Consider the following 69,527-nt stretch of genomic DNA (forward strand, 5'->3'; position numbering starts at 1 on the left):
CGGCCCATCCCGAAGTCTAAGTATTGTTTGTATAAACATTTATCGAGGGCCCCGCAATTTGTTTGTTTTGTTTAGCGAGGCTCATCTCGTTTTATTATTAAAAGGCAAACCTAAAGTAATCTACAATTTTCTATCATGTATTGTCTCTAAAAAACAAAGGAAAGGCCCTAATTAATTAGTATTATTAATGATCCATGACTAGATATTTGACTGGATTCAGTCCAACTTTACAATGCTAGCCCATCATGGGCCTTTGCTCAGGCCCAAACAGAATCAAGAGTCTAAATTGAGGCTTAATGGTCTCAGGGTGGGCTATCAATCCTGGGCTCATGAACAAGCCCAAACGAAATTATTGAAAGGGGTCATGCAACTGATCTCGTTAACTGAAATAACACACAAAAGAAAACTCCAACTTCAAATACAACTATCAATTTAATTTTAAACTCGTCACTTAGATCTAAACTGACGAGATTTACACACACCAGAGGATTTAACAACTGGATCAATGTGATCAAACTCAGTTATGACATAGAGAAGCTGTTTCGATTTCAAAAAACAAACTCCGGGTTCCTGTTTTTAACAGTCACATTAACTTGGCTAGATTCTCAATTAAAAGAGATGACTGGACTGAATTTAAGCACCTTACAGCTAGAAGTAGAATTATAAACTTGAAATGCAATTCCTATGAGTTAACAGTACTTTGATCCAAAATCGAACATCAACAGCCAAACTGACATTTACTAAACTATAATCTGTGGCACATTCAGAATAATCAGATGAATCTAAAATAGTTCGTACAGTCCAATACAAACAATTATGATATGCCAGCCAACTAACTTATAAATTGAATCTAGCTAAAAGGCAGTAACGAGTCCAGCCATGGAGAAACAAGTGAGCAATATTCCATTTCATTTCCAACACTCAAGAGCTACAGAAGTGTACCTGGAACCAAGGTAAAATAAGAGAAGAAGGTATAGTCAGCGACTTCAACAGCAGTTCAGTAGCAGGAATCAGCAGCTTGAGATTTCTTATAAATCCAAAAACAACATCAACAGCCCAGGACCAATTTCAAACAGCAAACCACCCACAAACAACTTGAATAAACCCAAACTAACTCAAAATTGACCCAGGAGGCTTCAGAAACTTCAGTAAACATATATTGAGCTAGAAGATGCAACTCAACAACTAAATCTCGAAATTAACCTATAAAATGCAATGTAACAGTATTTTTGATTTTTACTGCATTTCTGTTTCTTTTTTTTTTTGGATTTTTTTGAAGATTTGGAGTTTGGATTTCAAATTTCAGATCTGAAACTTGTGGACAATGAGAGGGAATTTTTAGAGGCTCCAAACTTGTTCTCTAAGGCAAAGAGGACTGCCTTTTATAGGCATAAGGGAGGGCAGCCCTCAATTTCTAGTTTTCTATCCTAGTCCCTCTTTATTTTCAGATCAGTCCTCTATTTTTTAACTTGTTACCCAAGCTACTATCCTAAATTTACTGAAATCTAACTTGAGCCCTATTCTAGAAGATTCTAAGGAATTCTATTCTAATCTACAGCATTCTATCCCATTATCAAATGCCCAAAATACCCCTGAATACCCTGAAATTACTAACATTATCTCAACTAAAAACCCCAGCCCCTTTCACCATACCTACATACTATCAGCTATAACCAATCACCTAAAATTGATCAAAATTAAACTGGAATAAAAGAATTACTAACACAGAATGATAAAGATCAAACAATTCTCAACAAGACTACTTAGAGTTCAATTAATCCTATAGGAGTAATACTGAAATGAAGGAAAACAATTTAAAAACTCTAAAAGAAAATCATAAGACCAACCAAAACTACCAGAATCAATATTAAGCTAAAAAGAAACAATTACTAAATCAATTAACATTTAAGACTAATAATCTAAATTTAAACTAAAACCTAGAACATGCTTAAAACTAATTTTAAAGGCCTTAGATCACAACTAAACGAACAAATTATATTTTCCCAAAGAGAAGCAGACACATCCTAATCGAATCAAAACAAACAAAGAATCCGACTAAACTAACAATTAATTGCCTGAACTAAATAAACTAACGTTTAAACTATCAAAACAAAATAACAATCAGACCAAAATTAAACTAAACTAAAAAAATCAAATCATCACTGAAATTAAACAGAAGCAAAATTTAAAACTAATCAGAAAATTAGGAGAGGCACTCATTGTCTTAATCAGAAGAAGAGAAAGGGACATAAAAAAGACGAAAAAGAGGACTCACGGCTTGACTCGAACATTCATACCGCCTCTTTGATTTAAAATTTGAGCGTCTTGGGCGTGACTTGAACATCAATGACGGTGAATTCTTCATGAGGGGAGTCCGAGGACCATGTGGTATCAATTTGAAGTGAGTTGGTACAACTAGGGTTTTGGTCGGAAAACTTCAAACTAATATTCGAGAAGTTCTGGCCATGTTCGAGGGATGGAACCCGGGGGGTCTGATAGAGGATGTCACGGCGGTTATACGGTGTTAATTTGGTGGTGATTGGGTTACCTTGGGTCATGGCCGAAAAAACTTCGATTCAAGAATCGAAGTGTTTGAGTAGGATTCGAGGGAAACTAGGGCTGGATATGGATAGAGGAAGGGGAGAGGAGCCTAGGGTGTTATTTTGGGGTCGTTTAGAGCCGGCGCCACCACCGGAGACGGTGAGGATTAGGTGGCGGCTGGCTAGGGCTTCGGGGTCGGTTTTAGAGAGATGAGATGAGGGAGACGATGAGGGGGGGTATGGGGTTAGTTAGGACAATTTTATTTAAGGGACTTGGGCTTCCCAGCCGTTAGATGAGGATAACCTCGACGGCTGGGATTAAAAATGGGAAACGACGTCGTTTTGGTGAGGGGGAGGGCCGGACCGGGTTAGGGACTGGATTGGGCCGGTTCTGGAGTGATTTTTGGGCTGGGTAATTCAATTAAATGGCCCAAATTTGGTTTATTATTAAGGCCACCTATTTTAATTGCTTTCTCCTTCTTTTTTATTTATTTTTGTTTTCATTTTGGTATTTTTTGATTTTTCTGATTTTATAAAAATGCAAAAAAAATTAAAGTAAAGACCTAATATATTTTCAAAGTTAAGCTAATTAATTCCTAAAATTGTTTAAAATCTATTTCGTGACAAATTCAACAATTAAAAATGCAAAAGTGGACTATTTTTGTTATTTTATTCATATTTTGTTCTAAAAACAACTTAACCACTAATTAATCCTAAAATATGAAATTAGATCCTAAATGCAAATGTCAAGCGTATTTTTTATATTTTTATATGAATTAAAATGCACAAATAAAATGCAAACAATTAATAGAAAATAACACAAAATTCACAACTTGTAAAATAATGAAAGAAAATCATTTCGTTTGAAGTTTTGGGAATAATTCACTTAGGGCAAAAATCACGTGCTCACACACGTGAGAATTGAATGCTTGATTGTCAGATGCTTAGAATGCTTGAATGAATTCTCAAGTATTCAAGTGATGTTTTGTTGTAATGTTTATTGCTAATACAAGTTGGACGACATCACTTGAATGATATAGTCACTTGGTTAGTACAAGGTCCTTCCCAATGAGAAGTGATTGTTGCACTGTGCTGCACATTTGCGTGTTCAGTGCAGGCAGTCACTTTCCAGCTGTAGAGAGTTAATTTTGTACTGCTGTCAGGAGAACCTAAGGGGATCAGGTCCCTGTGTTGATTCTTTATCTCCTGAAGTCATAGCATCTCACATAAGCTTGAATCTGTTGATTGAGTTGATAATTGCTCCCTCCAATATCAGGTTCCTTATCTGGTTCTTTGACAGTAAGTTTGTTAGATCATCACAACATAAAGATAAGGTACTATAAACCTATCATCCTTCGTTGTAGATTTTGTTGCATCCGTCTCTTCTGGAATCTAGAAATACCTCGGCACCTGATAATATTCCGACGTTTCTGCCCCCGGACTAACTTCTTCTAGTTCAGGAGCAGGTGTCGGTTCCTGTAGTTGCTATGCCGTGTGTCCCTTTTCTTTACTACTGGAGACCGAAATTGCATTCATCTCCCTTGCCGCCGATTGGTCACCCCTTATCTGTTTACCCCCCCCCCCCCGGGCATTGGAAACTTCAGCAATTGATGAAATGTTGATGGTACAGCTTTCATCTCGTGCAACCATGGTCTTCCCAGAATAATGTTATATCTCATATCACCGTCTACCACTTCGAAAAGATTTGTTTTCATTACCCCTTTGGTGTTTGTGGGAAGCAGAATCTCCCCTCGGGTTGTCAAGCTCGCGAGGTTGAATCCGGCGAGGAGTTTTGTGGCCAAAATAATGATTCCAGTGAGTTTAGCTTTCTCCAGCACTCTTAATTGTATGATGTTAGCCGAACTTCCTAGATCTACTAAAACACATTTAATTTTAAAGTCTAGCACATTTAAAGAAATTACTAGTGCATCGTTGTATAGTTGCAGCAATCCGTGTGGGTCCTCCTCCGTAAAAGTGGTATCATCTTCGGCGACTTCCCGGAGCCTCTTACTATAGGTTATTGAACTTTCATCTTTTTTTCCACCGAGAAGGTGACTCCATTGATTTTGTTCCTTCCGAAGATCATGTTGATCGCTTGGCGCGGGGTATCTTCTCCTGCTTTTGAGGGTTCCGCATTGTCCCGGTTACGACCATAATTATTCTTAGCTCGATCACTTAAGAATTCTCTGAGATGACCATTCTTTAACAGTGTTGCCACTATTCCCGGAGATGTCGGCAGTCCCCAATGTAGTGGCCACTCGTCCCGTGGTATCTGCACCACAAGTTAGGATCTCTCTGGCTGGGATCAGATCTCATTGGCTTCGGGAACCGTACTTCTTTAATGTTTCTCATATCTGACACCAGCTCTACTATGCTGACGTTGAAATTGTATTCTGATAGCTTGGGATAGGAAGGATCCCTCGACCCTGACGCTTCTTTATCCTGTAGTGATCTATTGTTCCGACTACGATCAGTCCTTCTGTCGATGGCAAACCTGTCCACTATCCGAAAGCCTCTGCCGTGGCCTTCGTTCCGTTCGTAGGGCAAACATCGGCCCCTCGAAGGTTGTTTGTCTGTGTCGAAATCGTCTTTGATTTTTCTCTGTTCTTCTCCCGTCCTTTGGTTGACGATGGAAAGCCAACCAGATCATCTTCGATCCTTATCTTTGATTCATACAGCTTGTGGACATCTGCCCAAGTCATTGCTTGAAACTCAAGCAGGTTTTCTTTTAGTTTTCGGGAAGCATCCAAACTTCTCGGATTCAGTCCCTTGGTGAATACTTTGGGTGCCCATTAATCCGGGACAGGCGGGAGCAACATCCTTTCCTTCTGGAATCGGGTAATGAACTCTCGTAGCAACTTGGATTCTCCTTGCACAATCTTGAAGATGTCGGCCTTTCGGGCTTGTACTTTTCTGGCCCCGACATGAGCCTTGATGAAAGAATCTGCGAGCATCTCAAAGAAGTCTACGGAATGCTTGGATAACAGTGAATACCACATCAAGGCTCCCCTCGTGAGAGTCTCTCTGAACTTCTTCAGTAAAACGGATTCAATTTTGTGAGGAGCTAAATCATTTTCCCTCACCGCCATTGTGTACGTGGTAATATGCTCTTGAGGGTCTGAAGTCCCATCATACTTTGGCACGTAGGGCATTTTAAATCGCTTTGGAATTAGTTCTGGTGCTGCACTTGGCTTGTATGGCAATTAAGTATACTTCTTTGAGTCCAGATCTTTCAGCACCAGTGGTGCGCCCGAGATTTGGTCCATGCGGGCGTTCACTTCCCTCATAAATCGTAAAATTTCATTTTTGAAGGGATCATTTTTGTTATTGGGACCGGATCTGCTCCCCCCAGCCCCATCGAGCCAACTTCGCCCCTCGGGGTGTTGTTGTCGACCCTCAACGTTGTTTGACCCACGGGAGCTTCGGGAGTAACCGTCTCTCATTTATTTGCATTATTTGAAGCCCCCAAAAGCGCTTGCTTCAACTCCGTCATAACTTTATCCTGTCGCATGAGGTGGTCTAGAATGATCGCTTGTTGCTATTGCAAGACCTTTACTACGTCAACGATGTGTTCCTCCTCAACGTCATCGGGAGTCGTCTCCTGAACATGTCGAGGATATTGCCTGTCATGCACCGGTGTGACACCGTCCCCTACATAGTGGGTGTCACTAATTGAGTCTTCGAAATGAGGCTGATCCCCTCGAATCTCGAGGTTGTGCGTGTGGTTAACACCTTTATCTGCCATTTCTTATGATTTTTTCAAGACAAAATAATCAAAATACGTTAGTAAAAAAGGCAAGTAACAATTAATTGCACGGCCGTCTAGGCCCCACGGTGAGCGCCAAACTGTTTACCCGTAAAATGATACTGTTGAATTTATACGTGGTTTCTAGACATGTGAATTAATTCGATCCTGAAATAGTAAGATAATTGAAGAAATATACAATACTTAGCCTTGAGATGGAGACGAAATAGCAGAAACAATATTTAGCCTTGAGATGGAGACGAAATAGCAGAAACACAATGGTCCCGGGCACAGAAATAATGAAATAGAAAGGCAAGAAGATCAAATTGTATTTAAACTTTGGATAGAGTGTAGTATAAGTTTACCAGAAAATTTTATATCCCTTACAATGATAGCTAAGCTTACTATTTATAATTACATCTAGGGAAGGAGGTCCTAGTATCGTGCCCCTCTTTAATGTCAATTATGAGGGTCATTTAAGATGTAATGGTGAGCATAAATGTTTTGTAACGGGCAATCGTATTTAATGCCATGGAATATTCCCTATTAAATGCTACCGGGCGAGGAATATTTATTACATCCTTATGAGTGTTATTCTCCCCGGTGACAGACGGAACAACTGCCTTCGATCTTGGACATTCCCTCTGTCTTAGGTTCCACGTGTCCCTTTGAGTCCGCATCTTTCAGCACCGGTGGTGCGCCCGGGATTTGGTCCATGCGGGCGTTCACTTCCCTCATAAATCTTAAGAGTTTTTGAAGGGATCGTTTTCGTTATTGGGACCGGATCTGCTCCAGCAGCCCCATCGGAGCCAACTTCGCCCCTCAGGGTGTTGTTGTTGACCCTCTGTGCTGTTTGACCTGCGGGAGCGTCGGGAGGAACCGACTATCGTCTATTCGCATTATTTGAAGCCCCCGACAGCGCTTGCTTCAACTCCGTCATAACTTTATCCTGTCGCGTGAGGTGGTCAAGAATGATCGCTTGTTGCTCTTGCAAGACCTTTACCGTGTCGACGACGTGTTCCTCCTCAACGTCATCGGGAGTTGTCTCCAGAACTTGTCGAGGATATTGCCTGTCATGCACCGAAGTGGCGTCGTCCCCCTCATAGTGGGTGTCACCGATTGAGTCTTCAAGATGAGGCTGATCCCCTCGAATCTCGGGGTTGTGCGTGTGGTTAACACCCTTATCTACCATTTCTTATGATTTTTTCTAAGACAAAATAATCAAAATGCGTTAGTAAAAAAGGCAAGGATCAATTTAATTGCACGACTGTCTAGGCCCCACCGTGGGTGCCAAACTGTTTACTCGTAAAATTGTACAGTTGAATTTCTATGTGGTTTCTAGACATGTGAATTAATTTGATCCTGAAATAGTAAGATAATTGAAGAAATATACAATACTTAGCCTTGATATGGAGACGAAATAGTCCCGGGCACAGAAATAATGAAATAGAAAGGCAAGAAGATAAAATTGTATTAAGCTTTGGATAAAGTAGTATAAGTTTGCCAGAAAATTTTATATCCCCTTACAATGATAGCTGAGCTTACTATTTATAGCTACGTCTAGGGAAGGAGGTCCTAGTATCGTGCCCCTCTTTAATGTCAATTATGAGGGCCATTGATGAAGATGTAACGGTGAGCATAAATGCCAAATTCTTTGTAACAGGCAATCGTATTTAATGCCATGGAATATTTCCTATTAAATGCTATCAAGCGAGGAATATTTATTACATCTTTATGAGTGTTATTCTCTCCGGTGACAGACGGAACAACTGCCTTTGATCTTGGATATTCCCTCCGTCTTAGGTTGACGTGTCCCTTTTTTGGACGGTCATGTGGCATAGCTGTAATTTACCTATACAAGGTGGCCTCCTATGGAAAAGAAATGAAGGATCTTTAGGCATATTGGGACGAGAAATTAGTGCCATGTTAAGACAGTAGAGTAAACTGAACTGGTGTTACTATTTTAGTTTGACCATCCTCTTTTTTCAAAAGCGTGAAACCAGGCAGTCACATTAATTCAATTCAACACATGATACTATCCGTCAACACATGTCACAAATGAGTTCCACTTTGTCTATACATAGCGAACCAGTTCCGTAACTTTAGATCACACCTCTCACTCAAAACCAAAAACAAAAAAAAGTTTCTTTTTTCCTCCTTCTTCGTCTGTATTTTTTGTTTTGTTTCATCTTCTTCGTCTGGATTCTGACATACCAAGATTCAGGTACTTTATGTTACACTTAGACTCACTTGTCCATTCTCAAATTTTAAAACTTCTTTTTTTTTTCTAGAAAAAAATGTCCAAACTTGATATTTCATTTTCTGCACATGACTTCCCTATGATTCTTTTGTTTTGTTTACCTATGTTTCTAAATCCATATAATAGGAAAAATAACAAAATAAGTATTCTTAACTCATATGAAGTTGCATCTGGGTTCTGTTAGAGCCATAGGAACGTGGCATTAAAAAGGATACTCCTTCATATATCTTGTGGGCCCCCACATATCTTTTTCTGTTTTTATGGGGTCATATGATCAGATACTGTGGGGCTTGTGATTTGTACAAAATCCATTATTTTCAAATTTTCATGTACAGGATCTTGATTTTGTAGTTTAACTTAAAAGGATGGCGACTCGTAATTTGGAGAAATTGGCATCAATAGATGCGCAGTTAAGGCTTTTAGTTCCTGCAAAGGTTTCTGAGGATGACAAGCTGGTTGAGTATGATGCTTTGCTTTTGGATCGGTTTCTTGATATTCTTCAGGATTTGCATGGCGAGGGTCTCAAAGAAACTGTATGCATTTTCCAAAATCATTCTTGTTTTCTCGTTATTTTTTTTTTTTTTTGTGATTTTCAGGTACTATGTTTAGCCTCAACTATTCATAATACTAGGTGTTTTGTTTTTATGCTGTGTAACCGGAGTTTATTATGCAGTAAAGCTTTGTGATTTTGCTTGGTTTTCGATCAACAAGTTCGTGTCTTTCTTCATTATTTTAATGTTGTTTCTTGTTTTTTGAACTAAAGTTTTGATTTTTATGTCTGTATAGACTTAGTTGAACATAAACATGAGTTTTAAACAAAGTAATCTTACAACTTTATTTAGATAGATAGAGTTACCTGCTAAGGTAGACTGAAATTAGTCGAGGTGTGCTCAAGCTGGGCTGGACACCACCGTTATCACAAAAGAAAGCTTTTCGATGAATCAAAAAGTGTGTTTGATTTTTGAGTAGTCTGACTATATTAGAGGTTCAGAAAAAGTCCACATTTGTGTAGTTATTGGGGATCCTAGAGTTATTTTTGAATAGTTGTTACTTCATCTACGTAAATTAATTGAGACGTAGTAGAAGAAAAAAGTGGTCAAGTTTTAAAGTTCATTTTTTGAATGTGATATTAGGTACAAGAGTGTTATGAGCTTTCTGCTGAGTATGAAAACAAGCGTGATAAGAAGAAGCTTGAGGAGCTCGGCAATGTGTTGACAAGTTTGGATCCAGGGGATTCAATTGTTGTTGCTAAATCTATATCTCACATGCTTAACTTGGCCAACTTGGCTGAGGAGGTTCAGATTGCCTACCGTCGGAGGCAAAAGCTGAAAAAGGGTGATTTTCTTGACGAGAACAATGCAATGACTGAATCAGACATTGAAGAAACTCTCAAGAGACTTGTGGTGGATTTGAAGAAGTCTCCTCAAGAAGTGTTTGATGCTCTCAAGAATCAGACTGTTGATTTGGTCTTTACTGCTCATCCTACTCAATCTATCCGGAGATCTTTACTTCAAAAGCACGCAAGGTCTGTTCTCTTGTTACTAATTCCGAATGACTCTTAGGATTTGTTACACTTTTTACGAGTTCGACTTTTGTTTGTTTATTCCTTTTATAGTATTAGTCATACTCCACGGGAATCTTTTTATTCCCTTTTTGTTCAGTTGTTTTACTTGTTTAGTGCTGACTTTTCTTCTGTTTAGGATCCGGAATTGCTTGGCTCAGTTGTATGCTAAAGACATTACACCTGATGATAAACAGGAGCTTGATGAAGCTTTACAGAGGGAGGTAAATATCAGTGTGCACTTACTGGCTGCCGCTGATATGCCTTGACTGAATTATATCATTTTGCTTCTTCAATTTTGTATGCTTTTCTGTGACTGTCCGGCTCTTATAGTAGATATATGGCTGCTAATGTCCTATCAAGTTGTATTCATCGTCGGGCTGTCGCTATCTATTTGTGCACTTTCAAAGTCCAGTACAGTTTAAGCTTTCTTAATGTGATGCACTAAACATATTGTTTGTTAGATGCTGATATGTGGAATTGGTGGAACCAAAGTCATCTCTCACCACTTATTTAACTTATTGCCAAATAGACAGAAGTCACTCGATTAATAAAATAGCAACCAAACTTTGGTTTTCAGTTATTAGGGTGTCAGATTTCTTTTCCAAATAAAAGAATTTTGTAAAACTTTAGTTTGAGAAGCGTATATGGCATTGTTTCTATTCAGTCGCATTCAATCACGATCAAGTTGCATTTTTTAAATCAGGTGTTCCTTTTATGAACACAAAGATTCCTGTCTTTGAGTAGAGAGTTCAAGTGGGTTTTAGAATTTAGGCCATTTCTGCCATTCTCCAGAATATGGATGCTAAGTATGTAGTTATACAGGTTCGTAACTGCTTCTCAGCCCCTCTCTCTCTCTCTCTCTCTCTCTCTCTCTCTCTCTCTCTCTCTCTCTCTCTCTCTGTGTGTGTGTGTGTGTGTGTGTGCGCGTAGGTATATATTCTAATATGATACTCAGATTCTACTCCAACAGTGCTACTATTATCTTTCACTTCTTTCATTTTTCATGATACTTTGTGGAATATGTGACGAATGACTGAATTTCACTCTGGAAATAGCGAATAATTCTGGGCAAGCTTTGTCGTACTACATGAATCCAATAAAGTTGGAATATTGAAGCAGCGCTGAAATCTTTTTGCTTGATACTTTACGAGTGACCAGAAAAAGAAAAGAACTCAAGCTTTGAACTTGAATATTTCTACAAGAATGATATGTTCGCTTTTCACAATGCATCCTGCTTACAACATGTGCAGATTCAAGCTGCTTTCCGCACTGATGAAATTCGGAGGACTCCTCCTACTCCACAAGATGAAATGAGAGCTGGAATGAGCTACTTCCATGAAACAATTTGGAAGGGTGTTCCAAAGTTTCTGCGCCGTGTAGATACAGCTCTTAAAAACATAGGGATTAATGAACGAGTTCCTTATAGTGCTCCTCTTATTCAGTTCTCATCTTGGATGGGTGGCGATCGTGACGGTACAATTCCTCTCCTTTTAATGGTGTTATTTTTTAAGTAGAGTAAACAAACCATTCAAAACCTGTGATATTGTCATGATACATTATTTGAAGGGCACCCGGAAGGATTTGCTACATAAATTTCTCTTTTGAAATGGAAGTTGGGTTTTAAGATTACTAGATATCTTTGGTAGAAGATCTCATAAATACTTTTTCCATCACTCGCAGCATGTGTTTTCTATTAAATGCAGGTAATCCAAGAGTAACTCCAGAGGTCACTAGGGATGTTTGCTTATTGGCCCGAATGATGGCAGCTAATTTATACTATTCTCAAATTGATGATCTAATGTTTGAGGTATTTAACTACTCATTTATCTTTCTGGCTTTCCTCTTGGTCTATTTTGAAAAACTTGCATCATTTCCAACATATGATTCGAACTAGCACATTGTTTCAGATGTCTATGTGGCGTTGCAATGATGAGCTTCGCGTTCGAGCAGATGAACTCCACAGTTCATCAAAGAGAGATGAAAAACACTACATTGGTAACTAACCTGAATACTTTTGAGGTTTTTATTTTAAACTTGAATCACATAAAGATAACCTGCTAGTTTCATATAAATTTGATAGCATTGCACGGAGTTCTGGCCTGAGGTAACCTTTTGCATGTTCTCCACTTCATGTGAACATAGGTAACTAAGCATGAAACCTCTTGAGGTTTTCCATGAATGCCAATATAAAGAAAAAGAGAACTTGGTACTTCCATATAAATTCAAATGGACTGCGTTGATGCTGTTTTTATGGATGCTCTCTATGTTCTCCATTTCAAGTGAGCAAAGGGTGTTGACGCATGATTTTAAAGAGAGAAAAAAGAAGTCATTTCATTGTCTTCTGCTCAGTCAGTCTTCAGAAGTTGCATGAAACTGTCTGTATACGTCTCTTTAGCAGAGCAATTGATAACTCCTGACCTGCAAACTTTCTTGATGTAGAGTTCTGGAAACAAATTCCACCAAGTGAACCATATCGTGTAATTCTCGGTGATGTGAGAGATAAGCTGTATCATACGCGTGAACGTACTCGCCAACTGTTATCCAATGGATTCTCTGATATTCCAGAGGAGGCAACATATACTAATATTGAGCAGGTGTGCAACACTTCAGTATTTTCTCATCTTTCTTACTTTTATACCTTATCCTGTGACCAACTTGTAGAACCCCGAATTAATCAACGTTGTTATTCTTTGTTGAACAACTTGACATGTTATTCCTGATCATAAGACTAGAGAGTACCACCAGAATTGTACTTATATCCAGTTTGTTGACTAGGCATTGACATGCTCTTTTGTATTTCAGAATTTGTACATACCTCCATTTTCTGCCACACAATGTTTTTTTTTTTGATTGTTAAAGGATTTTGTTAAGGAGCAGCAAAACGCTGCAGAGGAAACTGTCACACAATGATTCCTTTTGCATGAATAATAAGGTGCTAATATTTTTGCACATTTTGTGCAGTTCTTAGAGCCTCTTGAGCTCTGCTACAGATCTCTTTGTGCTTGTGGGGATAGACCCATTGCCGATGGAAGCCTTCTAGATTTTCTAAGACAAGTTTCCACCTTTGGACTCTCACTTGTGAGACTTGACATAAGACAAGAGTCGGATCGCCACACTGATGTCCTTGATGCCATTACCCAGCATTTGGAAATTGGTTCATATCGAGTGTGGTCTGAGGAACGTAGACAGGAGTGGCTTCTGTCTGAACTCAGCGGCAAGCGACCTCTATTTGGACCCGATCTTCCGAAAACCGAAGAAATTGCTGAGGTTTTGGATACATTCCATGTCATATCAGAACTTCCATCAGATTGCTTTGGGGCATACATCATCTCAATGGCCACTGCACCATCTGATGTGCTTGCAGTTGAGCTTCTACAGCGTGAATGCCATGTGAAGCGACCTTTACGGGTAGTTCCACTTTTTGAGAAGTTGGATGATCTGGAGGCTGCTCCTGTTGCTGTTGCACGTCTTTTTTCTATTGAATGGTACAAAAACCGTATTAATGGAAAGCAAGAGGTCATGATTGGCTACTCAGACTCTGGCAAGGATGCTGGTCGTATGTCGGCAGCATGGCAGCTATACAAGGCTCAAGAGGAGCTTATTAAAGTTGCCAAACAATACGGTGTGAAGCTAACTATGTTCCACGGTAGAGGTGGTACAGTTGGAAGAGGAGGTGGTCCCAGCCATCTTGCTATATTATCTCAGCCACCTGATACAATTCAGGGATCTCTCCGTGTAACAGTTCAAGGTGAGGTTATTGAGCAATCATTCGGGGAGGAACACTTGTGTTTTAGGACACTACAGCGTTTCACTTCTGCCACCCTAGAACATGGGATGAATCCACCTCTCTCTCCAAAACCAGAATGGCGTGCCCTTCTGGACGAAATTGCAGTCATTGCTACTGAGAAGTATAGGTCAATAGTATTCAAGGAACCCCGATTTGTCGAGTACTTCCGCCTGGTCAGTGTGCTAGGAAAATGCATTATATTCATTCTGAAACAGTAGGTGTTACCAAAGGGTAACAAATATTTCTTTTGACTTTAGTAAGTTAATTTTTAACATTTTTTCTTTTGGATCATAATTACAGGCAACACCTGAACTGGAGTATGGTCGAATGAACATTGGCAGCCGTCCATCAAAGCGTAAACCCAGTGGAGGCATAGAATCACTTAGAGCTATTCCGTGGATCTTTGCATGGACTCAGACTAGGTTTCATCTGCCAGTCTGGCTTGGCTTTGGGGCAGCATTTAAGTATGCACTTAACAAGGATGTCAAGAATCTCCATATACTGCAGGATATGTACAACAAATGGCCATTCTTTAGAGTTACTATTGATTTGGTTGAGATGGTGTTTGCAAAGGGAGACCCAGGCATTGCTGCTTTATACGACAAGCTTCTGGTTTCCGAAGATTTGTGGTCCTTCGGTGAGCTTTTGAGGGCCAATTACGAGGAGACAAAGAGCCTCCTGCTTCAGGTAAAATTGTATGACTAAGTTCTTGCATTTGGCATGCGTTGTTACTTATCATGTTTGATTTCATGATAACCATGTTCTCTTATATGTTGCTTTTGTATAGATTGCTGGACACAAGGATCTTCTGGAGGGAGACCCCTACTTAAAACAACGACTCAGGTTGCGTGATTCCTATATCACTACCTTAAATGTGTGCCAAGCTTACACACTAAAGCGAGTTCGTGATCCAAACTACCTTGTTACACTGCGGCCTCACATAACCAAGGAATACATGGAATCAAAGCCTGCTGCTGAACTAGTGAAACTGAACCCACGAAGTGATTACGCCCCTGGCTTGGAAGACACTCTCATCTTGACCATGAAGGGTATTGCTGCTGGAATGCAGAATACTGGTTAATGTCTATTCTGTTTTATGTTTTAGTGTTTGTACTTGAAAAGCACTGCTCCCTCTTGTGTTTTGTGGTGGTGAAGTACTTGCCCGCCCTATTACCGGAAAGTATACATTAAGAATCATGTATTCTCAAGTTCATTTTGTTTCCAACTTCTAGATTAGTAATACATCTAATGGCTGAATAATTATTGCCTCTTGTTTACTAGCTTCTTGAATACAAGTATGCTGCAACAAGTAGCTTTTCTCCTTTTGATTTTTATTCTTTATGCTTCAAAATTCAAGAATCTTTTCCAGTTGCCTTCTAGTTTTTAATTGGAGTAGTAAATGGTTTTGGGAGTCCTGAATTTTAGCGGTTAAAATAGCAGGGAGATTTACGCTACAAACTACTATAGTCAGACCTCTCTATAAGAGCATCCCTATATAACAACACTTCACTATAAAAGCCAAACTTTTCCGGAACCAATTTTCATATTATGTTATAGTATATGTTCTCTATAACAGCACTCCGTTATAACATTCAAAAATATTCGGAACAAACAACGCTGTTATAGAGAGGTTTGACTGTAATTGCTAAATGAAAGACGGCCTTGAGTTCAGCAGTGTTAGCTTATTTTCAAGTTTTTATCTTTATGGATAACCATTTCATTTTAAAATATAATTGGGAGATTTACCCAAGAAATGGATAAAAATCGAAAGATCGAAATGTGAGAATAGAACTGTCTTTTAATTGTTGTACTTTTGAATTGCATGCAGTATGTGTCCAAAGACTGATCAATTTGACCCAAAAGAATCTATGCTAACCATAATCAGAGCCATTAATTTAGTGAAATAATGCGCATTTTGGTATTTCTAAAACTAATACCTAAATTACCCAATATATGATAAATATGTACAATATGCTGAATAAGTTAACAAAACAAGAAGAAGATAATCTACTCGTATCGAACACCCCGAATGTTGTCCAGCCAAAGGCCCATTGGCCTAATCCTATTCTCTTTTGGTTTCCATTCCTATTCGGAATTGGATTCGGTGTTTATTCCTATTTTGAGTGGGTTTTGGCTTTAAGAGAAAGCACCACTCATGATCTATAAATAGGACAATCTTGGAGAATTATTCTATGCTCATTGATACAAGTCTTTGAAAGACTTAAGCACATAAGAGTGGTTTAGAGAGAGCTTTCATCAAGAGAGAAGAGAGAAGAAAAGTATTTGTTTTGCTGCAGATTTTTATTCCGACCAGCCAACTTCAAATCACGTTTTTCGATTCGTTAACCGTTGGATCGGGCTAAAATTTTGAGTGGATGTTCGTAAATCTTGGTCTTGAATTTGAATGGTGGAGATCGGATTTGGAGGCTCGTAGTATCTGATTTCGAGCCTCGAACAACATCTTCGTTTTTGTGGATTATACTCTTTCTTCAATTGATTAGTTGTTGCTCTTGTTGCTATTGTTGCTCCGTGTTTGGCCCTGTTGTGTAGCCAATTTGGAGAACTTTTGTAACCCTCTTATTGTTATAGTGGAGCTTTTTGGATCTTTGTGATCCCGTGGTTTTTACCTTCGATTTGAAGGGTTTTCCACGTTAAAATTTGGTGTTCTTTATTTTCGAGTTTGACTCTTCCTCAACATAACAGTGGTATCAGAGCTTTGGTTATTTATCCGGGTTGTTACGGAATGGAGGCGAATATGAGCAAGATGGTATATTTAAATGGGAGAAATTATAATGTTTGGAGAAGCAAGATGAAAGACGTGTTGTTCGTGAAGAAGATGCATCTACCCGTTTTTTCAGCTCATAAACCCGAGAGTATATCCGATGAAGATTGGGATTTCGAGCACCAACAAGTATGTGGATATATACGCCAATGGGTTGAAGATAATGTTCGCAACCATATTGTGAACGAGATACATGCGAGATCATTGTGGGAAAAGCTAGAGACTCTTTATGCTTCAAAAATCGGGAACAAGAAATTATTTCTGCTAAAGCAATTGATGACCTTTAAATACAAGGAAGGCAGCCCTATCCTTGATCACATAAATGATTTTCAGGGCGTCCTTGATCAGTTATCTGGAGTGGGAGTTAATTTTGATGATGAGATACAAGGACTTTGGCTTCTTAATACTCTGCCAGACTCTTGGGAAACTCTTCGTGTTTCTTTGACAAATTCAGCTCCTGGAGGTAAGGTGACCATGGAATATGCCAAGAGTGATGTGTTGAACGAGGAAGTAAGGAGAAAATCTCAGGGTTCGTCCTCACAAACAGATATCTTGGTTACAGAAGACCGGGGGAGAGATAGAACAAGAGGCTCAAGGAATAGAGGTAAAAGTAGAAGTAAGTCAAGGTCCAAATACTATAATATTGCATGCAACCACTGTGGCAAGAAAGGACACATCAAAAGGTTTTGCCGCAAGTTGAATCAAGACACTAGAGAAGGAAAGAAATTTGAAAATAACGAGAACAATGTTGCTGCTATTGTTCGAGATGACCTTCTTTTTGCTTATGATGAAAACGTCATCAATTTGGTATCCCATGAGACTAGCTGGATAGTAGATTCTGGAGCTACTTCACATGTCACATCAAGAAAAGATTTTTTCTCATCTTATACTGCTGTTGATTCTGGAATGTTAAAGATGGGCAATGCCAGTGAAGTTAAGGTGTTTGGTGTTGGCACAGTTTGTTTGAAAACTAATAATGGTTCAACGTTAGTTCTTCAAGATGTCAAGCATGCTCCAGACTTTCCTTTCAATTTGATCTCCGTTGGAAGATTAGACGATGAAGGTTACCATAATGCCCTCTTTAATGGCCAATGGAAGCTCACTATGGGCTCGTTAGTAGTGGCTCGCGGAGTCAAGTCTGGTTATTTATATGTGACATAGGGCTCTATTCTTAATGACTCAATAAATATGGTGGAAGGTGATACTTTATCAGAATTGTGGCACAGAAGATTGAGTCATATGAGCGATAGGGGGATTACGTGTTTGGCTAAGAAAAGTTTGCTTTCTGGATTGAAAAAAGCAAAGCTGAAAAGGTGTATCCATTGTTTAGCTGGCAAACAGAAAAGGGTTTCCTTTCATAGTCATCTTCCCTCAAGAAAGCCCGATTTATTGGAGCTAGTACACTCTGATTTGTGTGGTCCTTTTAAAGTAAAGTCAAAAGGTGGTGCACTTTACTTTGTGACCTTCATTGATGATCATTCTCGTAAGCTCTAGGTGTATCATTTGAAATCTAAAGATCAAGCACTTGGCGTGTTTAAGGAATTTCAGGCCTTAGCTGAGAGACAGACGGGGAAGATATTAAAATGTATTCGCACTGACAATGGTGGTGAATATTGTGGTCCCTTTGATAACTATTGCAAGGAACAAGGAATTCGTCATCAGAAAACTCCGCCCAAGACGCCTCAATTGAACGGTTTGGCAGAGAGGATGAATAGAACTCTAGTTGAGAGAGTTAGATGCTTACTTTCAGAGGCTAAACTTCCAAACACTGTTGCCTATGTTATCAATTTGTCTCCTGTTGTTGCTTTGGATGGTAATGTCCCAGACAGAGTTTGGTTTGCCAAAGATGTTTCTTATAATCACCTAAGATTTTTTGGGTGTAAAGCTTGTGTGCATATACCTAAAGATGAGAGATCGAAACTGGATGTCAAAACTAAGCAGTGCATCTTTATCGGTTATGGTCAAGATGAGTTTGGGTATCGTTTTTATGATCCAGTTGACAATAAACTTATTAGAAGTCGTGATGCAATATTCTTTGAAGACAAAACTATTGAAGATATTGACAAAGCTGAGAAGATAGATTCTCAGAGTAATGGGAGCTTAGTTGATATTAATCCAGTTTCAATTGCTAAGGCGCCTATTGCACGTGAAGGAACTCAAGACAATGATGGAGATAGTGATCAAGATCAAAATGATCATCATGGTATAGATGTTATGGATGCTCCAGCTGATGAAGTTGTGGTTGATCAGCAACCAATTCCTGCACAGGTAACTACTTCGAATGCTCCTGAAACCTCTCTTAGAAGATCTACAAGGGAGAAGCAAAAATCCATGTGCTATCCTCCTGATGAGTATGTACTTTTGACTGATATGGGAGAACCTGAGAATTATGATGAAGCCATGCAAGATAATCACAAAGATCATTGGATCGAAGCGATGGAAGATGAGATGAAGTCACTCCATGAGAATGGCACATATGAGTTAGTGAAATTGCCGAAAGGTAAGAGAGCTTTATCTAACAAATGAATATTCAGAATAAAGCAAGATAACCATACCTCTGCGCCTAGATACAAGGCGAGGTTAGTTGTTAAAGGTTTTGGCCAGAAGAAAGGAGTTGACTTTGATGAAATTTTCTCCCCTATTGTGAAGATGTCTTGTATTCGTGTGGTTCTAGGCTTAGCCGCAAGTCTAGATTTAGAGGTTGAGCAGATGGATGTCAAGACTACTTTTCTTCATGGTGATTTAGATGAGGAGATTTATATGGAGTAACCTGGGGGATTTGTAACTAAGGGAAAAGAAAATTATGTCTGCAAATTGAAAAAGAGCCTGGATGGATTGAAACAAACTCCAAGGCAATGGTATTTGAAGTTTGAATCTGTCATAGAAGAACAAGGGTACAAGAAAACTTCTTCAGACCACTGTGTATTCTTCCAGAAGTTCTCTGATGATGATTTTATTATTTTATTTATTTATGTGGATGACATGCTTATTGTTGGCAAGAATAAATCCAGAATCGCAGTCCTTAAGAAGCAGTTGAGCAAATCGTTTGCGATGAAGGACTTGGGGCCAGCAAAGAAAATCTTGGGCATTCAAATCTACCGACATAGAGACAGAAAGGAGTTATTTCTGTCCCAAAAGCAATACATTGAGAAGGTACTCAAGAGGTTCAATATGACATATGCAAAAGTGGTTAGTACACCTCTTGCTAAACACATCAAATTGAGCATTAGTCAGAGTCCATCTACTGATGAAGAGGAAAAGGAGATGTCTCGTATTCCTTACTCTTCTGCCGTTGGTAGCTTGATGTATGCTATGGTTTGCACTAGACCAGATATTGCACATGCCGTTGGTACTGTTAGTAGATTCCTTTCCAATCCTGGAAAAGAACATTGGGATGCAGTAAAATGGATATTAAGGTATTTGAAAGGTACTGCAGATTTGAAGTTGTGCTTTGGCAATGGCAAGCCTGAACTTGTTTGTTACACAGACTCTGATTAGGAGGCAATCTTGATAATTCAAGATCAACTTCCGGTTATTTGATCACTTTTGCAGGGGGAACTGTTTCTTGGCAATCTAGACTACAGAAGTGCATAGCTCTATCCACCAGAGAAGCCGAATATATTGCTGTCACAGAAGGTGCCAAAGAACTATTATGGATGAAGGAGTTTATTAATGATCTTGGCTTTGATCAGCCAAGGTACATCTTATTTTGTAATAATCAGAGTGTTATCTGTCTCACCAAGCACTCCACTTTTCATTCTAAGGCCAAACATATAAATAAAAAGTATCATTGGATAAGAATGGCCGTGGAAGAGAAATTATTTGAAGTTGAGAAGATACACACTCTGAAATCCTTCGGATATGCTGACAAAGGCGGTGGCTGCAGATAAACATGAATTTTGCAGAAAATTGGCAGGCATGAAGCCTGTCAATAGTTCCTCTACTTGAAGACACATTTGGCCCCTTGGCTGGAGGGGTAGTTTGTTGGGCTCATGCCCATGTTGTCCAGCCAAAGGCCCAATGACCTAATCCTATTCTCTTTTGGTTTCCATTCCTATTCGGAATTGGATTCGGTGTTTATTCCTATTTTGAGTGGGTTTTGGCTTTAAGAGAAAGCACTACTCATGATCTATAAATAGGACAACCTTGGAGAATTATTCTATGCTCATTGATACAAGTTTTTGAAAGACTTAAGCACATAAGAGTGGTTTAGAGAGAGCTTTCATCAAGAGAGAAGAGAGAAGAAAAGTATTTGTTTCACTGCAGATTTTTATTCCGACCAACCAACTTCAAATCACATTTCCGATTCGTTAACCGTTGGATCGGGCTGAAATTTTGACTGAGTGTTCGTAACATCTTGGTCTTGGATTTGAACGGTGGAGATCGCATTTGGAGGCCCGTAGCATCTGATTTCGAGCCTCGAACAGCAGCTTCGTTTTTTGTGAATTATACTCTTTCTTCAGTTGATTAGTTGTTGCTCTTGTTGCTATTGTTGCTCCGTGTTTGGCCCTTGTTGTGTAGCCAATTTGGAGAACTTTTGTAACCCTCTTATTGTTATAGTGGAGCTTTTTGGATCTTTGTGATCACGTGGTTTTTACCTTCGATTTGAAGGGTTTTCCACGTTAAGGGTTTTCCACGTTAAAATTTGATGTTCTTTATCTTCTTTATTTTCGGGTTTGCCTCTTCCTCAACATAACATTAATGCGTATTTTGGTATTTCTAAAACTAATACCTAAATTACCCAATATATGATAAATATGTACAATATGCTGAATAAGTTAACAAAACAAGAAGAAGATAAGCTACTCGTATCGAACACCCCGAATAAGTAAGGTATTCTTAATTTAGACGATGTCACATTTGAAATTTCGAACAAGTGATTTTGTGACAGAGTAGTAGGTTTTTGTTACTTTAATCCAATGAAAATTATTCCTTCAGTTTCAATCTATGTGATGTAACTTGATTCGTTACAAAATTTGACAAAAGAAAAATATTCAAAACTTGTGATTTTACACATGTCCTAATACCTTAAAACTTGTGGTATTAAATATGTCACAAACTTGTGATGTAAAATGAGACACATATATTTTGTGTGATTATAAATCATTGCATAAAAGAAAATTATTTCCAATTAAGAAAAGAAATTATTTTTTTGGTACGGACTAAAAGAAAAATAGGTTAACATAAATTAAAACAGAGGTAGTAATATTTATGGAAATTTTCAACCTATCATATGCAATTTAATAAAATAGGATATCACTTTTAGGCTTTGGCTCAAACATGAGTTTAACTTCAAGAAGAAGTAAAGGATCTCCTTGAACCGGACTCCCCAAACGGTTCAAAACAACCGGAAAGCCGCTTATTGAACCAGAAGGAGAAGAAAGCACAAATTTTCAGAAAAGAGAGAAGCTAAGCAGTGAAATGGCTCTAGAAACGAGGCAGAGACGACCATTACCGTCGGATCTTCCGGCGACGGCGTCATCGCCAACGACGTCGTATACAAAGATGGATAAGCCGAAGAGATCGGATGGTGAAAATGACGGCGTCGATAAAGGACTAGGTTGGCTTCTGCCGTTGATTTGCTTAGGGATGCTAAGGCACATGAGCGCTACGTCAAATATAATTCACGATTGTGATGAGGTGTTCAATTACTGGGAGCCTCTTCACTACTTGCTCTATAAGTCCGGTTTCCAAACTTGGGAGTACAGGTTCACCTTCTTCCATTACATAGTACTATACAGTTAATGCATAGTCAAATGTTGTCTTATTTTAGCTGATGCGTAGCATTTTTGTTCAATGTCTCTAACAGCTTGTTTGGATGGTTGTTTACCATTGTATCGTATTGTATTGTCATCCTAAAACAATGTTTGTTTTGGTTGTTTCATTAAAATTGGTTGTATTGTATTGTTAAATCCATTGTTCCGGAACAATGAAAAGTCCCCTTTTCTGAAACAAGCGATTTGGTGTGGTGGGATTGTTTCCTATTTTTCTTTCCAATTATATCCTAACTTATTACTCCACAATTCTATTTTATCCTTTAGCTTTGTTTGCTATTTTAACTCCAAATCTCCAACCTATAACCTGCTTTAGTTTTTTCCAGAACTTCTGCCGCCAACGTTAAAGGTGTTTTGCCGCCTTCTATTTTATTTTTTCTCCTAATTTGCTTTTAACTCAATTCTAATTAGGTATGCTCCTTTGTTTTGCCTTCTTCTGTCTCACTCCTTTGTTCTGCTTTCTTAAGGTGTTTTGCCTTCTTCTGTTTGTTTTTTAAAATTATTTTTATGCATATTTTTTTGATAAATTTAATATTTAAACAATTGAGGGTATTTTAGTAAATTTATCAGTTACAGTACAGTACGATACAGTCAAACCAAACAGCAAAATATTATTTAACAATAATAAACAATACAATCTCTCCAAACATTATATTCATAAAACGATACGATACACTACGATACAATACAATACAATACATTATAAAACGATGGGGAACAATGATCCAAACAGAGTGTAAAGTGATAATTTCTGGATCCATCAAACAAAGTTGATGTAGTATTAAGTGATATTCCTCTGTTCCATTTCATGTGGCACACTTTGTAAGAGTTTAATTATATTACCATCAATGTAAATATTTTCTTGCACTATAAGGTCATCCAAAGGATATCTACATGTAATCCTCCTTAAACTGTGAGAGTTGTAATCTTGAAAATAAGACAAATTACCTACTGCAATAAGTAAAGGTGACCAGATGGTGTAAAAATTTCACTCCAAGAAGAGTGACACCTTTTAATATTTAGAAACATTGAACTTTAACTTTTCATTTTACCCTTAAAAATAATGATTTATAACTATAAAAATGTTTATGGCTTGTTTTAGACCACAAATTTGAGAAGTCTTTCTTTCGTTCTTAAATTAATAGTGCCGCATAAATTGAGACGGAGGGAGTACTTATCTCTACTTCCTTGTGATATCTAAATATTCAAGTATGTACTTATAGTACCACATATTGTAGTTTAAATATTCATCCTTTGGTACATATGCCAAGACATATTTTAGGATTGGCAGCAAGTGATTCATATAGAGGATACAAACTAGTAGTTTCGATTAAGGTTTAGTCATTGTTGTTATACATACATTAGGTTAGTAGTTGACGAGAGTCCTCTAATTTGGTTCAAGACTTGTGTGCTAGTGTGGGGATAAGTGTGTGATCTAGAGAACCCATTATTTGCCTTATTAGATGATTATTTATAAGCAAATTGGTATTGAAATAACTTATGGCCAAATAGAGAGGAATGGTTACAAAGGAACCTTATAGCCGACCCCAACTTTGATTTGGATTGAAGCACAATTGATTGGTTGATGATATTAGTATGAACCCTTTTAGTAACTAGAGTTCACTTTGTTTTGATGGTACTTTTACAAAGTTGGGTAACATGTTATTTGCAGTTCGCAGTTTGCCTTGCGTTCATATCTTTATATCCTACTTCACAAACTGGTGGGTTGGCCTGCTTCATGGTGGTTTGGGGAGGAGAAGGTGAGATTGTTTTTGTTTCCAGAAATATTTCCCATTGTTAGTCATTTCATTTATTTGCTTCTCAAATTTCTCCATCTTTCAACATGTCAGGTGAGAGTATTTTATGCTGTGAGAATCTTTCTTGCAGTGCTCTCTGTGATCAGCGATGCTGCTCTAGTTGTAGCCCTTTCCCGGAAGTATGGAAAGCGTCTTGCATCATATACACTCGCAATGCTATGCTTAGCAAGTGGTTGTTTCTTTGCTAGCACGAGTATGTTCTCTCGCTAAACTATATTTTGAGGTTTCTCCTTTTTTGGTGGTAAACAATTAATGAAGCACAAGTATGTTCTTTCAGTGAACTATATTTGAGGTTTTCATTTTCTGGTGTTAAACAATTAATGATTTTTAAATTTTAGCTTTTTCTGTGTGCTTTCATACTATGTGTGATCTAGATATGCACTGGTGACTCCTTAATATTGGTTGCTAACACATCTGGGTTTGCTCACAACTTTCAACCACATGTCCATTGGGTCCGTTTTTCTCATAATACTAAGGCCTTTATGTGTCCTTTGCGCAGGTTTCCTGCCGAGTTCATTCTCAATGTATGCCATGTCTCTTTCTTCAGCACTATTCCTCTTTAATAAGCCTGCCATGGCACTTTCTGTTGCTGCGACTGGAGTGATTCTGGGCTGGCCGTTTTCGATCCTAGCTTTTCTTCCACTGACAATTTACTCACTGGTTAAGAGATTCAAATCTGTGTTTCTTACAGGTGTTTTCACTTCTGTCATCCTTATGGTAAGTTTTGATCATATTAAATCTCTTGTGATGTTGAGTTCTCGTGTTTCAAACTTAAAACTTGGGAAGTTTCCTTTAAAGGGAATCAAAATTATACATTTCCAACCTAAGTTGCTCGGACATGGGTGCGGGTGTCCAACTGGGTGTGCGGATCTAGAGGTCAGATCCTTCAAGCTATAAATTTTAAGATTCGGGGATACGGATCCTAGTACAGATACGGGTGCGGGGATCCAGCTAAAAATAATTCAAAAAAATATAAAAATAAAAAGAATATCTCTAAATTATGAGAAATTTTGTGGAATACTTACGTATAACTTGTAAAGTGTGAATTTATTTTTATTCTCAAGTTATAGATAAGTAAATGATTGATTTCATAGATAAGGTATGCTATTTTCTTCAAATTTACCCTAGTTTTGGTTCTGATTTCGTGAATCAAATTGTATCTCGTCTTGATATTTTCCGTCCATCATGGTCAAGGTACCCAAAATTGTTTGACCAGATCCGGTATGGATCCTATACTCACACCCACACTAGTGCCGTGTCAACACAGATGCGGCACCTAAACTGGCCTGTCAGAGCAACTTAGTTTTCAACATATGGAGTTATTCATGCTTACTGTGCAAGATGCAGGAAGATCACCAACCAAATGTTCATGTTGCTAAAATTCAATATGCAAGTCCATCTTCCTAAATTGAAATTTCAAAATTCCACTTAACCTATTAGTTTGCCCGTTTTAGTGCTGCTGTCATATTTTTTTCCCTCCCTGGAACACATACCTGTGCTGCCTGATAACCCGACTTGTTGTACAAATTGTTCTAGGTACTCTCACTTCTTGTTGACTACCGCTACTACAAGAGGTGGACATCCTCTGTTATCAACTTGCTGGTATACAATGTTTTAGGGGGTGGCGAAAGTCATCTCTACGGTACTGAAGGGCCATTGTTTTATTTGAGGAATGGCTTTAACAATTTCAACTTCTGTTTTGTGTTTGCTCTACTATTCTTAGCAATACTACCCATTGCTAAGAAGAAGTATGCTCCTGAGTTGTTGGTCGTTGTTTCACCTGTCTATCTCTGGATTGCCTTTATGTCCTTACAGCCGCACAAAGAAGAAAGGTTAGTCCTCTTCAATTATTCTTCTTGCCAGAGAGAGAGATCATATATTACATGTCTACTTGTAGAGCTTCATGTGCCGCTGAAGATATAACAGAGGAAATAAGTATGTTTTCTGAATATGGCAAGGTAACATAGCAAATAACTAAAAGTCAGACTGAAATTGTTATGCCAAAACTCCTGATTTTCTGAGCTCAACCCGGTAGGACCTTTATAGTGGTCGTCTATGACAAGTTGCTAGCTGAAAAGATATTTTTGGTCAACATGCTCTACCAAAATCCTTTTTTAGGAAAAGTGGAGCGTTTATAGTGGTCGTCTATGACAATTATCATTTCTTATTTGCAGTACTGTACTGAAATTTCATCCATCGGGGATTTGTATGTCTGTTCGGGTTGTATGGAATCCACATATTAGCGTTTAAATTTTGGCATTGTTCTTGATAGCTGATGCATTAGCTTTTTTCACACGAAATGATAATTGCCCGGAAGATGCTAGTGTCATTGCTCATGATAAGGCAATCATGTTTGTAGCCAAGAAAGGTGTATCTATCTTTAACTGCATCTGAGATTGAAAGATGTAACATGAGCTGCGAATTGGAATCTGATGTAGCAACTCATAGTTTACTGCCTGTGCAGATTTCTGTACCCAATATATCCACTTATCTGTGTTGCTGCTTCTGCTGTGATTGAGAGCTTTCCTGATCTGTTCAGGGATAAGTATAATCCCAACGATACATCCGTTCTAGTTATGGTAATTTCCTATGTCCGGAGAGAAATTGTCAAGCTTCTATTTTCAGTGCCTATAGTATTCACTTGCTTTGCTTATGCAGATAGCAAAATTTCTCCGACCTCTAGCTCTTGGTTTGATTCTTTGTTCCTCCCATGCTCGGACATTTTCCCTTATCAATGGTTATTCAGCTCCTATTGAGATTTACAAGCATTTAGACTACTATGATGACGCTGGAACAGGTGAGTATTAGCCTGTTCAATGAAGAGTTGAATATCTGTTTGTTAGATTTTCATTTTTAGAATGTTTAAGACTCTGATGAATGGTGTAAAAATCTTGATGCATGAGTTAACTTTTTCCTGAGGATAACATGTATTCTATGAGCCCGACATTAAGATCTTTATTTGTTGGATTAAAAAGACCTTATAATTGTTTCTTGAACTTATTTTTGCTATATAAAGTATTTTTATCCAGTAACATTAGCAAATACTGGATAAAAGAGCAGATGAAACGATTTCTCTTTTAAAATCTGATTTTTGGGAGCCAAAGGTGTCCTTTCTGGCATAGGGTTGAAATTGAATACCTGTTTTAATGATTTGAACCTAGATGAACTTATTAAGGAATAGAAGGGTGTTCAGGTCGAGATATGAGAGGTGATTTGCTGTTATCACGTGGTTCTCCATTTATCCGGTCAGTTAGATAATTGCCCTTTAATATCAGCATTTGTCAAATGCGAGCAAAAACACTAAGGACATTATGTGTGATATTTTCCATTTTAAAGTTACAGCTATGTTCTTTTTTCTCCATTTACCCTGTTCTTGCTAGATGCAGTGCATTTCAGGTGCTTTGTTTAGCATATGAGGTTCGACATGCTGCATCTTTTCATATTCTGAAAGACTCACATGCAGTATTCATTTCTCCATTACATTTTAAACTCCCCATGTGGTTCAGGTTCTGTCCTTTGCGTTGGAAGTGAGTGGCACCGGTTCCCTTCTTCGTTCTTCATTCCTGATTATGTGGGCCAAGTTAGATGGTTGGATGATGGATTCACGGGCCTTCTTCCAATTCCATTCAATTCTAGCTTGGGTGGGACCTCGGCAGCACCATCTTACTTCAATAATAAGAACAAGGCATCAGAGGAGCAATACGTAAGCGAACAATTCCTATTATGTTTAACCAGAAACAATGTCCATCTTTTACAGTTTGGCATATTAGCAAGTCTGTATTTTGTTTCTATTGTAGTGTACAATTTATATCAACTCGAGGATGACACTCAGCTTTGTTTGGTAATAATTTTACAGCTTAAGGATGCTGAGCAATGCACTTTTCTGATAGAGCTGCAACTTCAACGGCCTTATCCTACACGAGGAAGTGACTTGTCTACCTGGGAGGTACTGGCGCATCCTCGTAAGCTTATCACTCTCTTACCATGCTGCATGTTATTGACTTGTAAGACTGTTGCCTGCAGATTGTTGCAGCACTTCCATATCTGGACAGGGAGTTATCTCCTCCATTGTATCGGTCGTTCTTTATTCCATATCAGTGGCAGCAGAAGAATGTCTTTGGCCAGTACAGATTACTTAGGAGAATACCAAAGTGATTGCAGATGTACAAGCTGAATTTTATGTTGTCCAGCAACTTTTGACGTGCCTGAGCTATAGAAGTAGTTTAAAATTGATTAGGTCACTTTTGTAGTCTGATACTAGCTAGTAGCTCTTGTAAGAGCAGCCAATTGATTTTGGTAATTGGATCAAATCTTCCATTAGTTTGAAAGTCAGATTTTGTACTCTTTTTTTTCAGTGTAGATTACACAGATGAATGTTTGAACTTTAATGTGGAAGCAAGATGTCAGTCTTTTATCGGCAGTAGACAAGCGTTCATGACTTGGAAACTGGGTTAGTTGAATTATGACCCAATATTTAGCTTAAATTGATCTAAGCCATTTTGTCAAAGTAAACCTTTGTATAACCAACTTGTTATTGATTCAACAGTTTTAACTTGTTCAAATTTAAACTAAATATCACGGTTCTACAAAGCTGGACGGCAAAAGTTTGCTTAACGATTTGGGTTACTATTCTTCAAGTCTTTCTAGGTTAAAATATCATGGTATAGCCAGTTTTCACACTGGTCAATGAAAAATAGCCAGCGTTTATCAAGTCAATGAAAAATAGCCACTATTTTGCTGCAACAGAGACCGGTCCAGTATAATATACGGGAGTTCTGGTGCATTTGTGTACGAACTCCAGCATATTATGCTGGACCGGTATACTTTGCTAACTCCTGTAAAATTTGCGGGAGACTGGAGCACTAGTGCTCCAAACTCCAGTATATTATACTGGACAATTCACGTAAAATTTGCGGGAGTTCCAGCATAGTTATCCTGGAACTCCCGTAAAATTTACGGGAGTTCAAGCATACTTATGCTGGAACTCCCGTAAAATTTGCGGGCGTATTTCTCCGGATTTTGAACAGTGTTTTCGCTCAGATTAAAAGTGGCTAAATTTCGATGACTTTTGAAACTTGGCTATTTTTCAACGACCAGTGGTAAATCTGGCTATTTTTTGAATTTCTCCCTCTTTCTAGTGTTTGTGAATTGTGATGTGGACTAGTTGTCCCTTCGGATAAAAGAAAGGGAAAATCTCATTTTATACCTGTTAAGCCCAAATTATTTATCTTTTAATACCCATACCCAAACAATTTACTCTTCCTGCCCGGTCGGCCCAATTTATTTACCCGCCCCCATCACGCGGCCCAAGTTACCCATTATCAGCCTTATCTTCTTTCTTTACACTAGACTAAAACCAGCCCACCTATTTCACCCGGCACAAGCTTCCGTCTTCGTCCTTTAACGGTTAACACTATACTAAAGAGAACAGTTTCCAAATCTCCATAGCCAACACATGAAAACGCAAATTTCACCCACATTCGTGATTTTAATTTTTTTCTTCCGATTCCTTTCTATCTCTTCGTCTAGTACCTATTTTTGGGTGAAATTTTTGCTCAATTTGGGTGAAATTTTTTCTTCTGAAAGTACATTTTAGTGAAAGTGAGTTTTCAAAATCATAGGATTTTTGTGTTTTTCTTTGTACTTCTATGAATCAATGTCTATGGGTTGTTGTTTTCTCTATGGGTCGGAAGCATTGTGCGCGTAGATGGTGTCGCCATGGACAATATCATTCTTCAAGACAAGTACCTGCTGAATCCGTTGCCTCAGCCATGTCTGGTCCTAGTTTTTCCTTATTTTCTGATTCTCAGTCTCTATTTAGTCGTAACCCTAGCAGTAGTCATGTTGAAAACACAACTGAAAATGTAGAATTAGAGGGTGGAAAAGGCAATAATATTAATGCTTCGTCAGTCGATGAAACTCCCTACCAGTCATTACCCGACACAAATTCCGAACCAGTCATAGGAGGTGTTCCTGTGACTGATAAGGGAAAAGGTAAAGTTGTTGAGGATTCTGAGTTAGGGGGAAGCCGACATGAATCCGTGCCTACAACGGAGACTCAACCAGTAGATGTTGATTGTAGCGATGATTCTCAGTTAAATAAGAAAAAAATTGGTGTCGCACCCAAGAAGGTAATTTTCTTACAATTATGATATGTGAGATTTTGAATATATAGTACATTGTTATTTTTTGATTTCCTGTTATGCTTTTGTAGTATATTATAATTATAGTCAGTTGTGTTAATTTTAAGTGAATTCTATTTCTTAAATAATTTATATAATCATGTTTTGCATTGTTGAGATTCCCTTGTTCCTATAGACATAGTGTATGTGTGTTATGTGATAGTTTTTATACTTATAGATAGTTGTTGAAACAACACCGTACAACTATTTACCCTGTTAGTATAGCTATATACTATTATATGCTTCTGGATCATTTTTTGGCTGTCTTCGCTATTTGTTTTTCCTTTAATAAAGTAGTATCGTACAGTATCTTAAAAATACTTTATAGCTGCATACCTTTTTACTTTTTCTCTTTATTCCTATCTGTTATGTAATAGTCATTTATAGTTGCCGGAAATTAGCCAGTAAAATTGTATACCCTGCTGGTATAGTTATATGTCGTGTTGGTATCGTATGGTAGTTGTAATATTTTTAGTTGGTTTAGTTGCATTTTTAAGTGAATTATATTTCTGAAATTATTTTATATGAACATGTTTTGCAGTGTTGGGATTTTCTTGTGCCTATCGATTTAGATTATAAACCAAAGGTTGATTGGGATACCAACTGCCATGTTATTCATCAATTGAAAGCAAATTTATCAAAGAAGCAACTTCGACTGTTTAAGAAAACATGCTTTGGCTATTTTTTGAATCTACCACCAGTTATTGTGCAGATTCGGGTTATGCACCATTTGCTTATTAGAGAAGTACATCATGAGGTGAAAAATGAGATGCGATTTGTAGTGAATGATTCTAGGTTGCGCTTTGGTTTGGGTGAATTTGCACTTGTTAGTGGGTTGAAATGTAAGGGTGATACAAGTATAGAGAGCATAGCAGAGAATAGGTTGATTTCAAAATATTTTGGGACTGCATCCGTGACATTGGCCCAACTAGCAGACTGTTTTAAGAAGAAGAAATGGGAAACATATGATGATGCGTTGAAGATAGCAGTTCTTTATTTTGTGAACAGCTTCTTACTTTCTCAACTCAAAACAAAGGTTATTTCACGGTCTTACATTGACTTGGTTGAGTGCGGTGATTTTAATAATTATCCCTGGGGTATAGATGTTTATAACGCTACAATTGACTCGTGTTCCAACAAGTTTCAAGATAAGCCTTCTTTTTATAGACTCAGTGGCTTCCCGTTGGCTTTACAGATTTGGTTGTATGAATGTTTCCCAAGTTTGGATGGTCACTTTGCTGATCATATTGGAAACGAACTTCCACGAATTTTGAATTGGGTAGTCATGGGTCAAATACCGAATGAGCGAGTTGCTTTGCGAATGTCTAGCTTGCAACGCGAGCAGGTAATTTTCTCATAGTTTTATTGCCTCTCTTAATGTTTTGGTACAGTAGTTTAGTCACAGTTGTAGCAATATCCCAGTTCAGTGATATACTCTGTTGGTATACATGTATACTATATTGGTATCATATGGTAATAGGGATCTTTTATCTTTCCATACTTTATTATCATTTCTATTTCTAACTAGTGTGCTTAATAATTGCAGCTAAAGAACATCACCCCAACTGATGATGAGAAGCAACTATTTGATGTGCGTGGTCTAAGCTTTGAAATTGAAGTTGAGTGCACTGACAGTCAGCCCGATAGCTTTCAGGTTTTTGGCACTCAATTACCAAAGACACAAAGTATGCATGAAAGTACTGGAGGTGATTCCCAACCTACCAATGCTGAGGTAATGAAGGAGTTACAAGGTTTGAAGCTTTTTGTAGAGACCAAGTTTGAGGAGGTGCTTGCAGCTATTGGTAGGCAATCAATGAAACCAGAGGGAAATTCAGCGGTATTGATCTTTTATATAATATAATGCTATAGTATATTGTTCAAAGATGCAATATATGCTTATAGGATACTATTCCATTCTTTACTTTTAGTGCACATAGTATTCTTGTAATATGTATAATAATAAAATTGTTAGTTTCTCATTTTCAGCATAAGCAACAGGATAATGATCCTGACTTTCGTGAGATGCATAATGATTATGACCAGTTTGAAAGGGGCCACGTTGGGAATGATCCTGTAGTTATTGGAGATAGCACGCCCAAAGCGCCTTCTAGTATGTAAATCACAGATTTGATTTTTTTTTTGCTGTTGTTTTTTGAAAGTAGTACTCTTGCTTATACTTTTATATGTTTAGTGTCTGGTTTTGGTGGGGTTGGTCGAGATGGAGGTGCTACTGGTGTCAATGTGAAGAATGTCACATCAAGTCATGGCGTAGTTAATGATGATTTGCGTTCTGGTAAAATGTTTTATATGTAATTTTTCTATTCTTTTTTTATTTATTTAACTCTATGTATTTGTGCGTTCACTAACCTTTTTTTTAACACTTTTTCCAGTCCCCTTCGTAAATGAGCATGATTTTAGCTTGGATTCTAACTTTGAACTGTCTGCATCTGCAATTGATCAAATCACCGCCATTACACAACAAGCAACATATAAGCAGTCATCTCATGATGTTAAAAAGTCGGGTCCTGCTCCGCTGCCATCAGGAATCCCTGCACAGACACGAGCAAATGTTGTTATTGAGTCTAATACTGCTCCACAAGGTACGATGTTGATGTTACTAATTCTGTAGTTAGTATGTAAATGATAGGTTCCTGATAGTTTTTTTTATTTAAGTAGCGATGCTGATAATGCTTTTATGTGTTCAGCATCTCGGGTTGATGGTGTTGGTCAAGTGGATGTTGGTGGCAGTAATGTGAATTTGCCTTCTGGTAATGTCTTCTATATATAACTTTTCATTCTTTTTTTTTAAATTTCTTAACTTTGTATATTTGTTTATTCACTAGCATTTTCTAATTAAAGCTTCATGTCGACACGGGGGTGATCTTCACTTGGATTCTGATTTTGAATATACTGATTCTCAACTTGATCTAATTGCTGCCATTACACAAGGAGGGAGACGTAATGTAAATCAATCTGGAAATGAACTGACAACTCGTGATGTAAATAAGTCTAAACCTGATCAGTCGGTATCAAGAAGTATTGTCCAGATACAAACAGATGTTGAAACTACTCCTGCAGTTTTCACACGGAGAAGGCGCCCTGCAGCTGTAAAACAGTCGCCGTATAGGAATGACTGGCAATCTGGTGTTAGTGCAGTGGGGGGATCCTCGAAGGTTATCAAACGAAGATTTCCATTTGTAAATGACATTTCAGTGGTTGTTGATTATAAGCTTACGACTGCATTCTCAAACTTTGTCGAAGCAAACATGCAATTGGGAGAGTGCGTATTCATTTTCATGTACTTTTATTTTCATGTTTTCTTAATTTTGTTGTTATATTTCTTATCCATATCTTCTTTTATATGAAATAAGGAAGTGTATTTACCTGGTGATCAAAAGCTAGACCCTTGTTTTGACTTTGAAGTTGAACAGATTGATGATAAGATGTTTTTCCATACCTTAAACTATTCTGGCAGGCCGCTGTCTAGTTCGGTATGTGTACTGCTTTTTACTTTTGTTGTTGTAGTAGTTCAATCATATTTTTAGTGTTAGTCATGTTTTCTTCCTCTCTTTTTTGCAGCACTTGAATATTATATTCTACTATCTTAGGAAGAAGGCGAAATATGGAATTAATATGCCAATCAAAGTCACAACTACAGATACTCTATTTAATAATATCATTCAAAGGGTTTTCACAGAATTTGTAAAAGGTGGGAAACAAGATCATTTGATTGATCGATCAGACGATATCATGGAGTACATGAAAGGATTAAGGATGTATTGCAACACTCCATGGCACCAGGTTGATCATGTCCTTTTTTCAATTAATTTGGCAGAAAACTGGCATTGGATATTGGGGTGTGTATCATTCCACAAGAGATGTTTTTACGTATATGACTCGCTACGTAGTCGAAAGCACAAAAAATCTATTCAAAAGGTGGCAGAGGCATATGTTGTGTTGATCCCCCTATTTTTAGTTAGCATTGAATTTTATAGAAAGAATTACAAGAAAATACACATGACTTCACACCATAACAAAAAATGGCCCATGTTTTTAGGTTTTACCCCACCTAACCCACATTTTACATATTTTGAAAGCACTAGCAAATTCAAAATCTGTGTTCTTACAACCATTGCTTCTAAAAGCTATGGAATTAAATATGTGTTCTCACAACCATTGCTTTCACTCTCTCTTCTTCTCACATCTTCTACATATGCTTCAAGGGGCCGTGTACTTTCTGCTTCTACTCTTGTCTCACATGCTTGCAATGTAAGAAAATTGAAGAGTAGAAGTCCACCATTGAAGACCATTCAAAGCTTTGCTTTTGAAAATGCTTTTTTTTTTGAATTTGTTAGTTGTTTGGATTGGGTGTTGTTCCAATTGATTGAAACTATCAAAAGGAGTTCAAAATTTAAAATTGAACTGATCTGGAGTAGATTTGAGCAAGATTTGAGTTAAATTTCAGAAAAGAAGCAAGTAAGAAGACAAAGTCAGTTTTTTGTATAATTATGTATAATCTTGTATAATAGTGTATATGAGTGTAGAAACACACATTATACACTATTATACACTTTTATACACCTTTATACAAGCGTCTGTAGACGAAATTCTTCCACGATATTCAGTTGCAATTCTTGTTCAAAACCAGTCCAAATCTCCATTAAATGACTTCAAATTTTATATACAGCCTTCTTATACTATTTCTAACAAGTCTAAATAACACCCACTCCAAATTTCTCATAAAATCAAATTCGAAATTTAAACCCACATATTTATGCTTGTTAGAATCTAATTTTCATCATCCAAATGAATTTGATTTGTTGAACTAATATTTGAGTCACATTTACTGATTCGAAAATTAATTTACGCTTGAAGAGTCTTTTTTACAAATTAAATAGTAATTTTGAGAACCTATTGGAGTTGGATGTTGAATCTTAGCCTATTATTTTTGGGCTAGTTGGTTTTAAATTAAAATATGGGCTATAAAATTAAAAAGTAGGGAGTCCACTTGTTCTAATGTGAAATTTTCCCAGAAGTGACATTGTAGTACAAAATGGTCTGCACATGGGAAAGGAGTTGACTGATCCTTTTGAGATTGAAATGATTACAAATCTGCTAACACAGCAAAATTCGTAAGAATAGTTACTTTTTTTTACTTTGTTTTCCTCATTCATATTAACATTTTCACTTCTAATTGACTTTTATATTCTATTCATTTGTTTTATTTCAGAGATTGTGGAGTATATGTTGCATGCTTTGCTGAGTATATTATTGAAGATCTTCCAATCCCTGTTGCCGATTTTGATGTGGATGGTCTTCGAGCTAGGTTTGGTATATTGTTGTGGCACTATGGGAGGTATAAGCAGTTGCATGGCGAATCAAGTGAATATGAGGCTCCAGTAGCACCTAAAAAGACTCGTGGAAAGAAACACAAGAAGTAGTATAGGTCTCTTTTTGGTTTTAGTTAATCGTAGCATGAAAACTTTGCAGGATTTTAATAGTTTTTGATGATGTATGGTATTTTGCATTATTATATTGTAAAAATGCTAGCTTTTAAAAGTGTTTTCTAGGAATACAATTGTAATAGTACAATATGTTGCTATAACTGTTTTAATGTTGGAATGTATCTTCAGTTTGTTTTATTAGACTTTTCTTAGGCTTCTTCCATAAAGTTGTTGGTTTAATAGGAGTGCCTTTTGGAGACAGAATTTTGTCATCACTTGAAGTCAAGCTATTAGTGTAGAACATGGCTGTTACAGTAGCACTGTTAGTTCTTACTACTACTTTCATTTGTAGTAGGAGAAGCATTATTAGTTCGCTGTAATACACAAGCAGAAGTTATTTTTGGAGGTGTATTTTTAAGGGAGTTACGATGTTCAAAAAGAGGAACTATGTTGTTATTTTGTTGAAGAACAGGGCGAGCATTGATTTGAATGAGAGAAATATTTTTAGAAAGTGAACTGGTCTTGAAATTATATTGAGAGTAGTTGTTAGTTGTAGTTGAATCTAAGAAAATCTGTGCTAATTTGCATTGCTGCACCAGTTGTATTCCGCAAAGATTTTGGTTCAGGTATATTAGTGCAGTAGAACTATATACCAATCAGGTATACTGATATATCATTTGGGTATCACGTTGTATTTGAGTACCTTTTTTGCTGCAGCAACTAGATGTAAGTACTGACATGAGTTGCAAAGCGTGCGCATTTTGGGTATCACGTTGTATTTGGTGCACCATTTGTATTTCTGCGCATATTTTGTTTTAGCCATATTAGTGCAATACCACTATATACCAGTGAGGTATACAAATATACCATTTGGGTATCACCTTATATTTATGTACCTGATGATGTACAATAACTGCATGTAAATGGCTTCCAATTTGTTATACTTCAATACAGACATGAGCTGCAAAGCGTGCCCATTTTGTTAACGATGTATGTACAAATGTTGCATTTGCGGCACCACTTTTATTTCTGCACATATTTTGATACGAATAAGATATACAGATATACTAATAAGGTATACAGATATACCACTTAGGTATCACATTTATTGTAACGACCCGGTCGGTCGTTTTTAAAATTTTCGCCCCAATCCTCTATTAACTAGATTTAAATGCATCCCACTTTTGTATACTAAAATAGAAAATAAACAGGTTCTTCTTGAAAACACAAGTAGCCATATAAATTTGTTTCCAAAAAGTAATTTCGCAAAGAATCATCATACCAAATATATGTCTAGTGCAAGAAATGCATTTTATTTCTTTGCAATTCAAATGCTATGATTCTACGATATATGAGTTCAATGAAAACATTGAAGCATTATATCAATCTCTCTTTGGAATATTTCGGCATGTTCTCCGGTTGTGTCCTTTTCTCCCGCATAGTGCACATGTAACTGTATTTCCTTCCCAGCCTCCTATGCCTCTCTTCTTTTTAGATCTTCCTGGTTTGATTTTTCCTTTTGGTGGCAGTACCACCTGCGAAGAGACATGTTCTGGAATTTGCCACGTTGTTTCATCAGGCAAAGGATTTACTGGTATCTCATATGTTTTCAACAAGTACTCTATGCTATAGTAATCCGAGCAATACTTGTATAAATCCATATGGAATTTTTGTATAACTGCCATTGCATGTGGACATGGAATATCGTCTAGCTGAAACCTCCCACAAGTGCAGTCTTTTTTGGTTAGGCGCACCACTATTTCTTGTTTGGCCATCAAATTCTAAAATGTAAGAAATTCAGTTGATGGCAACACTAGTATAATTTTTAATTAAGAAAAGTCATTAGCTATACGAAGTATAGTATTTTTCAAATAATAATATTCAGTTGTTTAGTGAAATCACTAAGGTAAAAAAGTAAAACTACAGTACAATGCAGTGTTTTTATATGATTTGAAAATGCATACGTCATGTCTGTGATAGATAGTATTATTTGATAATATTTTTCATACTTTGCACCAATATTCCACTGCATCCTCTTGATTGGTGTAATTCATTTTTGAATCAATGTTTCATAAAGTCGAGCAAATTCACAACTGGGAGGTCTCTTGCGTGCTTATTTGCTGCATTTACTGATTCCGCAATATTCGATGTCATGGTCATGGTTCTATTTGCCTTCGAATGCGCCCGGGCCATTTATCATATTCATATCCCATCAGGTGTGTTTTCACTCTACTATCAATAGCTTCTAACTCTGCCATATGCCTGTTGAATTCTTCAACAGTGTATGCTCTTGCTAATGCAAAGTATACTTCTTTGATTTGTTTTTGGCTCTTCCTGAAGTTTGTCTTTATGCTGTTCCACAAATGGAACTACATGCACAATGAGGGACATCTGGATAGACATTGAAGTTGCTCTCCATATACCATCATGCCTGTCTGATACAATGCACATTCCTTCTCTTGTCCATAGTTTCTCTGAACTGTACGAAGAACCACTCTCACGATGCATCATTTTCCGAATCAACAATTGCATATGCGAGGGTAGAATTTGTCATTTTTTTTTTTTTTTTTTTTTTTTTTTTTTTTTTTTTGGTAAACCCAAAGAACAAAATATCAATTACAACACACTATATTAATTTAGCATTTCATATAGTAGTATAGTCATAGGTAGGTGCAGGTGTGTAGCAAAATAACTATATACTCTGTTGGTGTACTTGTATACCATACTGGTATCATATAATTTTTGAAAATCTTTTTTCTTTCTTTAATTGAATGTAATTGGATTGTACGCACAATATTAATTTAGTATTTCATATAGTAGTATAGTCATAGGTACGTGCAGGTATGTAGCAAAATAATTATATACTCTGTTGGTATACTTGTATACCATACTGGTATCATATAATATTTGAAAATCTTTTGTTTCTTTAACTGAATGTAACTGGATTGTATTCTTACCCTCTGCGTCTTGCGTGGAAGCCGTGAGTATGGTCCCTCTATATGTTGACTTTAAAAACTTCCATCAACTACAACTGTTGGCCTACAATAGACCCATCCTTTAATCGATGCATATATAGCTATGAATGCATACAAGAAGCTCCCATCTCCTTCAGTGTGTAGTCGTGTCACTGATCCTGGGTTAGCGTACTCTAACATATAAAGATATGTTGGCATTTTCTTGTATGACTCACTTGGTTTTCCTCTCAACAATTGCATTGCTTTTTCTTTTGATCTTCACGCTTGCATGTAGCTTAAGTCCATACCATATGCTTTTTGGATGTCTCTCTGGATATCTGTTGGTGTATATATGCTTTTCGGGTCAACAAGTTTATCTTGTACCACAGCTGCAACAAAAGCTGAGACAGCTTGCTTTTGTGAACAAAATCTCTTATCAGTTAAACAACTGTGGACAGAATTGAAATCCGTCACTTTGAAAAGATTTGATGCTCGCAGGCTTGATGCCTTAAGTCTCCAAGTGCATCTTTCATCCACGCATTCAAGGATATACCTGTTTATAATACAAATACAGTTCTGTATCATGTTTTGCTGATAAAAAACACACACAAAAATTCGTACAATTATATAGTCACATAGTATACTCTGTTGGTATACTTATATACTGTATCAGTATCATATTTGCTGATAAAAAACATAGACAAAGCAACACAATTCTATACTCACATAGTATACTGATTTAGCATACATATATACTATATTGGTATTATGTTTTACTGATAATAATAAAGACAAACCAATACAGTTATATACTTGCATAGTATACTGATATAGCATACTTATATACTATACCAGTATCACTGATATAAAACACAGACAAACCAATCCATACTCGCATAGTATACTGCTTTAGCGTACTTATATACTATATAGGTATCACATAGTTTTTTACTTGAAAACATGCTGACGAACCTTCTTGGGCATGATTTATGAATCCGATACTGACATTCTTCTCTAACGGCATACTGTTTCATAACGAGAGCCAGCAGGTTCTTGTCTTTGTAAATTTGTCCTTTTTCAACATTTTGATGAAATTGATCAGTTATGATGTTTGCATCATCAAGTTGTAAAATGGCGTCATCTCCTTCTTGCACATCAAACGTACTAATCATATCAGTGCTTTCAAATTGTGCAATTTCTGATGAAATTGGAGCAATATCGAAACTGCAGGTGCTTGCAGCTATAGTGTTTTTAGCAAACGACACACACAGGGGAAGTGTTGTCATCCCTGCACTTGATTTTTTCAATTCCATGTAAACACCAACACTCATATCGCTGCAAATTGTAATTGGTGGATATCCTTGAGCAATAGCATACTGAATAACTATTGTGTTACTGTCCTTTTACAGTTGCTTTGCAATTTCTCCGAGAAGTTGTTCAAATTTCCAATAGGTCTTTATTAGAATTGCATCAACATGAAAATTTATGAAATTATTGTTATCATCCCATTCTCCACTATGCTGCAGCAGAATTGGTATATTTTCCATGATTCTGAAGTTATAATCACTTTTATGTCCAAAATTGAATCTCAACAAAGCAAATTTCAACAGTTTTGATGTCAAATATTGAATTTCAACAACAGATTTTTCGAAATCAAAATCCGAAAACAACAGGGAAATCAAAATCTCAAAACGACAGCGAAATAAAAATCCGAAAACAAGATGCGTATCAGCATCAACGATCTTCAAGTTAGGGATTGTCTGTGGAAATCTCAATTTTGTGCGCTTATTTTCTGAAATTTTGAGCAGCTTTTGGGTTTTTATAGTTAGGGCATTAAGCGTGGGTAGTTATTTTGATATTCCCGTTTATTTATTAAATGGGTAGGAGATTGTAATTATTTAGTGGGTAGAATTCTTTTATGGATAGGGCAGGGTAAATAATTTCACTTTGATAGGTACTCCTCTAATACTCCCTAAAAGAAAATTGAGTATTTGACTTCTTGGCAAGGTAGAAACGAATGTCCAGTTATATACGACCCTAACCAAGCTGAATCTGTTGGGTCGAAGAAATGAAGACTGCATTAAGTGATGACTTGATTGAAATAACTCGAATGACAATAAGGTCATGAGTGAAGTAATTTAATTTGATGATCTTTTCTATCCGACATGACATGGGGGACCATATATCTCCAACAGTACAATTTTGTGAATGGGGAGGGCTGGTAAACTACAATTAGTAGGGAAGCAAACATGTTATTATGTGTATGTTGCATGATCATGACTCTTTGCTAGTAGTGGCAAAAAGAACACCAACAGAATATAAAGTCACAACTCACAGAAATGCCTTAACCACAAAATTCGTAAGGTCAGGCAAATGCTCATATATAAATTAGTAGGTTAGCAAATGATTGGCCAATGGCTCCATTGCCTCATTCTGACATCGTTCAGGGCTGGCGGAGCTGACACCAAAAATTTATTGATGTTTATTCAACTGAGTAACATGTTTTGGAACTCAACCAAGAAGTAGAAAATCAACTTGCATTTCTTCTGATATACTACTTCCTGCCAAAACTGAGAGTCATGACGTCTATCCTAAATCCTTTCAAGTTCAAGTTCAAGTTCAAATTCGAAAAAGAACTCAAAAGAAAAGAGCCTCTCCTAACCAATCTATGTGGTCAAACAAACAGTACAATTAGTAGGTTAGTGAACAACTGGTCAAATGAGCTTTGCGATTGAAGTCTTGTATCAAGGATAAATTACCGACTTGCAAAGCTGATACCAAAAGTCTGGCTAGGACCGCTACTGGATTCTGGAAGTCATCCTTGTGACATTGGCACCTAGACCTTGAAGTTTCATCTCCAAACTTTCATAACCCCTATCTACATGGGAGATTCCACTGATTTCAGTACATCCTTCAGCAGCTAGACCCGCCAAAACCAATGACATCCCCCCTCGCAAATCAGTTGCAATAACTTGACAACCACATAGTGGACTAGCAAAAGGTCCATATACGAATATAAATCAATTTCCCAATACTCAGTTGAATAAATTGTTTCAGGAAATCAATCAAGAACTAGAGACTTACCTTGCATTTCCCTTCCCAAAAACTAATGCTGTGCTTCCACATACCTGAATTTTAGCTCCAAATTTCTGCAGCTCTGTTACTGCACAGAAGAAGATCATGAAACACTTGAAGAAAAATTTAATTAAAATAATCAGTGGAAAAGACATCAAACATTTTTATGCATTCTGACCAGATATTCTAAGACAATCATGTGAGATGACTCAGATTCTACGGAGAAAACGTAAACCGCATCCCTGATTGGTGAATGCAAAGCACCAGAATAAGAGAAAGGGGATGAAATACATATGTGTCAGAGTACAGTGGCCAAAGAAAGACAGAATAGAATCTTGAGCACACTGTTCTTGCTAAAAATTGGCAGTACATTTGGAAAGAGTCATGATCATGCAACATAGACATAATAACATGTTTGCTTCCTCGATAAAGAGATCAATGTTGATTCCAATAGCTGCTCAAAGTAGAATTATTAGCCGAAGTACAAACTTAAAATTACCAAAGCAATTGGGGTTTCATGATTCCAAGTAGTTCTCAAGAAAGATGGAAATCAACACAATGAGTTGCAGTTAGCAGTCACATTTTATTGAGCAGCACAGTGGTATATTTCATCACTAGGGAGTCAACCAGAATGACAAGTCAATAATCCAGATTGTAGAGTAACTTCTACAGGGATAAACTTCCGACATGAGCTATGCAGGTGATTTTCAAAACAACTAAACTGTAGACAAACAACCAAAAGTAGCCGGGCATCATAATTATCACATACCATGGCTCATACGATTTTCAAAGACAGTTTCCTCAATAACGCTTATGCCTTTGCATGTCGAAAGCAATGCCATTGTCAGAGGCTGGAGATCTGTCGGAAATCCAGGAAATGGATGTGTCTTGATATTGAACCCTTGCAAATTGTCTCTAGTTGCCCCAGGTACTGCTGAAAGCTGGTCTCATGAACCAAATTATCATAAGAAGATGTGCACGAGATGGAAGAATATTAAGACATTAGCACATTTCCTATACCTCCAAAGTGTCATCACTAAGCTGTAATATTTTACAACCAGCATGTGAAAGCTTGTCTAATAAACAAGTCAAATTGCTGTAAATGACAGGCGACATTGAGATATGTGATCGAGTAATAGCAGCAGCTAACATATAAGTTCCGGCTTCAATCCTGTCGGGCATTATACTATACTCAGAACCATACAGCCTTCTCCTTCCACTAATATACAGTGTGTCTGTTCCTGCTCCTTCCACAACTGCCCCACAATTTGTTAAGAAGCCAGCAAGGTCAATGATCTCTGGTTCCTGCATCGTACATATCAAAGTACAACAATTTAAAAAAATGCTCGGTGCATTTCAATAAAGATTACAGATTTATTAGATAGGAACTTCAAGTAACTGTCATAGAAGTTGAAAGACAATACACTTTCATACTTGAGCTGCATTTGAGATTACAGTATTTCCCTCAGCCAAACATGCTGCCATCATAAGAGTTTCTGTTGCTCCTACGCTGGGGCAGTCAAGTCGAAAGCTTGCACCAGTCAAACCTTTACCATTTGATACATGTGCTTGCACTTTTCCATCCCTATGTGGACTCAGAAAGTTAATCACTACTCGTATGCTATCAGTACTATGGCACAATCAAATTGAAAACATAGGACATAATAGCATGTCAAAAAGCTAAAAGAAAACTCCACATATAAGAAATCCAACAGACCCTAAGGGGGCTAGTTCAGTTTCAAATGGGTAGTGTCACGAGTTCCAATCTCTAGTTGGACCTTTCTGCCGGTACGAACTTATCGCACCCGGTGTTACACCAAACCAATAAATACAAAAGAATATGTTTGGCATACACACTTATCACCAAACCTATATATTCTCACTTTAATTTTTAACTACTCCCACTGTCTCAATTTATGTGGCACTGTTCGGATTTTGAGTCTAACTTTTTTAATTATGACCGTGAATTTGACATGGAATCTTTTAAGTTCTTCTAAATAAAATTTATATCTTTGAAAACTACTAAAAAGTACTAATATAAGCCACATATTTAAAAAGCGTAAACAAAAAATTGCAGTAAAAGAAAAACTTATTTGGCTCTCGAAATTCCAATGGTGCCGCATAATTGGGGCTTAGGTACTAAGGTTAAATTACTTATTTTGGTGTAAACACCTAATGTGAAAAAAATAACAGAAATTCTATGAGTTCACCAACCTCAACTCAACTGTAGCACCTAGAGCTTGGAGACCATGAATATAAAGATCAACAGGCCGAGCTCCAATGTCACATCCACCAGGTAACCCAACAGTAGCCTCACCAAATCGAGCCAATAATGGCCCTAACACAAAAAACCCACCTCTAAGTTTCCCAATTTCAGTCGAATCAGGTTCTACAGACAGCAGTCCATCAGTGTTAACCACTATTTCTCCATTAAAGGTCATAACTTGAGCACCCAGAGACTCCAAGATTGAAGCCATCGTTCTAGTATCTGATAAACAGGGTACATTTTTAAGGTTTGAAGATCCAGAGCAGCAAAGGGTAGCTGCAAGAATAGGTAAAGCTGAGTTCTTGGACCCACTAATGCTGACATGGCCAGAGAGTGTGGACCCCCCTTTGATAATTAGTTTTGGATCTTGAATGAGAGTTTTGGGAGGAGGAGAGAGTTGTTTAGGGTCCTGGAATAAGCAAGCGCAGAGAGGATTGAACTTAGAAGCCATTGAATGAGAGAAGCAAGAAGTAGTACTCTTTGAAATGCAGATTTTTTTTTTCAAGATTTTAGTTGAAAAGACAAAGAGACACAGAGATCTGGAAAGGCCTTGCTATTTTTAGGCAAAATAGAACACGACACACACTTTCCTCTTTTGGCAAACTAAAATTGACTTGGACTAATTAAAGTTCTTTTTTAATTTAGTGGTAAAAACTTGAGTTTTCTTGGTCTTTTTCCTATGTTTAAAAGCTTAACTTGGGATTTTAATTAGAAAAACATATTATTACTTTTTTCGTCTCAATTTATATGTTATTTGATTTGATACGAAATTTAAGAAAAAATATTTTTTTTATATTTATGTGCGTGGAAGCTGTAGCATGAAGTTGTATCATACTGCCATTATGAGTTTTCCGCATCTTTATGCAACTTCTTGCCTTCATTCATATATTGCTTGCCTCTTTTTCTATTATTAATAGATTCAATATTATATGTTGTTTACGTCATAATAAGATTAAAGTGATTCACAGTTTAGATGGCTATATAATCTTAGAGGCGGACCCAAGATTTGAAGGGCGCAGTGCACTTTTGAATTTAATTAAAATCTGCTTTGTATTATAAGGTGGTATCACTATTTTATAGAGATATACATATATACATAATAATCCTAATGTGCAGTTTACTTTTGTTGTCACACTAAGAAAAGAGAAACAAGTAATAATTTGTATCCAAAGAGAGAGGAACTAATTAAACAGAGAGTATGACTCACAATGGCGACGAAAATTGATGAAACGCTAAGTTCAGATTTTCTAATTCAATAGCTTAGCTTCATTAATTATATTTGATTATTTGTATATTCTTTCAGTTATCATTTATCATGCAACGAAAAAATGATAAGTTAACTAATAACCTTTTAACTTTTTGTTTCTTATCTTTCCATTAACCTTTTTATTTGACAAGCACTTCCACTTTCGTGGCTGTTATTCTTTCTGAATTTCAAATAAATTGTACATGTATGTATATATAGGTACACATGCTGCACAATATTACGTTAATTAATAACCACCAATTAGTATTTATGGCTTCAAATGCAAAGTGCTTGGTAACTTTTTCTTTCTCAAGCACTACATACAAGTGTAAAACAAAAGAACGGGTCATTTGCTTTGTAAATCCACTATAACAACAGAAAATCAGAAATAACGCTTAACCATATTTCCACAAATCCTTCCTCCTATAAATAGGATATTTCATTGTATTCAAACATCCGTGACACATCAGAAAAGGAGAACAAACAATAAAGAAAAAAAAGACACAAAAGGGAAAATGGCAAAAGCTATTGTTCTCCTCTCTGCCCTTTGTTTTTTGGCCATTGCCAACTTCGCCGTCGCTGAGCCCGAAGTCTTTGATGTTGAAGGCAGAGTCTTCTGTGACACATGCCGTCTTGGTTTCGCCACCACCCTTAGCGAGGCCATTCAAGGTATGAACAATAATAATAATAAGTGTTCCTCAACCCCTTTTGTTTTTCACAAAGAGAATACAAGCATTGGAGCAATAACAAGTTGTCGTCACGTAATGATCAGAAGGTCGCGGGTACAAGAAATAGAAATAACCTCTTACAAAAAATAACATGTACTACAATATTTGGTGCTGCTTCTTTCTTGGATCTTGTGCATAAGGAAATCTGAGCTACTTTGCATGACAGGCAGAGGCGAATTTAAGATTTCTTGAACATGGGTGCACCACTAACAAAAATAGGAAAAAAAATATTAAGTGGGAATCGATCCCTATTCCTTAGGATAAATAATTCAATATTCAACCAAGTACACTATTCAATATTTTTGAAGCATGAGTGCCAACAGATAATATTAGACTAATTATAGAAAATACGTACATAAAATATCTAGTTTAACAATGAGACCATGGGTTCACGTGCCCTATAATTGGGGCTATAAATCCGCTCCCGATGACAGATGTTCAATTGAGCCCGTTCGTTGAAAACTTATATCGTGCAAATAGAATGCTTTTAGTGTAGCAGAAGATGATTCAAAAATTGCTTTAGATGGTAACTTTGAAACCTAAATGCGACATTCATATATTTTCTGAAATTCCCTTATTAAAATTTTTGACTTCGCCACTAGCAGTAAAAGAATGTATTATTGGTGCAGGTGCCACGGTGCGATTGACATGCAGAGACATCGAGACACACAATGAAACATACTCAACAGAAGGCAAAACCGACATGATTGGCAAATACACACTAACAGTAGAAGGTGATCATGAGAATGACATTTGCGAAGTAACAGTGGTGAATAGCCCAAGAGAGGATTGCAAAGAGATAGTTTCTGAGTTGGTTAAAGGCAGAGTTGTGTGCAGTAAAAATGTTGGAATGCACAATGCTGTTCGATTTACTAACCCACTTTTCTTCCAAAAAGACAAGCCTGTACCTGGCTGCAAAGAGCTCGTTGAGGAGATGGAGCTTGTTGATCTCTTGTTACTCGATGATTGAACAAAATTTAACTTTAAGAGACAATAGCTTTTGCCCCTTTCGTCATTCATTTTGCAATAAGAAAAAAAGAATAAATTGGAATAGTGAACTTCTCCTGAATGTGTACTCCCATGGAAAAAGAAAAGAAAACTTTTTCCAAGAAGATGATCATGTGGTAGCTTCTTAGAAAATTTTGTGTTCCATAATTTGGTGTTACAAATTGATCATAATTTTGTGTCATCATTTTTTAAATTTGGCAATACTTACTATGTAATGAGAAGTTTTCTTTAACTTTAACTTTCTTCCTCAATTGGATCCTTTGTGTCAATAAATTCTCTCATTCATTTTGACTAGCAAGAAGTTGTTCAAACAAATTAAAAGAATTATATATATTGAGAAACATGTAAACAACTCCGGATCACTAATTTGTTTTAACAAATTGCACTTTTAGAATAGCAAATAAATGGAAAATTTGAACCTGCGACCTCGCTTTGGCACCCGGAGCGGCTCGATGGATTTCGTGGCCTGAGGAGAAATCATATTGAGAGGCTTTTAAATTTAATTATTTTATAAAATATTTATACTAACAACAAAATTTGCTTTCTAAACAACAAATTAATCATTTAAGACAAAAAATAATAAATTTCAAAAATAAAAAGGAAGGGGTCCACAAATTTTGATTTGGCTATCATCACAAACAAGAAAAAGAAATAAACGTACATAATATAATATCTTAAGTTTTGAGCATTAATGGTGTCAAAAATAGTTACACCTTCTGATCAATCTAAGCGATAATTGTAGTTCATTTTATTAAGTATCACTTATTGGTGAATATCTAAAATAAATTATAAATAACCTAATATAATATGTCGAATTACACCAAAAGAAAACCGGTGCATGAATACTTTTGTGTTCATGCAGTTTCAGAAAATATTGTAAAAGAAATTTATATGTGTTTTAGAGATTTCGTTCATTTCCAATGAATCGTCTATCAAATTATGTCAATTGATGTTTGATAAAAGAATGAAATGAACTTTCCTAATTACTTGAGAAGAAAATCCTTTTTTCTTTAAAAAAGTAGGAGGTAAAAGTATTTTTGCACATCCATGTCCGCTTTGCATGCGTTATATACAAATTTATTTGTCCTCATTTCCAAATAGACGAGTGTTTATTTATTTTTATTTATTTATTATCAAAACGATAGAATATTTTATTCATTGGCCGATCGACAAAGCAAAGGAGGTACCAATTTGAAAATTGATCATTCGAAGAGACTTTATGTACTAAACAAATAAACAAGTTGGTGAAACAATGTGAAAAATAAAAACTACGTAACAAGTTTATAAAACCAAAAAATCAAACCAAATAAGAGATGTATTGGAGGTAATGATTCCTTATCGAACACTTCACCAAGAGTTTGCTCTCATATGGTAACCTAAATATTAGCCACATGCCCACAAATAAAAGTTGTCCCAAGTAAGCATTTGAAATTTTCTTAACCACATGCTTCAAAGAGCTAAGTCCCAATCTCATTGAGTTAGGTCAACTTGAAATATCTCTTTAGTTAGATCATCCTTCAACTCAATAGATATCTACACACCAACAAGGGTTGTGGTGGAGAGGTTTCGGGTTCGAGCCTCTGGGTATGGGTATGGAGACGCTTTTGTTAGGTAATATTTTACCCCCCAATGTGAAACTTCCCGACACGAATCCGGATTTAGTCGGACCCCAATGTGAATACTGGACACCGATGGTAAACCAAAAAAAAAAAAGTTATAGAGTTAAAAACTAGTTACTAAAATACCACGTAATAAATAAATAAGTTAAATTTGAACGATTTAAACTGTTTGAGTCGGATATATTGATCACTTGAATAAGTAAACAAATATCGGATTTATTATGTCTATAAATTTAACTATCGGATTCAAGAAAACTAGAACCAAGTAACAGCTCCAACATGCTAAAAAACTACATCACGTTTATTATTATTATTATTCTATCTTAATTAGTGGTGTTTGATTCGGCACAAAATTTTTTAAAAATATAAGAATTCTTAAATTTGTGGTCTAAAATGAAATACAAATAAGGTAGAAATTCTAAAAATAAATTATTTTTAAATAATAATAAATATTTTTTTGAGATGGACTAAAAAGAAAAAAGTATCATATTATTTAAAAAATCAAATAAAAACTCTTTTAGTGTTGGCACCAGTCCACCATTATACGTGGAAACTATAAAATAGGCCCTATAAGAATCTCAACTGAACCACTGTACCACACATGTATTTTGAGAAAGAGTTGTCAAATTCTTAAAACTATCTCCACTATCTCAATTTTCCATTTCTCTCTCTAGAAAAATTAAGAACCCTTAGCGTAAACTCTCTGCCACCGAAGAACCCCACCCACCCAGGCAGCCTTCAGTTCAATTCCAATGGCGAACAGCAATCTTCCTCGCCGAATTATCAAGGTCCCTTCTTATTCAACCTTGATCTTCCTCTTCTTCGCTCGATCCATTAGGGTTTTTGATCTACTGATCGCTTTTATAACTTCGATTTAACTGATAACTTTTTCATATGCTTAATTTACAGGAAACTCAACGGCTTCTCAGCGAACCTGGTAATTTTTCACGAATTTTTGTTTTAAATTGTTCTTCTCCTTTAGCTGTGATGAACTTTTGAGCTTAATATTTAAGTTTGGAATACTCGGTGATATGATTAATGATTTGGATTGTTGATCTCACTATGTATGACTTTTTCTTTTTGAAGCAGCAAGTTTTAGTATTGATATATGCAAGCTATGTTACTAATTAAAAAAAGAGAGAGATTTACTGTCATTTCACTTTGAGTGCAGCACCAGGAATAAGTGCATCTCCATCGGAAGATAATATGCGATACTTTAATGTCATGATTCTTGGTCCTACACAGTCTCCTTATGAAGGTAACGAGCCCAATTTTAAGATTTTACTGCAACCGGTTTAATATGCTTAAATCATTTACTTGTTTTTGTTGGGTGTCAGATATATGTTTAAATTGAATCTTTGTGGTGAATTGGTTTTCTTCAGTGATGTACTGTCTAGCTAAGGTCTGTAGTTGTTGCTAGTTTTTTCCGGTTTCACACTTGAGCTTTAATTGGCCTAAACTGAACCCTGTCCCCTCCAATTTGTTCTATATTGTCCTCTAAAATCTTGGGCATCTATCTACCTTTTCAATTGCTGTGTGCTATACGGACCAAACATGAAAATTAACTAAGATCACTGCACGAATTAATCCTGCAGAATGTAAAGTTAACTTGACTAGTTGATAACACTGATTGTGAGATGTGTGGCTGCATTTGGAAAATTGATATAGTTCATTGTCTAACATATCACAACTCCCAGTAATTTGTTATGAACTGTCTTATTTCTATGGACCATAGCAGAAAGCTGGCTGTCCTTAGTATAAAATATTGAATGTTGGTGTGAAGTACAAACATGTTGCTCATGGTTAGTATTAGTTAAGACACCCATCAACTACCTTGTACTGTTTTCTTGATATGTTTATATGCGACATTCTTCTCTTTTAACTCGTCCAGTTTACAGCCATTGTTCTATCTGGTAGTAACGTGGATGATATGTCTACAGTTGTATTTGAATAATGTATGTTCTGATTGCCTGGTTTCTCTTTTGACTAAGTTCCTCTTCTTGCCTTTTTGTGTAGGAGGTGTCTTCAAGCTCGAACTCTTTTTGCCTGAAGAGTACCCGATGGCTGCTCCTAAGGTATTTAAACACATTAAGGACGTTTTGACAATTTCCAGTTGATATTCTGCAATATTCGTTCTTGAAATGGTATCTCAAAGCTTTATAACGGATAAAGGAATATTTCTTTTTGACTGATATTTCTTCAAGCCTGAACTGTCACCTTATGCATGCTGGATCAGTTGTTATAGTGCTTTGATTTCTGTTCCTATATAAAGCTACAGTTAAACTTGTCTTTTAGTCGATTGGGCTGTTGCCGTTGTTGCATAAGTAATTTTGTTTGTTTCGATGATATCCCTTTGCTAGCTATGTTTTGGCTCTCTTTTTGTTGATGTTGCCGGTCTCTGTCCTGGTGGAGTGTTATATCTCAATTTGAAATGAGAAAATATTAGGCATTATGCCTTTTTAAGTTATAGTCTGTTGTCTTTATGTCTGGCAATATGTTGCTACATTTTAACTTCAGGACGTTCCTTTCCGTGTTTGAAACTTAGTTGTAAAAGCTTTGCTGCTTCCTTTACCATGTTAATAGCTTTACTGTTACCTAAGTGGACATGTTAGGTGAAGTGTTTATCCTGTTTGTACCTTTTTTCTTGATAAGGAAAAAAAAAGATAAAAATTTATGCTACCTTGTAATTTGATCATGATATTTGTTAGTAGACAAAGTTTGATGTGAGATGTAAAGAAGCTTATGACAATTAAAATATTAAGGGACATGCTCTTATCAATCGCGACCATGTTCGACAACTTTTTACATGTTGAGGTTGCTTTTCTAGGAATACTAGTATAGGTGACTGTTTTCGTCCCATTCTTCCATTTGTATGCACTGTGGGGTTGTAAAAATGGTATACTTGGGCAACCTGGATATTAATATTATTGGAACTATGAGTCAAGATACATATTAGTGCTGGAAGAATTAAAGTACTAATGATCAAAATTTTCTGATGTTTAAAGTCTGTTTCTATGTGGTAGTGGCGATGTACAAATACTATTGCAAAACTTCACCTAAAAACTTGATCTAGGTTCTAGGAAACTCCCCCCCCCCCCCTCCCCTCCCCTCTCCCTCTCTCCCTCCCCCTCCCTCCCTCCCTCTCTCTCTATCGATCTTTGAAATCAAGCCAACTGGCACATCCAGTTTAAAGACGCTCATCCTTATTCAAAATGTGAGAGATGGTCATTCTTATTTGGACTAGGATCTTTCTGTTTGATTTTTTATTTTTTGATTGATAAAATGGAAGATCTTTATATTCGTAAAAGCTAGGCTTAAGATTTTTATCTGTAAGTAATGAGATGGGACCTCTTTTTGTTCTCTCTGACCTCCTACCATTACAACATCCCTTGCTTCCCTTGAGAACGGCTCCTCAGTGGAGGAGTAGAGAAAGTGGTCCCCTTTAGTGAACTTGCTTGGCATGTTAGTCAAAAGTGACATAGAGCAACAAAGGTTTTAGTATTAATATTGTTTTATTTATCTACTGATGTGTTGCCTATCCTATTATTCACACTTTTATCAACATCTGGCCACAGTTGTTTGTATCGGTGGTTTCAATTAAACTTTTTAAGAAAGATGATTTGTTGTGAACTACGCAAACACTATTTTATTTAACTTACATTTACGGCCAATTCTCAGTTAGTTTTCTTGGAATTTCAGTTGTACTTTATGGCTATATTGCTCGGACTCTCCAAAAATGTAGCCGCACCCGTGTCGGATCCTCCAAAAATGCACTACTTTTGGAGGATCCGACGCGCACACATTTTTGGAGAGTCCGAGCAACATAGCTTTATGGTGCATCTTTGGTTTAGTCATTAAGTAGAATGTTCATCAAAAATTTATTGTTTGGGAGTAGACTTTTCAACCAAAAAAAAAAATTAGCATCCTGGTGGCTGCGAAGGAATAGGACTAATAAAACCCAGGTTGTGAAAAGATGTTTATGAAGTTTGAATATGCTGCTGTAAGTTCGTGCTGTTTTTTAGATAATTAAATAAAAAATGAAATGAATTATGACAATGATTGATGTGGGTATGTCTCTTTGAGGGTTTGTTGGATATATTATGCTTAGTTGGCATTCAGACTTACACTAGTTCTCTTAGGGGCAGTTGGATAATTGAAGATAAAGGATCTCATGACCTTCGTTCTGGCTTGCAGAACACAGGTACTCAGGCCTTAAAATGCTAATCTACTCCCGCAATGTTTGGAATTATAGCAAAGGCAAGGCATTTAGTAGATGCATAAAGATACTAAATCTGGGAATACTATCGGGGTGAAATTTTGCAACTTTTCTTGGGTGCTTTTCATAATCGGTTTTGTTGGATCCGACATTGGGTGGGTCTGGGTTTATGTGCTTCTTTTAGTGGTCTTGGGCAATCATCACATCATGAGATAGCTTTTGGGATTGAGTTAGGCCCAAGGTCCGTTTCTTTAATATGGTATCAGAGCCAGAGCACTTCAATATCATTTTTTACCCGATGTTGGGGGTCCATCTTATATTGTCCACGGTCCACATGTCCCGGGCCATGTGTGTGTGGGTGGGGGGGTTCATGTGCTTCTTTAATAGTCTTGAACAATCCTAACCCATGAGCTAACTTTTTGGGTTGAGTTAGGCCTTGGGTCCACTTCTTTAACAGGTTTCTAGATGAAGCACCTAGTGTCGCTTAGTAGTTGCAGGAAGCTTACTTCTCAAACGATTATAGACTTCTCTTAAATATGTGTAGCCTCGATCTTAATAGTTGCAGATGTTATTTGCCTGTGCATGTTTCTTTTTCTTTATGTGTTTAACATGTTTTGCTATTTGTATAACGTTTGTATCATTGATCAACTTGAATCCTAACAGGTTCGATTCCTCACCAAAATCTACCATCCTAACATTGATAAGGTTTGTTGTCTTTTTCAACTCTATTACACGTGGATATAAGCCAGAAAATACCTTGCTTATGTATGCCATTGTTGTGAAGCTTGGAAGGATATGTCTTGATATTCTTAAAGACAAGTGGAGTCCTGCACTTCAGATCCGTACTGTACTTTTGAGGTATTAAATATTGTATCATGTTTTGAAATAGTTTTCTCATCTTTCTAGGTACACTCCGTAAGATGCAAGATTGATGAATACTGTGAAAATGAGCACCTAACTTGAGCATTTTAGTTAATAGAAGTTTAAGTTTTTTTTACTCCTGTTTCAGCATTCAAGCACTTTTAAGTGCTCCAAATCCAGATGATCCACTCTCTGAAAACATTGCAAAGCACTGGAAGTCAAATGAGGCTGAAGCTGTTGAAACGGGTAGTTTGTATTCTGGTCTTCTATTTTACTGCCTCTTAACATCTCCTGGTTATGCAAACTGATATCGCTTTTTTCTTCACTCCTTTGATTTGAGTTTCCTTTTTCTTCAATGATCCAGCTAAGGAGTGGACACGCCTATATGCAAGTGGTGCATGAAGGCATAGCAACAAAATATTCAAAAATAACAAAAATTATGGACTGTATTCTATTGACTTGCTTATCAATATGGCACTTCGGCTGGCTGTTAATGCCTGGACTCTTCCGATTGCCTCCCATAATTGCTTCCCTGCCCTTGAAATTGTATAATTTAATGTGACATCCGTTGGTTTTCCAGTGTTCAGGAATGAACTTCTTACCAAAAAAAACTGGATATGGTTTTGAGAAAAGGATAATGTCACTGCAAGGGTAGTTAATGATTCAGATCTGTGGTTGGAGTTGGAAACTAAGGTTGCTGCAGCTGGTATGAACCTCCATAGATTTGTTTCAAGATGATGAATGTGCTAACGTAGAGATCAATGTTTGACCTGTTTCTTTTTTATTTTCATTTTTGCCCTATCCTGGATTGCGTGCGTGGGTTTGCTTGCTTGCTTTTTGTTTCTTTTTCCATTCAACGTTTTTGTCCTACCATTCCAATCTAGTGTGGGCACGGTTAGAAACCCAAAACATTTTTTTATAATACTAAACGAAGATAATTCGAACACTAAATATGCGCTTCGGTTCCATTTATTCTCAAGGACAAGTATTCTCTATCAGAGTCGTACGAAATAAATGCTTTATCTATATGAATATTCCATAATTTGGTCCAGCATGTTAGCTCTATACCCAATAATTGCGGTTAAATTCTGGCACAGCAATTTATGTGATTTGTCCTTTTCAAGTGATTAGGCTCCATTATCCATGACACGGTAAGAAGCTTGTCAAGGACATTTGCCTAGCTACAAGCAATTGCAAGGTTAATCATCAACAACAAAAAATAGCCAGTGAAAATCAACTCATTTTGATAAGTATTTTTTTTTTCAAAAGTGTTTATCGATTTTTTTTTTTGGATAAAAGCAGTTTGTATTTGGTTAATCAATTTAAAAAGTACTTTTGATCAATAATCTGTATTTGGTTAAGCTTTTCAAAAATTGTTTTTAAGTATCAAATACACAAAGAGATATACTTAATAGTTAATGGAGTATTATATAAGTAGATAATGGGTTTCTCCAGCGGGCATATTTGATCCTCGTTAGCAGTTATTGTCTACTCAGCAGGTCTTAGTGAGCCCTATTTTGTACCGGGTCTGATGACGTCCACAACACACCTCAATAAGAGATATGATACAATCGTATGCAATAATAGTTATCCAACTATGAGTCGGGGTCGAATCTGCTGGAAGTTAAGAGGGGTGTTAGAAATATATATTTGAAGCAAGCGAATGGGTTATTTAAGATTGCACTTCCACAATAAAGTTTTATTTTTTAGTTCTATTGTTACTCTAATGAATGCGAGTTAAGAAAATAGACTAAAAATGGATGTTTTTGAGGTTTTTTCAAAGGCCAAATACATTGGGAGCCCTTAAAGTTGTCCTCGCTTTTCACTTACACACTCTATCTTAAGTCCGTTACATTTGAACACTTCAACCACATCTCAAATGTGTCATTTAAACACAACTTTGTGATGTGGCGTAGTGCGTGTGTTACACTGTTTCTCATAGCGTGAGAGATCAATTTTTCTTTTTAAAATTCTTTTCTCTTTCTTTTCCTCCTACTCTTTCACACATTATCAGATTCCCCTCTCTCTCCCTCCCATACCATGGTTACCAACGGAGATTGTCTGTTGCAACCGGAACTTGAAAAATCAAAAGCACTCCGGCTGCGAAAATAAAGGAATAACGAAAATGGCTAAAAAAGCCTGTGACAGTCAACAGATTTAAGCTTAGTTTATGTCGCAAATTCTTTCCGGTGAACTTTTCTTTTTAAATTTTCAGATTTGTTCACAGGATTACTACCAAATTTTGAACCCAAAATTGCAATTTCTTCTAAGTTCGTCGACTGAAGAACTCGAAGTGTTTCATCGTGCTTCGGCAGACCCAAAACGAACCAATCTCACCCAAATCTTCACCAAACGATTTAAAACTTGAAATGAGAACTCTAATCAACATCAATAACAAGCCCCAATGATCAATTCGAACAAACAACCGCAAAATCAGAAGACCTAAGTTCGTCTTCTTCATCGAACAATCAGTTCAAGTTTCGAACTCAAAACCCTAGAAAATCAGTTCAAATCGAGCTCAAATCTTCATACTTCACCTCGTATCAGCGTTTACAACCAAAATCTCGAACACCCAGCCAACTTCAAACCTTAATTTTCATATTTTGAAACGACCCAACTTCCAGATCTAAAAGTCTTTGGCTTAGATTAGTATTTGTTTCCTAATGTATAACTCCAAGAAGAAAAAAGTTCCGAACTTTTCCGGTGAAAGCCAAGAATTTTGCAAAATTTTGCATTCGTTCTATTCGATTTGGGACCCTGAAACTCCATTTCCGATAACTTGGCCTAGAATTGAGCCAAACCATGGTTATGGGAGTACTTTGTTTGGCAGAAGAAGACGGAAAGGAAGGGGGGTTGGGGTCGTTGGGGAAGATGACGGAGGGGAAGGGTGGGTTGGGATTCTTGTTTTTCTTTTATTCTTTTATTCTTTTTCTTTTCTCAAAAGTCTTTTTTTAATTTTTAATAAACCCATGTGTCTCCATCTTATTGGTTTCTCTAGCATGGCGTGTGAATTCCACGCATCTATTACGTTTGGCTGCCTATAAATTTTGTGTCCAAATGACACATTTGAGATGTGATTGGAGTGTTCAAATGGAACGGAACTAAAATGAAGTGTCAAAGTGAAAAGTGAGGATAACTTTAAGGGGCTGTTGATGTATTTGGCCTTTTTCAAATAGTTTAAAGGCCTAGGGATGTGACCATAACCTAGGTGTTTGCCTAATAGGATAAATGCCTTAATGCTTGTTTTGTTGATTGTGGTGTATTATAGCTCTCAACTCTACATTACCCACTCAATATCTCTCGGTCAGAGAGTGATTTTGTCAAATTTGGCTTTCTCAAGTCCAAATGGGTATCAACCAAAACAGTTGATAAGAGCTCAAGTCGGGTTCATACTATATTGTTTGAACCCTTTAATTAGGCTAATTAATCTCTCAATTAACTCAATTCCTTGTTAGCTAAGTTATCCTAGACTAGGTCCCTCTTTCTCAAGTAGAGACTAAGTCAAATAGGCATGATCCATGTTTGCAGCCATCAATTCTAAAATTGAAGCATGAACTAAGCTAAATAATCAACACCCAATCATAAACAAGTACTAAATAAATACCCATAAGGTTTACACACTAGGGTTGAGTCACAACCCTAGTAAAAATCTAGCTACTCATAATGGAAATTGCAGAAGACGAAGAAGAAAAGCTAATTAAACTCATAATGAAGATTAAAATGATGAAATCTAATGTTAAAATACTCAAATAATCTAGAACTTCCTAAAATAATAAAAAAGAAATAGCTACATCAGCTTTGAATGTTCGAACTTGATCTAATTTTGTGAAATTCGTCTATTTATACTAGGTTAAAAATCGATAACAAAAACTCCCCTCGGGAGGTTCTGCAGCTGCACAATTCCATGTGCGGTCCGCAAATTTCTTCAGCTGGCAGGAAGGTGAGTTTTGCGGTCGCACATTTCTGGATTGCAGCTGCAAAGCTTGTTTTGCGGCCGCACAATTCATGTGCAGTCTGCACTTCTGTAAGGCGTCAGGACTTGGTCTTTTGCACATTCTCTGAATTTGAAAATACTTGTCAGTGCGGACCCTGATTTGCGGCAGCACAATTCATGTGCAGTTCGCACATTTGTCAATTTCCTGTTGGGCTATTTGGCTTGGGTTGCGGCTGTAGATGGAATTCTGCAGTCCGCAATTTCTTCTGCGGCCGCAGAATTTCTTCTACAGATCGCACATCTATGCTTCTGCGCCCTTTTTATTTTCTTGTGCTTCGAAATACTCCTTTTTAGTCGGAATTCATCATGGGAGACCAAACTTCCAGCATTCAGGCAATTTGCATAATTTAATTAGTTTTGGGAACACAATTCGACACTTTTGGACTAAGACAAGAGCAAAAAGGTGCTAATAAGCAGTCAAAATCGCTACTTATCAGGGCCTTATGTCACTTGACGTTGTACTTTGTGTTTTGAGGTATAGCCAGGGCTTTGTCGCCGGCACCTTCATACTACTCTTTTGTTGTACGTAGAGGATCCGTAGACATGTTGTGGATGGTGTTCGATGTTGGGTAATGAATTAGAAGTATTGGTATTTGGAAAACATGTTTTTCCTCGTAATATTTTGGAAATCATAAATGAATATCCTTTGAGTAATGAAAAAAGAATGTGGAACACTTTGCTATTCTCATGTCTATCTCTTGTTATTGGTTCTTATATTGTTAATGGGTAAGGTTGAGTAGAAGGCATCAAGTATGCTTGCTTGACCGGGGTATCTCGGTTGAGCGCCGATCGCGCTCCCCGAGATCGGGGCGTGACAATAATACTTCTGGAACATGAAAACATGGAACATCGGGTGAACTGCCGATTAACTGGGTGGCAATGCAAGCCTGTAGGCCACCTCACCAACTCTCTCAAGAATCTCAAAAGGACCGATATGCCTAGGGTTCAACTTTCCTTTCTTCCTGAACCTAATCACACCCTTCATGGGTGATGCTCGAATCAAAACCCGCTCTCCCACCATAAATGCTACATCACGGGCCTTCCAATCGACATAACTCTTCTGCCTAGACTGTGTTGTACGAAGCCGATCCTGAATCAGCTTGACTTTCTCCGAGGCATCTCAAACAAAATCTGTGTCTAACAGCCTAGCTTCTCTCGGCTCAAACCAACCGACTGGAGAACGACACTGCCCCCCATACAAGACAACATATGGAGCCATCTGAATACTCGATGGTAGCTGTTGTTGTAGGCGAACTCTACAAGCGGCAAGAACTGATCCCAAGAACCCCCAAAATCGTAGCATATCCTCCTAGATTTGAATGGTGCACTTATATTGTCCGTCTGTCCGTCTGGGGATGAAAGGTTGTACTCAACTCAATCAGCATGCCTAACTAATGTTGCACAACTCTCCAGAAACTGATGTTCATACTTCACTGTTGGAGATAAATTATTCATGTAATTTCAGATGTAAAAAAAATAAGTTTTTAAAATAAAATATGAATAATAATATCCTATCCTTGCATATTTTCTAACAAATCTTGTAGGAAAAAAGAAATTATGAAAAAGAAGAAAAGAAGCTAAAAGACAAGAGAATGAAGCAAAGCCACAGTTGCACACATCATGTTCATATTCGCAAATGTGGAATATACATATGGGCTTATAGAAAGAGACAATAATAGATGAAAATGAGCATATATGTATATGTGGAATCTATATACGCAAAGTCACATTCGCATACATGAAACCTACATTTGCAAGTCTAACCCATGAAGTCATGAATGGAACCAAAAGAGCTATAGATGCATATGTGGAATCTATATACACAAAGGTCACATTTGCATATATGGAACCTACACTTGCAAATCTAACTCATGAAGTCAAGAATGGAAGCAAAAGAGTCATATATGCATGTGTGGAATCTATATTTGCAAAGGTCACATTCGCATACATGGAACCTACATTTGCAAGACTAACTCATGAAGTCAAGAGTGAAGCACAAGTGCCATAGATGTATATATGAAATCTACATACACAAAGGTCACTTCGCATACATGGATTTCACATTCGCAAAAGTGGAACATGGCAAAAGCTACTCATATTTTCCTATAAATAGCAAGCTCTCTTTGTATAAGGATATTCAATCTTTGTAAGACAAGAACTAGTCTTGGTCTTCTTTCTGTGTAGTAAAAATATTTCCTTAGTCTTTTAAATATTTCTAGTCTTCTAAATATCTTTTTTAGCTTTTCTTACTCCATAATGGAGTAATCTCTTTTCGTTGGGATAGTTGATTAAGCTTGATATATTTTATAATACTATCTCAGTTTTATATTCTTGGCTTGAAACTTTTTATTTACATTTCATACTATGCTGAAATGATGGTTTCTAATTACTCTATTATCACGTCTATATATTTTATCTCTAGGTTATTCATATATTAATTTTGTAATTCTCGTGGAGCAAAATTAATATATAATAACTGTTGAATAAAATAGTAGAGTGAAAGTAATTTTTCAGTAACCTATTATTTCAAGTCAGTAATCTTGCTTGCCTCAGTTTTAATTCTCACGGAGGAATTGTTATAGGCAAGTTTATTGATTCTTAGTAAAAATATTCTCATGAAGCTTTTACTTTCTTTTAGCACAATTCAAGCAATAAAAATATTTTGGTTTAAACGTCACTAGTCTTAAGTTGATTAATTAACATAATTCTCACGGAGTGTTATTAATTGGTTATTGCTTAGTGAGCAAAATATAATAGTATTAGAAATAAGCAATTATTCTTTAGAGAAATAAATGTAGAAATTGAGATTTTATTATAGTAATATTATCAAGTGAATTCAATAATTCTCAACTTCTTTTTAAATTATAAATCTTCCAAAAGTATTTGTTTTGTTTCAGTAATTAAAAAGTTTTATACCTCACTCACTTTTCATCACTTTGATTCTCTCAAATAGTAGTTAAAATATTACAAATCTGTAGAATAGATTATTGTGATGACCCAAAAGGTCATCACTCATTTTGAAAGTAAATTCTGTGTTTCTAGGCCTTAAAAATCTTTTTTTGTCTCACCTCGATTTGCGTGCGTAGTCCGGGCGCATTTTCAGAAAGCTTTTATGTGAAATCTTAGTAAAATAAGGAAATTGGTCTTTAAAATTGATTAAAGTTGACTTTGGTCAACATTCTTGGTAAACGGACCCAGACCTGTGATCGAACGATCCTGGAGGGTCTGTAGTAAAATATGGGACTTGGCGTATGCCCGGAATCGAATTCCGAAGTCCCAAGCTTGAGAAAATTTTTTTTAAAGAAAATTATTTGCTGGTAAATATAAAGGCTTTTAAAAGTGAAATGATGCATTTTCTTGATGGTACCAGGCCCATATTTTGGTTCCGGAGCCCGGTACAGGTTTAAAATAATAATTAAGTCGAATCTGTGAAGTTTGGTAAGAATTGGAGTTCGTTTGGTATAAATCGAATTTTTAGTTGAGAAAATGGAAATTTCAATGTTCTTGAGTAATTTTATGAATTTGAGGTTGAATTTGTAGTTGTTGATGTTATTTTGATGATTTGATCGCACAAGCAAGTCCGTATGATATTTTTAGACTTCCGTGCATGATTGATTTGGAGCCCCGAGGGCTCGGGTGAGTTTTGGATAGGTTATGGAGTGATTTTGGACTTAGGGAGATATATGATGTGTTGCAGGCCCCTGATCTCGCAATTGCGAGACCAGGCATCGCAATTGCGATACACTCAGGGACCGCAAATGCGAGTTTTGCTACGCAAATGCGAAGACCTCAGGGCCAGCCTTCCTCGCAAATGCAAGATGTTCTTCGCAAATGCGAAGGCTGTCAGATGGGCTAAAGGCCGCAAATGCGACATTTCGCTTCGCAATTGCGAAGATGGCAGGAATTATCAGAGGTCGCAAATGCGACAGTTTCTTCGCAATTGCGAAGACAGCCGATTTTCAAAGGGTTTGCAATTGCAAACCCCTGGTCGCAATTGCGAAATCTGCACCTGATAAGTGGGATTTCAGACGGGATTTCATCCATTTTTCAAACTCTTTCAAACCCTAAACTCTCTTAAGCGATTTTCCAAAGAAAGATTCTTCTCCAAATCATTAGTAAGTAATTTCTAACTTATTTCCTTCAATCTATAACATCTTTTTACATAATTTCATTTCAAAATCAAGGGGTTTTCATGAGAAATTGGGTGATTTTGGGTAAACTTAGGATTTTTAAATTTTGGGGATTTGGTGTGATGACCCAAAAGGTCATCACTTGTTTTAAAAATAAATTCTATGTTCCGAGGCCTTACAACCTCCTTTTTGTCTCACCTCGATCTACATGCGCAGCCCGGACGAGTATCCGGAAAGCCATTATGTGAAAATATGTGAAAAATGTTGAATTTTGCTTTTAAAATAAATTTAGGTTGACTTCGATTAATATTTTGGGTAAACGGACCCGGACCCGTGATTTGACGGTTCCGGAGGGTCCGTAGGAAAATATGGGACTTAGGCGTATGCTCGGAATCGAATTCCGAGGTCCCAAGCCCGAGAAATGAATTTTTGAAGAAAATTGTTTAACTGAAATTGTAGAGTTTTTGGAAAATTTGAATGTAATTGAATTTGGTGGTATCGGGCCCGTATTTTGGTTCCGGAGCCCGGTACAGGTCTTATATGGTATTTAAGTTGAGCCTGTAAAATTTGGTAAGAAACGGACTTGAAATGACGTGAATCGGACCTTCGGTTGTTAAAATTTGAACTTAAGAGTTCATGAGATTTTTCTTTGATTTTGATGCTAAATTCATAGTTATTGAAGTTATTTTGATGATTTGATCGCACGAGCAAGTCTGTATGATGTTTTTGGACTTTCGTGCATGTTTGGTTTGGAGCCCCGAGGGCTCGGGTGAGTTTTGGATAGGCCACAGAGTGAAATTTAGACTTAAGAAATTGCTAGTGTGTTGCAGTTTTGCAGGCTTGGCTTGCAAATGCGAGCCCGCAAATGCGAAATTTGTATCGCAAATACGAAGATGGCCTGGTCTGCCTTGGTCGCAAATGCGACGTATTTATCGCAAATGCGATATCGCAAATGCGAAGGGTCCCTCGCAAATACGAAGGGTCCCTCGCAAATGCGAAGGGGACCGAATTCCTTCAGTGTCGCAAATGCGACAAAATCTTCGCATTTGCGAAGTCATCAGTTTCTGAGGGGTTCGCAATTGCGAACCCTGGTCGCAATTGCGACATCAGAGACTAGTTAATTGAGACTTAGACGCATTTTCAGCCATTTTTCAAACCTTCTCAAAACTAAACATCTTTGGGTGATTTTTCAAAGACAACTACTCTTCCAAATCATTTGTACGTCATTTCTTTCAATCTAATCAATCTTTTTACATGATTTCAACTCAAAGTCAAGGGTTTTCATTGGGGAAATTGGGTGTTTAGGATTTTTGAATTTTGGGGATTTGGACCTCGATTTGAGGTCCGATTTCAAAATAAATTATATATTTGAGTTCGTGGGTGAATGGGTAGTCGGGTTTTGGTTCGAACCTCGGGTTTTGACAATGTGGGCCCGGAGTCGATTTTTGACTTTTTGGGAAAAACTTTAGAAAATCTATTTTCATGCATTAGACTTGATTCATTTAGCATTTATTGATATAGTTAAGTAACTTGTGGCTAGATACAAGCGAATTGGTGGTGGAATCAAGAGGTATAGCGGTAGTTGAGGCTTGAATTGTGTTCGTGGCATCGAGGTAAGTGTTTGGTCTAACCTTAGCTTGAGGGATTAGGAGTCGTGTCCTATTTTCTACGCGTTAGATGTTGAGTACGACGTATAGGCATGGTGAAGAGTATCTATACGTTGGTGTCAAGCATGTCCGTGAGTCTTATACTATGATTATTGTGACTGCGTTTTGTATTGTTCATGCCTTATATGATGATTTCTATTGTTGAACGAGGCTTGTGGAAGTAATATTGGTAATTGAACCTTGAAGAGCGTTGGCTCAAGTTGTAAAATGATTTGTGGAAGTAATATTGGTAATTGAACCTTGAAGAGCGTTGGCTCAAGTTGTAAAATGATTTGTGGAAGTACTATTGGCAATTGAACGTTCTAGAGCATTGGCTCAAGTTGTGAATTGAGTTGTGAAGTAAATGTGGAAAATAGAAGAGGTTTATGATGTTGTCTCCCTTGCCGGGATATTGTTGCTTTTAATGTTATCTCCCTTGCCGGGATGTTATTGCTTTTGATATTGTTTCCCTTGCCGGGATATGATTGTCGTACTAATGTTCCCTTGCCGGGATTTTATTGTGATTCTATTGATTCCTTTGCCCTTATTGCTTTGTGATTGTTGTTTGGGTGAGGAAGAGTGGTAAAGCACGAAGGGTGATGCCGTGCATGATATTTGCGAGAGAGTGTTAAAGCACGAAGGGTGATGCCGTGCCGCACGATGTACAATTCCGTGCCTTTATATGATGATAATGCACGAAGGATCATTCCGTGCCATGATTATGTGAGATAAAAGCACGAAGTGTGATGCCGTGCCGATTATATTGATTCATATGGTGAGGGCGAGAGTAAAATCACGAAGGGTGATGCCATGGACTTGTCCTTGATTTTCCTGATTCTTGTTGATAATTGAGTTATGATGTTCTTTACGTTTATTTATTGGTTTTCTGTGGTTACTTGATTTTATTGTGATGTTATTGATTCCCTTACCCAAATTGCTTTGTGATTGTTGTTTGGGCGAGGAAGAGTGTAAAGCACGAAGGGTGATGTCGTGCATGATATTTGTGAGAGAGTGTAAAGCACGAAGAGTGATGCCGTGCATGGTATTTGTGAGAGATTGTAAAGCACGAAGGGTGATGCCGTGCACTTGTCTTTGATTTCCTGATTCTTGCTGATAATTTAGTTATAGTGTTCTTTACATTTATCTAATGGACTTCTGTTATTACTTGATATTTCCCCGCAGCATGCTTCCCCTTCCCATCTTTAACTACTAGTTTCTGTCAATATTACTTCTGTATGTGATATAACCGCACAGGTTTAATTGGTAGTCTTGTCCTAGTCTCGTCACTACTTCGCCGAGGTTAGGCTAGACACTTACCAGCACATGGGGTCCGTTGTGCTGATACTACACCCTGCACTCTTTTGTGCAGATCCTGGTACTGGAGCATACAGACCTTAGCTTTGGGTTGCTGCCTTCAGTCCAATTGGAGACCCAAGGTAGTCCTGTAGGCGTCCACAGGCCTTGGCATCTCCTTCTATCCTTTCATTCTGTTTCTTTTATGTATTTCAGAGACAACGTTGTATTTATCTTTCGGACCCTTATTTTTAGTATTCCTAGACAGTCTGTGAAATTGTGACACCAGTCCTCGGTAGTTTATGTTATGGATTGGTATTGGTATCATTATTAAAATATTACATTTCAATCTTCCGCTTATTAAATTCCGCTGTTTATATGATGTTGGTTCTTAGTTGTTAAAGGATTAAAATGGGAAAAAAGTAAATAATACAAATGGTTGGCTTGCCTAGCTTTCACTAGTAGGCGCCATCACAACTCCCGAGGGTGAGAAATTCGGGTCGTACATTTGGACCTCAATTTGAGGTCCGATTTTAAAACAAATTATATATTTGAGTTCATAGGTGAATGGTTGATCGGGTTTTGGTTCGAACCTCGGGTTTTGACCAAGCGGGCCCGGGGTCGGGTTTTGACTTTTTGGGGAAAACATTGGGAAAACCTATTTTCATGCATTAAAATTGGTTTATTTAGCATTTGTTAATGTTATTAAGTAAATTGTGACTAGATACAAGCGAATTGGAAGTGAAATCGAGAGGTAAGGCGGTATTTGAGGCTTGATTGTGTTCGTGGCGTTGAGGTAAGTGTTTGGTCTAACCTTAGCTTGAGGGAATAGGAGTTGTGGTCTTATTTGCTATATGTTAAGTGTTGAGTACGACGTATAGGTGCGGTGACGAGTATCTATACGTTTGTGTCAAGAATGCTCGTGAGTCTTATACTATGATTGTTGTGACTCCGTTATGTATTGTCCATGCTTAATATGATGATTATAAATGTTGAACAAGGCTTATGAAAGGATTCTTTGTAATTGACCATGGTTGAGCATTGGCTCAAGTTGAGACTTATGTTGTGAAGTGATTGTGGAAACGAGATGAGATATATTGTTGATTCCCTTGGCGGGATGTTATTGTTTATGATATTGTTTCCCTTGCCGGGATGTTATTGCTTATGATATTGTTTTCCCTTGCCGGGATATGGTTGTTATACTATTGTTCCCTTGTCGGGATTCTTTTGTGATTGGTGTTGACTTGTATATTGGGATTTGGTTGCACGCCGTAACAATATTATATGGGATCGGGTTGCACTCCGCAACAAGGAGTAATAAGGGTGGACAGGTGGGGTCGGGTTGCACGCCGCAATATCATTATATGATTGGGATCGGGTTACACGCCGCAACATCATTATATGATTGGGATCGGGTTGGACGCCGCAACATCATTATATGATTGGGATCGGGTTGCACGCCACAATAGTATTATATGATTGGGATCGGGTTGCACGCCGCAACAAGAAAGTATTAAAGTGAATATTGATTCTTATGGTGAGAACGAGAGTAAAAGCACGAAGGGTGATGCCGTGCACTTGTTACTGTTTTCCTTATTCTTGTTGATATGAAATTATGGTGTTCTTTATGCTTCTCTACTGAAATTTTGTTAGTACTTGATATTCCCCGCAACATGTTCCCCCTTCCCATCTTTAACCGCTAGTTTCTGTTGTTATTATTTGCCGTATATGATTTAACTGCACAGGTTTATTTGGTAGTCTTGTCCTAGCCTCGTCACTACTTCGCCGTAGGTTGGCTCGACACTTACCAGCACAGTGGGGTCGGTTGTGCTGATACTACACTTTGCACTGTGTGCAGTACTCCCGGTACTTGAGCTAGTTTCGGACCACAGTGAGGTTGCTGCCTTCAGTCCATCGGAGACCCGAGGTAGTCCTGCAGACGTCTGCAGGCCTTGGCATCCCATTCTATCCTATTTCCTTCTGTTCTTACTTATTTCAGAGACAGACATGTATTTTTCTTTGTTCAGACTCTATTTGTAGTATTCTTAGATAGTCGGTGAGATTGTGACACCAGTTCTGGGTGGATCACTTTATAAAACCGTATTTATATTAAATTAAATTGTTGAATTTCGTCTTCTGCACTTTTTATTCCGCTGTTAATCATATATTGACCTGTAAATGTTAAAGGTTAAGGAAAAAGGGTAATAAAATCTATAACACTCGACTTGCCTAGCTTTCACGAGTAGGCGCCATCACGACTCCTGAGGGTGAGGAATTCAGGCCGTGACATAGGAGCTACAAGTCATTACAATTTCCTCTCTATATGTTAAAACGTACTTAGAAATTCATGATTATTTTGTTTCACTTGGCCTTTTCAATTATTTTCCTCTGAAAACATGTGAAAAGGTTTTAGAAGATTGTATGTCACTTCTCCTATTGCTGAACTCCGATGCACGCTGAAAACCTACAATCATTTATTAGAAAGTATAGGCAAGAGAATTGAAAAATATGATATATCTAAATTTGATCATGGGATGGATATTATATCTGAATGCAGAGAAATAATCGAGGAAAAGTCTATAATAGCATATCCGATCCTAAAGATTTTGTGGCACAATCAAAGTTAAATCTCAAAAAGAGTAAACTTTCAAAATTATATTGAAAAGACTCGATTCTGACCGAGCATAAGTGTTATTGGATGGACAAATGGAGGAATCGAAAAAATATTCGTATATTATGCATTACTTGTATATGTCATATTAATAGGCATGATAGCGTTAGCAAAAACAACATGTAGTGTAGCAGCCTCAGTTTACTAGGGGATCATATGACTCACTGTAGATTCGCCATATATCTTCAGACAACTGATAGAATCATCATAAATATGTCAACACATAGTGATGGTATTAAGTCGATAAGAAAAGCAAAGCCGGTAATTTGGAATAGAGCACTTATGCCCGAGCATCATATGATTGAAACAATTGACAGGAGCTTTAGAGGTATAATGACATTAATAAACCCTTTGGTTGAAAAGTAATGATTTTTGGAGGTAATTTTCATCAAGTACTATTAGTAGTTCCAAAATCTATAAGAGAACCAATAAATGCAAGCTTGATAAAATTGTACTTATGGAATCATATAGAAAATATTCAATTAACATAAAAAATTTGATGGCAAGAATAGATCCAATACTCATTGATTTTTTAATATGCATTAGTAAATGAGAGGAACCTACAATAAAAGATGATTCTTCTAGTAATTCAATACTAGAAATCCGGTAATTAGCGACCAAAAAACCGATCAACTTTGGTCGGTCCAATTACCGGCCAAAATGCGACCAAATACGTTGGACGGTATTTTGGTGGTCGCTTTAGTATACCGACCAAAGTTGGTCGGAAATTACCGACCAACGTTGGTCGGTAAATTAAATTCAAAAAAAAAAAAACGACCAAAGTTGGTCGGTATTTTAATTATGTAATCAAAAGATTCACCATCTGGGAATCGAACCGGGGTGTGTATTGTGGCAGGATACTATTCTACCACTAGACCATTGATGCATTTTGTTTTAAGATTGTCTTTTTTTTTTATACTCTTTAATTGTATTTTCGCACGAAAATAACCGACCAAAGTTGGTCGGTTTTATTAAAAAATATTACTTTGAGTTCAATTATTGTACCAAGTAATAGGCAAAATAATACACTATGCACGTACAATGAAACCTAATTATAAATTTTCAGAAGTTATTCCTCGAACTGTATGATTTATCCAAGTTCAGTTAATTTCATGTAGGAACTGAACTTTAACTTACAGAAAGTTAAAACAAGGAAGTTGTTCAAAACATCTATAGTAAGGAAGAAGAATATTACCATAGAAAAATTGACATCCTATAAAAAACACATAACAGAAATTGACAATTTTTAGTTTTATATTAGGTTGGCAAAGATAGCCCCGAAACAATTGGCATTATATAGCCAAAATCTTAAAAAACAACTCTTTTTTATATTCTCTCTCAAAAAAAAACTACACGCTTATTTTGGCTTTCTCCCCTTCTCTCCTTGTATTTCTTCTTCTATCTCTTCTCTTTTGCTCTCGTAGTTTAGCAAAAATTCTTGCAAATTATGCAAAAAATCAGTGGGATGAAAAGGTAAGGTTGATCTCACATCAGAAGGAAAATCAGAAGCAAAACTAAGATGAGAAAAAATATATTTCAACACTTCGTGATTCTTCTCTCTCTTTTTTTTCTTTGCTTGAATTCGATGACGGGTGGATTAGTGGTTAAGATCTGAAATCGATGCCTAAATAGACACCTTTGACATAAATTTAGAGGATGCAAAAAACTTAGAGAGAAAAAATTATATTTTCAAACTTTATTTTCTTCTTTCCTCTTCCTTTTTTTGTGTACTTTGATATGTAGTGGGTGTGATCTGAAATTGGTTGAAAATACCTATAACGGAGGCTATATAAGACAAAATTTGAGGCAAGATTAGAAAAGTGATTAGACTTGGTTTCAGGTAAAAAAAATATCAGACATAAAAATCCAACTACGACACTGTGTATATCACGTGATGTATATCGTGTACATCAGTGTATTATCAC

At 37.0% G+C, this 69,527-nt stretch overlaps 6 protein-coding genes across 7 annotated transcripts; 5 read left to right on the top strand and 1 right to left on the bottom strand.

Moving 5' to 3' along the window:
- Window positions 8,299-15,205, top strand: LOC109229179 (phosphoenolpyruvate carboxylase-like). 2 transcript variants are annotated; one of them, XM_019394525.1, is made up of 11 exons: window positions 8,299-8,509; window positions 8,881-9,078; window positions 9,679-10,070; window positions 10,246-10,330; window positions 11,360-11,582; window positions 11,813-11,916; window positions 12,017-12,104; window positions 12,549-12,703; window positions 13,071-14,069; window positions 14,197-14,583; window positions 14,684-15,205. In XM_019394525.1, exons 2-11 carry the CDS (start codon window positions 8,911-8,913, stop codon window positions 14,975-14,977), a joined length of 2,895 nt encoding a protein of 964 aa, XP_019250070.1. In that variant the 5' UTR covers window positions 8,299-8,509; window positions 8,881-8,910; the 3' UTR covers window positions 14,978-15,205. The 2 variants fall into 2 exon arrangements, with proteins under 2 accessions (XP_019250070.1, XP_019250069.1); XM_019394524.1 differs by having other exon boundaries at window positions 8,300-8,509; window positions 8,897-9,078.
- LOC109229180 (dol-P-Man:Man(6)GlcNAc(2)-PP-Dol alpha-1,2-mannosyltransferase) lies at window positions 21,969-28,689 on the top strand. Its single transcript, XM_019394526.1, has 10 exons — window positions 21,969-22,386; window positions 24,125-24,212; window positions 24,303-24,462; window positions 24,769-24,986; window positions 25,806-26,101; window positions 26,734-26,848; window positions 26,928-27,066; window positions 27,776-27,972; window positions 28,126-28,215; window positions 28,293-28,689. The coding sequence occupies exons 1-10, from the start codon at window positions 22,100-22,102 to the stop codon at window positions 28,422-28,424; spliced, it is 1,722 nt and encodes a 573-aa protein (XP_019250071.1). The 5' UTR covers window positions 21,969-22,099; the 3' UTR covers window positions 28,425-28,689.
- LOC109230080 lies at window positions 29,951-35,892 on the top strand. The gene is made up of 12 exons (XM_019395612.1): window positions 29,951-30,400; window positions 30,993-31,796; window positions 31,998-32,288; window positions 32,438-32,561; window positions 32,643-32,744; window positions 32,842-33,051; window positions 33,157-33,219; window positions 33,311-33,735; window positions 33,823-33,942; window positions 34,031-34,227; window positions 35,485-35,583; window positions 35,682-35,892. The coding sequence occupies exons 1-12, from the start codon at window positions 29,951-29,953 to the stop codon at window positions 35,890-35,892; spliced, it is 3,096 nt and encodes a 1,031-aa protein (XP_019251157.1).
- LOC109229181 (UDP-N-acetylglucosamine 1-carboxyvinyltransferase 2-like) lies at window positions 41,186-44,755 on the bottom strand. The gene is made up of 6 exons (XM_019394528.1): window positions 44,139-44,755; window positions 43,359-43,509; window positions 42,945-43,229; window positions 42,694-42,865; window positions 41,934-42,012; window positions 41,186-41,840 (listed from the first exon to the last, which is right to left on the bottom strand). Exons 1-6 carry the CDS (start codon window positions 44,639-44,641, stop codon window positions 41,648-41,650), a joined length of 1,383 nt encoding a protein of 460 aa, XP_019250073.1. The 5' UTR covers window positions 44,642-44,755; the 3' UTR covers window positions 41,186-41,647.
- On the top strand, window positions 45,889-47,423 carry LOC109229182 (anther-specific protein LAT52-like). The gene is made up of 2 exons (XM_019394529.1): window positions 45,889-46,105; window positions 46,794-47,423. Exons 1-2 carry the CDS (start codon window positions 45,952-45,954, stop codon window positions 47,132-47,134), a joined length of 495 nt encoding a protein of 164 aa, XP_019250074.1. The 5' UTR covers window positions 45,889-45,951; the 3' UTR covers window positions 47,135-47,423.
- On the top strand, window positions 49,377-54,669 carry LOC109229183 (ubiquitin-conjugating enzyme E2 35). The gene is made up of 8 exons (XM_019394530.1): window positions 49,377-49,579; window positions 49,701-49,728; window positions 49,963-50,049; window positions 50,808-50,866; window positions 53,671-53,712; window positions 53,792-53,865; window positions 54,017-54,114; window positions 54,233-54,669. The coding sequence occupies exons 1-8, from the start codon at window positions 49,544-49,546 to the stop codon at window positions 54,268-54,270; spliced, it is 462 nt and encodes a 153-aa protein (XP_019250075.1). The 5' UTR covers window positions 49,377-49,543; the 3' UTR covers window positions 54,271-54,669.

The sequence above is a fragment of the Nicotiana attenuata genome, chromosome 7 (assembly GCF_001879085.1).
Source record: "Nicotiana attenuata strain UT chromosome 7, NIATTr2, whole genome shotgun sequence".
In the NCBI taxonomy this organism is placed as follows: Eukaryota; Viridiplantae; Streptophyta; class Magnoliopsida; order Solanales; family Solanaceae; genus Nicotiana; species Nicotiana attenuata.

What these genes read in the sequence shown, in the direction of transcription:
- LOC109229183 (XM_019394530.1), top strand. Translation starts at nt 49,544, where the DNA reads ATGGCGAACAGCAATCTTCCTCGCCGAATTATCAAG. An exon ending in ACCATCCTAACATTGATAAG is followed by an intron (nt 53,713 to 53,791) that starts GTTTGTTGTCTT and finishes ATTGTTGTGAAG; the next exon opens with CTTGGAAGGATATGTCTTGA. An exon ending in ATCCGTACTGTACTTTTGAG is followed by an intron (nt 53,866 to 54,016) that starts GTATTAAATATT and finishes CTCCTGTTTCAG; the next exon opens with CATTCAAGCACTTTTAAGTG.
- LOC109229180 (XM_019394526.1), top strand. Translation starts at nt 22,100, where the DNA reads ATGGCTCTAGAAACGAGGCAGAGACGACCATTACCGTCGGATCTTCCG. An exon ending in TTGTTTCTTTGCTAGCACGA is followed by an intron (nt 24,463 to 24,768) that starts GTATGTTCTCTC and finishes TCCTTTGCGCAG; the next exon opens with GTTTCCTGCCGAGTTCATTC. An exon ending in GTGACTTGTCTACCTGGGAG is followed by an intron (nt 28,216 to 28,292) that starts GTACTGGCGCAT and finishes TGTTGCCTGCAG; the next exon opens with ATTGTTGCAGCACTTCCATA.
- LOC109229179 (XM_019394525.1), top strand. Translation starts at nt 8,911, where the DNA reads ATGGCGACTCGTAATTTGGAGAAATTGGCATCAATAGATGCGCAGTTA. An exon ending in GATGGGTGGCGATCGTGACG is followed by an intron (nt 11,583 to 11,812) that starts GTACAATTCCTC and finishes TATTAAATGCAG; the next exon opens with GTAATCCAAGAGTAACTCCA. An exon ending in CATATACTAATATTGAGCAG is followed by an intron (nt 12,704 to 13,070) that starts GTGTGCAACACT and finishes CATTTTGTGCAG; the next exon opens with TTCTTAGAGCCTCTTGAGCT.
- LOC109230080 (XM_019395612.1), top strand. Translation starts at nt 29,951, where the DNA reads ATGGGTCGGAAGCATTGTGCGCGTAGATGGTGTCGCCATGGACAATAT. An exon ending in TAATGTGAATTTGCCTTCTG is followed by an intron (nt 33,220 to 33,310) that starts GTAATGTCTTCT and finishes TTCTAATTAAAG; the next exon opens with CTTCATGTCGACACGGGGGT. An exon ending in GCAGGCCGCTGTCTAGTTCG is followed by an intron (nt 33,943 to 34,030) that starts GTATGTGTACTG and finishes TCTTTTTTGCAG; the next exon opens with CACTTGAATATTATATTCTA.
- LOC109229182 (XM_019394529.1), top strand. Translation starts at nt 45,952, where the DNA reads ATGGCAAAAGCTATTGTTCTCCTCTCTGCCCTTTGTTTTTTGGCCATT. An exon ending in CCTTAGCGAGGCCATTCAAG is followed by an intron (nt 46,106 to 46,793) that starts GTATGAACAATA and finishes TTATTGGTGCAG; the next exon opens with GTGCCACGGTGCGATTGACA.
- LOC109229181 (XM_019394528.1), bottom strand. Translation starts at nt 44,641, where the DNA reads ATGGCTTCTAAGTTCAATCCTCTCTGCGCTTGCTTATTCCAGGACCCT. An exon ending in GGTGCTACAGTTGAGTTGAG is followed by an intron (nt 43,510 to 44,138) that starts GTTGGTGAACTC and finishes GAGTCCACATAG; the next exon opens with GGATGGAAAAGTGCAAGCAC. An exon ending in TTTGGGAAGGGAAATGCAAG is followed by an intron (nt 41,841 to 41,933) that starts GTAAGTCTCTAG and finishes ACCTTTTGCTAG; the next exon opens with TCCACTATGTGGTTGTCAAG.